Source organism: Bufo bufo, chromosome 1 (genome assembly GCF_905171765.1).
Source record: "Bufo bufo chromosome 1, aBufBuf1.1, whole genome shotgun sequence".
NCBI lineage: Eukaryota > Metazoa > Chordata > Amphibia > Anura > Bufonidae > Bufo > Bufo bufo.
Genome location: NC_053389.1, coordinates 40,934,314 through 41,002,194, shown reverse-complemented (window position 1 = coordinate 41,002,194; position 67,881 = coordinate 40,934,314). Strand labels below are relative to the sequence as shown.

The 67,881-nt window shown below is 44.1% G+C and overlaps 1 protein-coding gene across 1 annotated transcript; it reads right to left on the bottom strand.

The window, feature by feature from the left end:
• Positions 1–7,197: 7,197 nt before the first annotated feature.
• On the bottom strand, positions 7,198–48,337 carry NFKBID (NFKB inhibitor delta). The gene is made up of 12 exons (XM_040422186.1): positions 48,259–48,337; positions 27,242–27,318; positions 17,738–17,774; positions 14,144–14,346; positions 13,487–13,704; positions 13,115–13,220; positions 12,652–12,798; positions 11,998–12,055; positions 11,435–11,586; positions 10,415–10,531; positions 8,699–8,863; positions 7,198–8,060 (listed from the first exon to the last, which is right to left on the bottom strand). Exons 1-12 carry the CDS (start codon positions 48,287–48,289, stop codon positions 7,992–7,994), a joined length of 1,380 nt encoding a protein of 459 aa, XP_040278120.1. The 5' UTR covers positions 48,290–48,337; the 3' UTR covers positions 7,198–7,991.
• Positions 48,338–67,881: the final 19,544 nt, after the last annotated feature.

Here is a 67,881-nt window from a genome sequence, read left to right as displayed (position 1 = left end):
ATAATTGAAATGGGTATATATTTGTTTTTTGTTAAGTTGCCTAATAATTATGCACAGTAATAGTCACCTGCACACACAGATATCCCCCTAAAATAGCTAAAACTAAAAACAAACTAAAAACTACTTCCAAAAATATTCAGCTTTGATATTAATGAGTTTTTTGGGTTCATTGAGAACATGGTTGTTGTTCAATAATAAAATTAATCATCAAAAATACAACTTGCCTAATAATTCTGCACTCCCTGTACATGGCTTGTTTCAGGAGTTACGACCACCCTGCAATCTATCAGTAGTGGTCATGCTTGCACACTATAAGAAAAAGCGCCTGTGTCTCTGGTGGCTGGGACTGTGGGAGCATGCATAGTCACACATGCGCAGCAGCTCCTATCCCATCCACCTTGTATCCGCACTGCAGCGGTGGTCGTAATCCCTGGAAATGAGCAGTGTATAATGTGATAGAAAAATGAATCCAGCTAGTAAAGAAGGCAACATGGACAATCCCAATACATTAGTAAGTGCCTTGTATTATCTTTCTCTACATGATAAATGGCACTTGCTGAAGTGAGACGACCCCTTTAATCTGTGTAGTATTCATTATCACTGGAGAAATATGTTTTGTTTTTTCTTTTGCCTAATTTTATACACTGGATTAACTTGATCAAAAAGAGGTAATCAAAATGAAATAAACATAAAAATAAAATTAAAATAAATTCATTAAATATAAATAATTTAAAAAAGAATAAATACAACAAATGACATTAGATTAAATTCTATATAAATAAAATAAAATAAATAAACATTAACCATTAACCCGCAGGATACCAGCGCCGTACATGTACGACGCTCTGATCGGGCTGCGCCCGCCTGACCACCTGCAGAGGTCCGGCAGTCACTGATAGCTGGACCCCTGCTGTATGCGCCGGCATTGGTGAAAACACCGATGACGGCGCATTTAACCTTGCACTGCCGCGGTCAGTGACCGTGGCACTTGCGGTAGGTATCCTGCCGGGTACGGGGTGTCCATCGGGCCCCCCGCTGCTGTGACGTGGACCCGATGGCTCGGACGGCAGCCCGATGCCTTCCTTAGGCATCGTGGCTGCCATCCGTGTCAGCCTGTGAGATCCAGCCACCTGGATCTCACAGGCAGGAAGCTGTAGGTGTATCCCCATTTTCACCCAGGCAGCCCCCCTGACTTGAGCATCGGAGCAGTTCATGCTCCGATGCTCTGCTTTGCCCTGCGCTAAATCGCCCAGGCCAAAGGCATTTTCTGGAGTTCCGGTGATGTACTGGGCATTCCTAAGGGCTGCCAGGCGGTGGCTTACGCCCAGCAGTGAGCCTGGTGACGTCACCGGCACTGATGGGCGGGCTTTAGCGCTGCCCTAGCCTGTAAAACGGCTAGGGCAGTGCTAAAGCCCGCTCATCAGAGCTGGTGAAGTCACCGATCACACTGCTGGGCGAAAGCCTCCGCCCGGGAATGTGTGTTATTGTAAATAAAAGAGCCCTTGCCCTGCGTGATCCAGCGCAGGGCAAAGGAGAGCCTCGGAGCATGAAATGCTCCGATGCTAACATCAGGGGGGCTGCCTGGGTGAAACTATGGGCATGTCCGGCTTCATCTCTGAACCCGGACAACCCCTTTAAAAGTAGAGAAATTCAAATTTAGAAAATTGTGAATTTTTCCAAATTTTTGGTAAATTTCGGATTATTTTTTAAATAAAGGCGAACTATATCGACTCAAATTTACCACTGTAATAAAGTACAATGTGTCACAAGAAAACAATCTCAGAATGGCTTTGGATAAGTGAAAGCGTTCCAAAGTCATTACCACATAAAGTGACACATGTCAGGTTTGCAAAAATCGGCCTGGGACTTAAGGTGAAAAGTGGCTCTGTACTGAAAGGGTTAAAAAATAATAAAAATGCTTTGATTTAAATTAAAATTATGATTAATGATTGAATTAAATCCGAAGAAAAATAAACAATTCTCAGACAAAGAACAATTTTTTTTCTATTCATTTTCATTCTTTCGATAGCTTTTTATTTTGTGGTCAGTTTGCATGAACGGCATAACCCTAACATGACATTTTCCTGTAAATGATAAATTAAAGACATTTGACAGAATAAATAGACTCTTAAAAAAAAAATTAAATATCCTGTTAAATAATTCTAAAATAAAATAAAATCTTCACATCTGGAGAGTAATGCTTCTCTGTGCAACAATGCATATACCGCATATAGACTCCACTGCACAAGGTGCACATACCCAGTTTTCCCAGTATGGGCTACTATGTGGCATTGGTTGATGGCGGACAGAGCACAGTTGCACTTTTCATATCACATATGTGTGACTGCAGCAGAGCTGTGTACTTGGAGCTCGTACATGGCATCTGAAGGGTTCAGTAGGTACACCATGGGTCTGCCGCCTCTATGTGGAACTGTATTACATAGGTAAGGGCCCTTAGGCTACTTTCACACCAGCGTTTTTGCTGGATCCGGCAGGGTTCAGCAAAAACGCTTCCGTCACGATAATACAACCGTCTGCATCCGTTATGAACGGATCCGGTTGTATTATCTTTAAAATGGCCATGACGGATCCGTCATGAACACCGTTGAAAGTCAATGGGGGACGGATCCGTTTTCTATTGTGTCAGAGAAAATGGATCCGTCCAAATTGACTTAAAAAGGCTGCTTGCTTGGAGACGCAACCAAACGGAACGTAATGCATTCTGGTGAATTCCGTTTCATTCAGTTCAGTTTTGTCCACATCGACAATGAATGGGGACAAAACGGAAGCGGTTTCCTCCGGTTGTGAGACCCTATGACGGATCCCAATAGCGTAAAAGGGAAAGCGCTGATGTGAAAGTAGCCTAATGCCGCATACAGTGTCCTACTGCAAATTTTCTACTTTCTTGGATTTCCCATGAATCTATGAAAAAATCCGCTGCATGACTCACATATGAAATGAGCGCTATACTGGGGTACCATATGGACCTATACAATTCTAAGAATCATGTATTAAGGATTCATGAAACTGAAAGCTGTAATACGTGCGTGAAACCAACTTGTGCTTTCTGATTGAAACAATCTATAAGTTGTATATGTGCCTTTTAGTAACTTTTGTATTACAAAAACGCCCTGGAGTAGAGTTTATATTAGTTATACCGCAATACAGTAAAATCTATATAAAGTCATTTGCAAGAGCATCCTCCATTTAAAGGGGTTGTCCCATGAAAAATATTTAACATTTTCCAAACCAGCATCTGAACCCGAATACTTTTGTAATTGCATGTAATTAAAAATAGATCTGTATAGCGCCACCTGCTGTTTGTTCCTTTTCTCCTTTTTCTGTCTATCTCAGTAACATCAGTGAGGTGGTCGCACATGGTCAGTTCCATCCTTCTGCTGCTACTAGCCGTATCTACTGTTAGAAGCTGTAACAGTAAGGCCTCATGCACACGACAGTATTTTTTCACGGTCCGCAAAACGGGGTTCCGTTGGTCCATGATCCGTGACCGTTTTTTCGTCCGTGGGTCTTCCTTGATTTTTGGAGGATCCACGGACATGAAAAAAAAGTCGTTTTGGTGTCCGCCTGGCCGTGCGGAGCCAAGCGGATCCGTCCTGACTTACAATGCAAGTCAATGTGGACGGATCCGTTTGACGTTGACACAATATGGTGCAATTGCAAACGGATCCGTCCACCATTGACTTTCAATGTAAAGTCTGGAGTTAATATACCATAGGATCTGAGTTTTCTCCAATCCGATGGTATATTTTAACTTGAAGCGTCCCCATCACCATGGGAACGCCTCTATGTTAGAATATACCATCGGATTTGAGTTACATTGTGAAAACTCATATCCAACAGTATATTCTAACACAGAGGCGTTCCCATGGTGATGGGGACGCTTCAAGTTAGAATATACTACGAACTGTGTACATGACTGCCCCCTGCTGCCTGGCAGCACTCGATCTCTTACAGGGGGCTGTGATCAGCACAATTAACCCCTCAGGTGCCGCACCTGAAGGGGTTAATTGTGCGTATTATAGCCCCCTGTAAGAGATCAGGGGCTGCCAGGCAGCAGGGGGCAGACCCCCCTCCCTCCCCAGTTTGAATATCATTAGTGGCCAGTGTGCGGCCCCCCCTCCCTTTATTGTATTATCATTGGTGGCCAGTGTGCGGCCCCCCTCGGCCCCCCCTCCCTCCCTTTATTGTATTATCATTGGTGCCCAGTGTGCGCCCCCCCCCGGCCCCCCCTCTATTGTATTAATATCATTGGTGGCCAGTGTGCGGCCTCCCCCCCCGATCATTGGTGGCAGCGGAGAGTTCCGATCGGAGTCCCAGTTTAATCGCTGGGGCTCCGATCGGTAACCATGGCAACCAGGATGCTACTGCAGTCCTGGTTGCCATGGTTACTTAGCAATATTAGAAGCATCATACTTACCTGCTGCGCTGTCTGTGACCGGCCGGGAGCTCCTCCTACTAGTAAGTGACAGGTCTGTGCGGCGCATTGCTTAATGATCTGTCACTTACCAGTAGGAGGAGCTCCCGGCCGGTCACAGACAGCGCAGCAGGTAAGTATGATGCTTCTAATATTGCTAAGTAACCATGGCAACCAGGACTGCAGTAGCGTCCTGGTTGCCATGGTTACCGATCGGAGCCCCAGCGTTTAAACTGGGACTCCGATCTGAACTCTCCGCTGCCACCAATGATCGGGGGGGGGGGGGGGGAAGGGGAGGCCGCACACTGTGCCACCAATGAAAATAATACAATATAGGGAGGAAGGGGGGGCCGGGGGGGGGGCGCACACTGGCCACCAATGATATTAATACAATAGAGGGGGGGCGGAGGGGGGTTGCACACTGGCTACCAATGATAATACAATAAAGGGAGGGAGGGGGGGCGCACACTGGCCACCAATGATATTAATACAATAGAGGGAGGGGGGGCCGCACTGGCCACCAATGAGATTAAAACTGGGGAGGGAGGGGGGTCTGCCCCCTGCTGCCTGGCAGCCCCCTGATCTCTTACAGGGGGCTATGATACGCACAATTAACCCCTTCAGGTGCGGCACCTGAGGGGTTAATTGTGCGGATCACAGCCCCCTGTAAGAGATCGGGTGCTGCCAGGCAGCAGGGGGCAGTCATGTACACAGTTCGTAGTATATTCTAACTAGAAGCGTTCCCATCACTATGGGAACGCCTCTGTGTTAGAATATACTGTCGGATTTGAGTTTTCACGAAGTGAAAACTCAGCTCTGAAAAAGCTTTAATGCAGACGGATCCATCTGTGTGAAAGTAGCCTACCGACACAGATCACGGAGACGGATGCCAATCTTGTTTTTTCACGGACCCATTGACTTGAATGGGTCCGTGAACCGTTGTCCGTCCAAAAAATAGGACAGGTCATATTTTTTTGACTGACAGGATACACGGATCACGGAGGCAGATGACAAACGGTGCATTTTCCGAGTTTTCAACGGACCCATTGAAAGTCAATGGGTCCGCAGAAAATCACGGAAAACGGTCTTGTGCATGAGGCCTTACAGGGAGAGAGCTGTAGCAGAAAGGATACGCTCCCTGAGCTGTGACAAGGAGAGAGCAGCAGCTCAGAGGACAGGCCCCCGGAGCTGCCAGCTTGAGATAAATCTAGCCGGGCAAATAGACAAATTGCATGGGGAGATCTCTGGACCCATGTGAGGTACAGGGCTGGTTCTAACTTTGTTATAAAGAGGTTGTCGTGTACTGTATGATGTCTGGTTTAATGTTTTACATTAATCTTGGGATAACCCCTTTAATATATAATTGAGAACAGCTGAGCATCCCTACAATCTTAAGGTACCTTCAGACTTTAAAAAAAAATCTAAATTTTTTAAATGTCCTGCCACTGTTTTGAAGAGTTCCGACTGTCAGGTTTTTTTTAAAGCGAAGAGTCAGGTAAATTTGTTGGTTTCCCCTTTGGTAGACCAATATGGTCCATAGTAAATAGTAAATTAATCATTTCACGGAAATGATATATGTTGAAGACAATTTTTTCTAGAACCATCACCAACAGGTAAGAAGAGAGAAATCCTCACATCCCACTCCAGATCTGCAGTATTTCACCTCACTCATTTATGCAATGGAAATGGGGAAACAAATGCTAGTAGGCTTTACTCTTTTAAGGGCTAATTGTCTTGTACATAGGAGCAGTATTATAGTAATTATATTCTTGTACATAGGAGCAGTATTATAGTAGTTATATTCTTGTACATAGGAGGTAGTATTATACTAGTTATATTCTTGTACATAGGAGCAGTATTATAGTAGTTATATTCTTGTACATAGGAGCAGTATTATAGTAGTTATAGTCTTGTACATAGGAGCAGTATTATAATAGTTATATTCTTGTACATAGTAGGCAGTATTATAGTAGTTATAGTCTTGTACATAGGAGCAGTATTATAGTAGTTATATTCTTGTACATAGGAGCAGTATTATAGTAGTTATATTTTTGTACATAGGAGCAGTATTATAGTAGTTATATTCTTGTACATAGGAGCAGTATTATAGTAGTTATATTCTTGTACATAGGAGCAGTATTTTAGTAGTTATATTCTTATCCATGGGAGCAGTATTATAGTAGTTATATTCTTGTACATAGGAGCAGTATTATAGTAGGTATATTCTTGTACATAGGAGCAGTATTTTAGTAGTTATATTCTTATCCATGGGAGCAGTATTATAGTAGTTATATTCTTGTACATTGGAGCAGTATTTTAGTAGTTATATTCTTATCCATGGGAGCAGTATTATAGTAGTTATATTCTTGTACATAGGAGGCAGTATTATAGTACTTATATTTTTGTACATAGGAGCAGTATTATAGTAGTTATATTCTTGTACATAGGAGGCAGTATTATAGTAGTTATATTCTTGTACATAGGAGGCAGTATTATAGTAGGTATATTCTTGTACATAGGAGCAGTATTATAGTAGTTATATTCTTGTACATAGGAGGCAGTATTATAGTAGTTATATTCTTGTACATAGGAGGCAGTATTATAGTAGTTATATTCTTGTACATTGGAGCAGTATTATAGTAGTTATATTCTTGTACATAGGAGCAGTATTATAGTAGTTATATTCTTGTATATAGGAGCAGTATTATAGTAGTTATATTCTTGTACATAGGAGCAGTATTATAGTAGTTATTTTTTTGTACATACCGTAGGAGCAGTATTATAGCAGTTATAATATTGTATGTAGGGGCAGTATTATAGTATTCTTGTATTAGGAGGCAGTTTGATAGTAAAGTAGAAAAAGCCCCAGCTGCAGGATAAAAGTGTCAAGGCTTTATTCAATCTTTTTATAAATTCTCCAGTATAGGACACACAAGATATGCTTCACATTGACACATTTGAGGTGTGTGTGGCACCTTTAGTCATAATAGGTGCCATGCACACCTGAAACGCATCAATATGGAGCTTATCTTTCCTGTTTCCTGGAGAGTTTTTAAGAAGATTGAATAAAGCCTTGACTCATTTATCTTGAGGTTGGGGCTTTTTTTATTTTGCTGTTTCCTGGTTTCAAGCCTTCCCGTGCCTGGGTTCACCTATAAGATGGCTTGTTTGGTTTGTGAAGAAGCAGTTTTATAGTAGTTCTATTCTTGTACCTAGGGGTCAGTTTTATAATTAATAGTAATATTAGTTTCTAGTTTGTCTCTGAGTTATATTTCCTTTGGTTTACCACAAAATATTTTTCTCTTCTTACCTGTTGTGTATGGTTTTTATTACTTTTTAGTAATCACTATGGTTGAGTTTCACAGAAACTATAATGTATGATAGCTGCAATCAGTAGTTATCTCCTGTGCAGCTTCAAAGGATCCCCTATATGTGCATTAGTAAATCTTTGTCCCTGGGAGGAATGAGTCTTCATGGGGATATGTTTCATGTTTCGCTTCAGCAGTGGAAGAATCTTGACTTTGGGACTAGAAAAATAGTCCTGATCTGTTGTTTCCTACAAGGAATTTGATGATTGGTTGCGGGTTGATGACATCACACGTCTTCTCTTTAACAGCATTTTAATCTAAGGGGAAACATATAGATAAAAGCCTGAAGCCTATATTAACATTCTATGAGCAAGTACATCAGGAATCTTTATCGTTATAAAATAAATCTGTATGAGCGACAAGGCAAAAACCCCTAACTGTCCAGTTAATAACAAGATGGTCTCACAAAGTTAACCTCAAAGGGGCAGGGTATATTTAAATGCTTCACAAAGTAGGCATTTCTGGGTAGACTGGTGAGGGGGCATCTTCTTCTTTGTGCAGAGCTCACACGTGCTCCCTCAGGAACAGTTCTGATTCATGTGCACTGACTTGAACAAGTCCATACACCCACTTCCTGTCCAGGCTGAATCTCTTTCCCTGATTGTCCCGACAAAGGATATGGTGCCCTCTGCATGTCACATTAAAGTTCTGCTGTATACTCTAAGCTAATGATGTCTCCTTCTTTTGCACTCTCTCCTCTTTCCTAAAAATCTGACTGTGAACCTGCAGCTTCTTCCCCCTCATCACCAACCAACTTGCTTTCTATTTTCACATGCAGAGTGAAAAGCAGAAGCTGAAGGAGACATTCTAACTTTGAAAACTAAAGGTTATCAAAATAGCATCTACTAAGTGCAAATGATAATCGATAGAAATGGAACAATACACGAGTACGTACTTGCTCAGAAAATTCTCCAGGGGGCACCAAATGGGCCGGCTGCTCATTCTCCATGTTACGAGTGCTTGGGTCACCACCATAAAAGAGCAAGAGCTGGATCAAATACTCTGTAGAATGAGTAGGTGGCAAGGCCGCTGCCATGTGCAAGGCGGTATTTCCATGGGCCTGTAAGAAAGAGGAGAACATAACCACTTTAGGGTCAAGAACAAAAGGAAATTAGCATCATGGAGATGTAGTAGGATGTATTAGGTGTTCTGAAGACCAAAGTTAGGACTGACCGTAGACTATGGTCCATGTCAAACATGATGGAGGCCTTAAGTCATGGCTGTTAAATTACAAATTGTAATGATATGGTGGCCAAAATAAGAGATTAAGATATAATTTTGGGTTTGTCTACAATCAGGTATTGGAAACAGAACTTAAAGGGGTTTTCTGAGATTATTTAAACTGATGATGTAACCTCTGGATAGGTCCCCAGTATCTGATTGTTGGGGATTTAACACTCGGGACCCCCGACGATCAGCTGTTTAAAAAGGACCGGCGCTTGCATTAGTGCCACTGACTTCTCACAGCTTTGCCTGGGCCATGTGATGTCACATTCATCAGTGGCATGACCTAGGTGCAGCTCATCTCCATTGGGGCTGAGCTGCAATACCAAGAGAAGGCCGTGTGGTGCTCACAGGAGCGCCGGTACCTTCTAAAACAGCTGATCAGCGGGGATCCCGGGTGCCAGACTTCCACTGATCAGATACTGATAACCTATCCAGAGGATAGGTCGTCAGTTAAAATATCTTGGAAAACCCCTTTAAAGGGATTCTGTCACCAGGATTAACGATATGTAGATATTTATATGTGCCCATTAGTCTTCATGCAGTGTTTACAATGATCCCTCTGTTTATGCTCTGTCTGTGTGCCTTACATTCTTATAAAAAGCGATCTTTTTCATATGTAAATCACCTCTGTCAGGAGCCCAAGGGTTGTCCCACGATCTCCTGGAGCCCAGCACCGCCCATCGATCCGGAGCCCAGCACCGCCTACTACCTAATTTATTCACTATCCTGACGTCATGTAATCTCTGCACCGTAGTCTCGCGCAGGCGCAGTGGACACTGTAGTCTGCGCCCTTGCGGACTACTGGCACTTGGCAACTTGTCCACTGCGCATGCGCTGTCTCCCTGCGCACCCCGATCGGACAGGAAAATACTTTCTTTGTCTGCGCAAGTCGGTCAAAATTGTCAAAGGAGCGATTGCTGCCAGAAGATTCCTCCGCCTAGGACCGACTTGCGCAGAGAAAGAGTCTTTTCCGGTCCGATCGGGGTGTGCAGGGAGCCGGCACATGCGCAGTGGACAAGTTGAAGCCGGTGCCAGTAGTCCGCACGGGCGCAGACTACAGTGTCCACTGCGCTTGTGCGAGACTACGGTGCAGAGATTACATGACGTCAGGATAGTGAATAAATTAAGTAGTAGGCGGTGCTGGGCTCCGGATCGATGGGCGGTGCTGGGCTCCAGGAGATCGTGGGACAACCCCTTGGGCTCCTGACAGAGGTGATTTACATATGAATAAGATCGCTTTTTATAAGAATATAAGGCACACGGAGCATAAACAGAGGGATCATTGTAAACACTGCATGGAGACTAATGGGCACATATAAATATCTACATATCGTTAATCCTGGTGACAGAATCCCTTTAAGAGGATACAATTAGCACTGCTCACCTTCATGTTGATGAGTCCAGGGAGATTGACATGAGACATCTCAAGGAAAAATTTGACTAGAGGTACGTTCCCTGCTTGCACTGCCAGGTGGAGCACCGTCTTGTTACTCTTGATTTCCTGATTGAGGAAGTTAATTTCAGTTTCATGTCAATTTATGCTGACAGGTTCTATCTGTCTTTCAAGTCTCCTGGATCCTGTGAAGGAGCTATAATCCATGTCTGTCTGTGTTCTGCCTGACTTCCTAGTCTGTCTGTCCATCATCTAACCTGACCTGTGCCTGTTAACCTGGTCTCTTCATCTGACTTTGCCCGTTTGTCAGCTGTCAACTACACCAAAGTTATTCCAATAGGTAGGGGCCTGGTGGCTCCTCTCCAGTGAAGATCCGGTGAAAACTAGGCGACCACTAAGACCATGCCCTCAGGAAGAGCCCAAAGTCAAATCGGTTAGTTGGCATAGTGGTTCCTCAAACGATTGTCTGTAACAGTCTAGAGATGAACCAAATACTAAAGTTGACCAGATATGGTGAAAATGTTTCATGAATATGTTACAAGGTGCAGAAAATAGATGATGGCATATCAACCAGAAAATCACCCTGCAAGGGAATGTCTAGGAAAACATTTCCTCTTTGGTGGAAACGTAAAATTATATGGTGGGCATTCATGTAATGCATGGGTGATCAGTTCCACCAGAGTGCTAACAGAGTAGCTCCCCATTCCCAATCATCTATAATAGGGACAGCCCCTTTAAGGACAAACATGCTATTGAAACCCATCCCTGCTCCTTCCAGTATTAGTCATGACTACTGGACCATTTCCACTATGGTAAAGGCTCATAAGCTCTGATCCCAGCCCTATAACACATTTGATGGCTACCTCTGCCATCCCTTCGTTGTTCCTATGATGTGATAGTAGGGTGCCAATTAGTTAGCATGGCTTAACAAAGGATAAACAGTTGCTGCATACTGGAGGCCAAGCCCTTAAGAGGTTAATATACTGAAAAGCTGAGTTACGTTCTCGATACCTGACTTGTGCAGATGGCCCCCATTTGCAGCAGTAGCTGGATGCATGTAAGGGTCTCCCTCTCACATTGCTGAACATTTGGGGTGTTCTGGCTCTTTTTGCTTTTGTACACATTGTTTTGTGAGATGACAGCACAATGCAGAGGAGTCAAACCTAGAGATATGAAAAGGACATTTTACAAAAAACATAAAAACTGCAAAAAAAAAATGCACTAGATGTCTACAGTGAACAGACCCTGTCTAAAAAGGACTTCAAGAGGAAGAGACCTCTGCAAACTAGCACTTTGAGAAAAACACAGATGCCTTCAGCTGCCAAGTGCACATGTAACAGGTCAGCCAGTGTCATAGGTACAAAACTGCTGACAGATGTCCTTTAATGGACACAATTGCAAACATGGTTAAAAGATGATAGGTTGCCCTGTATGGATCTGTCTTAAAGAACTCTTCCCCTTCTACTGATTTAATTAAAATAACACTTTTAAGTAGAAAATTTGTTCCTCACACCTGGCCTGTTTACTGAATAAACCTTTTCTAAACCGAATAACACAGAAGTTAGCTCTCTAACCATCATAATTTCTAGCTTCCACATCAATGTTCTTCTGATGCTGAAGAGCCAGGAACACCTGAAATGAAAGAATTTGAGGTTCAATAAATGGAAGACTCTGCGAATATCCCTTACAGCAGTGATTACCAACCAGTGGCTCAGGAGCCACATCTGGCTCACAACCTCTGCTGTGTTGCCCGCCATAAGATTCCCGAGTTCTGACCATATGTACTGGCAATTGACACTGTTGCAGACCTATCCCAGCTTTACTACCCATCAGTGCCAATTCGGATGGTATAATACTAGTTTTAAATTTCAAACTGAAATATTCATCAGCTAATGTTTGCAATTTCATGTTTTTTGTTTCTCCACATTCAAAATGACTCACTATTTTTGAATTGGCTGTTGCTCCTGACCATCATTGAAAGTTGGGGACCTTCGTCTTACAGAGTATATACAACAGCTGTTTAACAATGACATTGAGTCATATTCTTTTATGATCTTGGTACTATCTGTTTATGAGAAAGCTTTAACACTACCAATATGGTGGCCACTGCACGTCTTTTGGGAAGATTTTTCTACAGTCCAGAACTTATGCAGTTATGCAGGGATACAGGAGTTATACAGCTATACACTGGACTCTTTTGGCGAGTGAATTTTTTGAAAAATATTTACCCTAAGGACATCAGACAGTCCATAGGTCCCTGCGACATGTAGAGCGGTCTGCCCTTTCCAGTCTGACGCATTGACATCTGCACCCAGTGTCAGGAGGTCATAGACAATCTCGGGTTGGTTGGCAGCCACAGCCACCAGGAGAGGAGACTGTAGAGGAAAAGAGAAATTAGCTGGGGGTCAATGGACACCAATGATTAAACTGTCTCTCTTCATGATACTACTAAAGGTCTTCATAGTATATTTTTGGCTCTTTCATTCCTTGAATATAAGTTCCTTATCATTTACACAACATGAAGGACGAGCCACAAGAAGAAAAAAATCCATTGGGAATTGGAACCCATTTTTTAAAATGCCTTCTGATTCATAGGATTGTTTGATTTCTACGTTCACTACACATATCACTGAGCCCATTAACCCATGAAAAGTATATTTTTATGGAGTTAGCAGATTATGAAATACTGACCTTCCCATTATGTTCCTTGGCATCCAGCTGACCATATTGTAAGAAGCGTTCTGCCATGGCATATGATTGACAGCGCAGGCCTCTTGCGACATAGAGATGAAGGATTCTAGGAATAATGATGAACTTTAATAAAATTTGGGAAGAAAACAAGAAACAAGTCCATAATTTGGCCATAAGCCTCAACATGCCGCCAAGAAGTTATTGTCCCTTGACTTTTGGGCTGTTATGGTTACAATGTGAAAGGAAAGCAGCAAATCAATGGTGGAATACATCTCCTTGGGCTAAAGCAGGAACCAGGGCTAAGCCGGTAAACTGAAAAGGACCTAGTGGAAAACCTTTCGGCTTTCAAATTTGATGAACCAGCTCACTTACGTATCTCCATCCTCATCATGATGAAGAAATTGTTCAGGACTAACACTCTGGACTTGAGTTCTGGCTTCTTCCAACTCTAGAGGCATTAGGTCTGGAACCACAGATCCCGGCATTCTTAGAAAGGCTTCAGCTCCGGTGGTGGAACATGTTCCTGAACTGTGTCCCATCCAGGAAGGATTATGGGTAAAAGCAGCCATGTAGGAGCCTGAGGATGCAGCCTTATCAAGAAAAACAGAATATGTTAAATAGACAATGTGTGGAGGAAGGTCAAAGACGCAGTAGATTAGTAAAGATGTTTTTTTTTAGATTCACCCAATACACTTTTTTGGGAGCCTTCTTTGGGTTTTAACTATGACAAACTGACAGACAAAGTCCCCCAAAAAAAGAACTTTAGAAGGTATTCTACCCATTATCATTAACAGATCACCGTAGTTCCTCAATTTTCAAGTGGTAGAAAGGACACTATATTAGGACACTATAGATTCAATAGTCCAGAGTCCTCATATGATCTTTGAAATCATAGCTGTACACTTTAGTTGATATAATATGTCAATGAAATTGGATCTGGAAACCGGGGAGAACTGTTTGTAGACCTGTTTAGGTTTTCATGAGTCTGTGGCTATGAAGCCTTCTTATTATTGCAGTAGACCATCTCACCCCTATGTCTGTTCCTGGAGCTTGGGACTCAGTCCTCCCAGTCTCATATCTTCCTTCATGGCTGTACATCGGTCCAGTCCTGGAAGCATATAGGTCCTCCAGTGGAGAGTAGGTGTAGTGAGGGGCTGGTCTTTGGAATACAATGGTATCATCTTTCTGGTGACTGGAACTATGGTGGAGGAAAGGCTGAGCACTGACTGAGCCTGTGAAAGGAGGAACATAAAAAGCAACATTTGCTTCTGTGAAAGAGTATGAAATATATAATGTTGACTGTAAGAATCAGAAGGTAAGAAACTAATAGTAAAAAAGAGAAAGAGGGGCATAAAATGGAAGACAATAAATGAAGTGAAATAGAGAAAATGTTACATGATATATCCAACTTTGAGCACCATTTTATATAAAGAATTCATCATCCACAGAAGCCCTTATACTGTGTACATACATTACATTACTTATCCTGTACTGATTCTTAGTTACTATCTGTATTATTCTCCAGAGCTGCACTCACTATTCTGCTGGTGCAGTCACTGTGTATATACATTACATTACTTATCCTATACTGATCCTGAGTTACATCCTATATTATACTCCAGAGCTACACTCACTATTCTGCTGGTGGAGTCACTGTGTACATACATTACATTACTTATCCTGTACTGATCCTGAGTTACATCCTGTATTATACTCCAGAGCTGCACTCACTATTCTGCTGGTGCAGTCACTGTGTACATACATTACATTACTTATCCTGTACTGATCCTGAGTTACATCCTGTATTATACTCCAGAGCTGCACTCACTATTCTGCTGGTGGAGTCACTGTGTGCATACATTACATTACTTATCCTGTACTGATCCTGAGTTACATCCTGTATTATACTCCAGAGCTGCACTCACTATTCTGCTGGTGCAGTCACTGTGTACATAAATACAATATTCATCATGTACTGATCCTGAGTTACATCCTGTATTATACTCCAGAGCTGCACTCACTATTCTGCTGGTGCAGTCACTGTGTACATAGATTACATTACTTATCCTGTACTGATCCTGAGTTACATCATGTATTATACTCCAGAGCTGCACTCACTATTCTGCTGGTGCAGTCACTGTGTACATACATTACATTACTTATCCTGTACTGATCCTGAGTTATATCCTGTATTATACTCCAGAGCTGCACTCACTATTCTGCTGGTGCAGTCACTGTGTACATACATTACATTACTTATCCTGTACTGATCCTGAGTTACATTCTGTATTATACTCCAGAGCTGCACTCACTATTCTGCTGGTGGAGTCACTGTGCACATAGATTACATTACTTATCCTGTACTGATCCTAAGTTACATCCTGTATTATACTCCAGAGCTGCACTCACTATTCTGCTGGTGCAGTCACTGTGTACATACATTACATTACTTATCCTGTACTGATCCTAAGTTACATCCTGTATTATACTCCAGAGCTGCACTCACTATTCTGCTGGTGCAGTCACTGTGTACATACATTACTTATCCTGTACTGATCCTGAGTTACCTCCTGTATTATACTCCAGAGCTGCACTCACTATTCTGCTGGTGGAGTCACTGTGTACATACATTACATTACTTATCCTGTACTGATCCTGAGTTACATCCTGTATTATACTCCAGAGCTGCACTCACTATTCTGCTGGTGCAGTCACTGTGTACATACATTACATTACTTATCCTGTACTGATCCTGAGTTACATCCTGTATTATACTCCAGAGCTGCACTCACTATTCTGCTGGTGCAGTCACTGTGTACATACATTACATTACTTATCCTGTACTGATCCAGAGTTACCTCCTGTATTATACTCCAGAGCTGCACTCACTATTCTGCTGGTGCAGTCACTGTGTACATACATCACTACACTGCGTGCAGAATTATTAGGCAAATGAGTATTTTGACCACATCATCCTCTTTATGCATGTTGTCTTACTCCAAGCTGTATAGGCTCGAAAGCCTACTACCAATTAAGCATATTAGGTGATGTGCATCTCTGTAATGAGAAGGGGTGTGGTCTAATGACATCAACACCCTATATTAGGTGTGCATAATTATTAGGCAAATTATTATTCCTTTCCTTTGGCAAAATGGGTCAAAAGAAGGACTTGACAGGCTCAGAAAAGTCAAAAATAGTGAGATATCTTGCAGAGGGATGCAGCACTCTTAAAATTGCAAAGCTTCTGAAGCGTGATCATCGAACAATCAAGCGTTTCATTCAAAATAGTCAACAGGGTCGCAAGAAGCGTGTGGAAAAACCAAGGCGCAAAATAACTGCCCATGAACTGAGAAAAGTCAAGCGTGCAGCTGCCAAGATGCCACTTGCCACCAGTTTGGCCATATTTCAGAGCTGCAACATCACTGGAGTGCCCAAAAGCACAAGGTGTGCAATACTCAGAGACATGGCGAAGGTAAGAAAGGCTGAAAGACGACCACCACTGTACAAGACACACAAGCTAAAACGTCAAGACTGGGCCAAGAAATATCTCAAGACTGATTTTTCTAAGGTTTTATGGACTGATGAAATGAGAGTGAGTCTTGATGGGCCAGATGGATGGGCCCGTGGCTGGATTGGTAAAGGGCAGAGAGCTCCAGTCCGACTCAGACGCCAGCAAGGTGGAGGTGGAGTACTGGTTTGGGCTGGTATCATCAAAGATGAGCTTGTGGGGCCTTTTCGGGTTGAGGATGGAGTCCAGCTCAACTCCCAGTCCTACTGCCAGTTTCTGGAAGACACCTTCTTCAAGCAGTGGTACAGGAAGAAGTCTGCATCCTTCAAGAAAAACATGATTTTCATGCAGGACAATGCTCCATCACACGTGTCCAAGTACTCCACAGCGTGGCTGGCAAGAAAGGGTATAAAAGAAGAAAATCTAATGACATGGCCTCCTTGTTCACCTGATCTGAACCCCATTGAGAACCTGTGGTCCATCATCAAATGTGAGATTTACAAGGAGGGAAAACAGTACACCTCTCTGAACAGTGTCTGGGAGGCTGTGGTTGCTGCTGCACGCAATGTTGATGGTGAACAGATCAAAACACTGACAGAATCCATGGATGGCAGGCTTTTGAGTGTCCTTGCAAAGAAAGGTGGCTATATTGGTCACTGATTTGTTTTTGTTTTGTTTTTGAATGTCAGAAATGTATATTTGTGAATGTTGAGATGTTATATTGGTTTCACTGGTAAAAATAAATAATTGAAATGGGTATATATTTGTTTTTTGTTAAGTTGCCTAATAATTATGCACAGTAATAGTCACCTGCACACACAGATATCCCCCTAAAATAGCTAAAACTAAAAACAAACTAAAAACTACTTCCAAAAATATTCAGCTTTGACATTAATGAGTTTTTTGGGTTCATTGAGAACATGGTTGTTGTTCAATAATAAAACTAATCCTCAAAAATACAACTTGCCTAATAATTCTGCACTCCCTGTATTCTGTTCGCTATTCCGGAAACAATGCAATATAAGAAATACAAGATAGTTCGAAAGTGACTATCATGGAGAATAATTCTATCTAAGCTGCACAATGGCTGTGTAAGAAATTAACAGAATACGCACCTGGATCTTGCTGATATTCCACCAGTGACTGAGATATCTAGAAAAAAAACAGGACACAATGTTATAGCATTTGTCTGGATGAGAGGAATTAACTGGTTAACCTCAGATCAGCTCACTGACCATGTGCAAACGTCCTTCCTCAGTTAAAAAGCTATGATGGGGGTGACAAATCTATCTGATACCTACAGTGCCTTGCAAAAGTATTCACCCCCTCTTGACTTTTTTTTGCATTTTGTTACATTACAGCCTTAAGTTCAATGTTTTGTTAATCTGAATTTTATGTGATGGGTCAGAACTAGGGAAGCAGCCAATCCACAAGCGTCATACTACTTGCCCCAAGAGGCCATCACAGTCATGCCTACTATTGGCATGGCTGTGATTGGCCAGTGCAGCATGTGACCCAGCCTCTATATAAGCTTGGGTCACGTAGCGCTGCACGTCACTCTGCTGATTCAAGCATAGGGAGAGGTTGCTGCTGCGACGTTAGGGCGAGATTAGGCAGATTAACTCCTCCAAAAGACTTCATTCTGTGATCGATCTACAGCTGTGGATCATTGAAGTGCCGATATTGAATTGCTCACTTTTTTTAGGCTGCCCAGAGCGTTTTTATATCACTTTTTTTCTGGGGTGATCGGCGGCCATTTTGTGGCTAGTGGTGCGCCAGCACAAGCTACCACCAAGTGCATTTAACCATCAATAGTGTGGTTATTTTTTGGTCATATACTACATCAGGTGCAGGCTGAGCCTGTGTCACCCAAGTGCATTTAACCATCAATAGTGTGGTTATTTTTTGGCCATATACTACATCAGGTGCAGGCTGAGCCTGTGTCACCGAAGTGCATTTAACCATCAATAGTGTGGTTATTTTTTGGCCATATCCTACATCAGGTGCAGGCTGAGCCTGTGTCACCCAGCGCCTAAAAAATAGGCCTGACATTTATATTAAACCAAATCTGTACTGTTTTAGCTGGTCAAGTTATTTGTAGTGAGCGTAAAAGCACAGTTTTTGTTCTGGGTTGAAAAACTATTCCCAAATTTGCCATTCTCAAAATTAGTAGTTTCTGCTATATCAGGCCTACTTTAAATCTATCCCAAAAAGGGTATATTAGATTCAAGGTGCTGATAGGGTCATTCTGAAAAACTTAACACACACGCTACCATGCAGATCCAAGTCTAATTCTGCGATTAAACGTATATCTGTCACACAGCGCGTAAAAAATAGGCCTCACATTTATATTCAACCAAATCTGTACTGTTTTAGGCTACTTTTACACGAGTGTTCGGAGCGGATCCGTCTGCATTATTACTTAGAAAATTTTCTAAGTCAGAAAGTAGCCTGAGCGGATCCGTTCAGACTTTACATTGAAAGTCAATGGGGAACGGATCCACTTGAAGATTGAGCCATATGGTGTCATCTTCAAGCGGATCCGTCCCCATTGACTTCCATTATAAGTCTGGACGGATCCGCTCGCCTCCGCACGGCCAGGCGGACACCCGAACGCTGCAAGCAGCGTTCAGGTGTCCGCTCACTGAGCGGAGCGGAGGCTGAGCGCTGGCAGGCGGATGCATTCTCAGTGGATCCGCCTCCACTGAGAATGCATTAGGGCCAGACGGATGCGTTCGGGGCCGCTCGTGAGCCCCTTCAAACGGAGCGCACGAGCGGACACGCGAACACTCGTGTGAAAGTAGCCTTAGCTGGTCAAATTATTTGTAGTGACCGTAAAAGCACAGTTTTTGTTCTGGGTTGAAAAAGTATTCCCAAATTTGCCATTTTCAAAATTAGTAGTTTCTGCTATATCAGGCCTACTTTAAATCTATCCCAAAAAGGGTATATTAGATTCAAGGTGCTGATAGTGTCATTCTGAAAAACTTAACACACACGCTACAGTGCATATCCAAGTCTAATTCTGTGATTAAAGGTATATCTGTCACACAGCGCGTAAAAAATAGGCCTGACATTTATATTCCTCCAAATCTGCACAGTTTTAGCTGGTCAAATTATTTGTAGTGACCGTAAAAGCACAGTTTTTGTTCTGGGTTGAGAAACTATTCCCAAATTTGCCATTTTCAAAATTGTGGTGAACGGGAACAATGAGGAAAACATCTAGTAAGGGACGCGGACGTGGACATGGTCGTGGTGGTGTTAGTGGACCCTCTAGTGCTGGGAGAGGACGTGGCCGTTCTGCCACAGCCACACGTCCTAGTGTACCAACTACCTCAGGTCCCAGTAGCCAGCAGAATTTACAGCGATATTTTGTGGGGCCCAATGCTGTTCTAAGGATGGTAAGGCCTGAGCAGGTACAGGCATTAGTCAACTGGGTGGCCGACAGTGCATCCAGCACGTTCACATTATCTCCCACCCAGTCTTCTGCAGAAAGCGCACAGATGGCGCATGAAAACCAAGCCCATCAGTCTGTCACATCACCCCCATGCATATCAGGGAAACTGTCTGAGCCTCAAGTTATGCAGCAGTCTCTTATGCTGTTTGAAGACTCTGCTGCCAGGGTTTCCCAAGGGCATCCACCTACCCCTTCCCCAGGGGTGGAAGAGATAGAATGCACTAACGCACAACCACTTATGTTTCCTGATGATGAGGACATGGGAATACCACCTCAGCACGTCTCTGATGATGACGAAACACAGGTGCCAACTGCTGCGTCTTTCTGCAGTGTGCAGACTGAACAGGAGGTCAGGGATCAAGACTGGGTGGAAGACGATGCAGGGGACGATGAGGTCCTAGACCCCACATGGAATGAAGGTCGTGCCACTGACTTTCACAGTTCGGAGGAAGAGGCAGTGGTGAGACCGAGCCAACAGCGTCGCAAAAGAGGGAGCAGTGGGCAAAATCAGAACACCCGCCGCCAAGAGACTCCGCCTGCTACTGACCGCCGCCATCTGGGACCGAGCACCCCAAAGGCAGCTTCAAGGAGTTCCCTGGCATGGCACTTCTTCAAACAATGTGCTGACGACAAGACCCGAGTGGTTTGCACGCTGTGCCATCAGAGCCTGAAGCGAGGCATTAACGTTCTGAACCTTAGCACAACCTGCATGACCAGGCACCTGCATGCAAAGCATGAACTGCAGTGGAGTAAACACCTTAAAAACAAGGAAGTCACTTAGGCTCCCCCTGCTACCTCTTCTGCTGCTGCCGCCTAGGCCTCTTCTGCTGCTGCCACCTCGACCTCTTCCTCCGCCTCTGGAGGAACGTTGGCACCTGCCGCCCAGCAAACATGGGATGTACCACCAACACCACCACCTGCGTCACCAAGCATCTCAACCATGTCACACGGCAGTGTTCAGCTCTCCATCTCACAAACATTTGAGAGAAAGCGTAAATTCCCACCTAGCCACCCTCGATCCCTGGCCCTGAATGCCAGCATTTCTAAACTACTGGCCTATGAAATGCTGTCATTTAGGCTGGTGGACACAGACATCTTCAAACAGCTCATGTCGCTTGCTGTCCCACAGTATGTTGTTCCCAGCCGCCACTACTTCTCCAAGAGAGCCGTGCCTTCCCTGCACAACCAAGTGTCCGATAAAATCAAGTGTGCACTGCGCAACGCCATCTGTGGCAAGGTCCACCTAACCACAGATACGTGGACCAGTAAGCACGGCCAGGGACGCTATATCTCCCTAACTGCACACTGGGTAAATGTAGTGGCGGCTGGGCCCCAGGCGGAGAGCTGTTTGGCGCACGTCCTTCCGCCGCCAAGGATCGCAGGGCAACATTCTTTGCCTCCTGTCTCCTCCTCCTCCTACTCAGCTTCCTCCTCCTCTTCTTCCACCTGCTCATCCAGTCAGCCACACACCTTCACCACCAACTTCAGCACAGCTAGGGGTAAACATCAGCAGGCCGTTCTGAAACTCATATGTTTAGGGGACAGGTCCCACACCGCACAGGAGTTGTGGCGGGGTATAGAACAACAGACCGACGAGTGGTTGATGCCGGTGAGCCTCAAGCCCGGCCTGATGGTGTGCGATAATGGGCTAAATCTCGTTGCAGCTCTGGGACTAGCCGGTTTGACGCACATCCCTTGCCTGGCGCATGTGCTGAATTTGGTGGTGCAGAAGTTCATTCGCAACTACCCCGACATGTCAGAGCTGCTGCATAAAGTGCGGGCCGTCTGTTCGCGCTTCCGGCGTTCACACCCTGCTGCTGCTCGCCTGTCTGCGCTACAGCGTAACTTCGGCCTTCCCGCTCACCGCCTCATATGCGACGTGCCCACCAGGTGGAACTCCACCTTGCACATGCTGGACAGACTGTGCGAGCAGCAGCAGGCCATAGTGGAGTTTCAGCTGCAGCACGCACGGGTGAGTCGCACTGCGGAACAGCACCACTTCACCACCAATGACTGGGCCTCCATGCGAGACCTGTGTGCCCTGTTGCGCTGTTTCGAGTACTCCACCAACAAGGCCAGTGGCGATGACGCCGTTATCAGCGTTACAATACCACTTCTATGTCTCCTTGAGAAAACACTTAGGGCAATGATGGAAGAGGAGGTGGCCCAGGAGGAAGAGGAGGAAGAGGGGTCATTTTTAGCACTTTCAGGCCAGTCTCTTCGAAGTGACTCAGAGGGAGGTTTTTTGCAACAGCAGAGGCCAGGTACAAATGTGGCCAGACAGGGCCCACTACTGGAGGACGAGGAGGACGAGGATGAGGAGGAGGTGGAGGAGGATGGGGATGAAGCAGGTTCACAGCGGGCTGGCACCCAAAGCAGCTCGGGCCCATCACTGGTGCGTGGCTGGGTGGAAACACAGGACGATGACGATACGCCTCCCACAGAGGACAGCTTGTCCTTACCTCTGGGCAGCCTGGCACACATGAGCGACTACATGCTGCAGTACCTGCGCAACGACAGCAGAGTTGCCCACATTTTAACGTGTGCGGACTACTGGGTTGCCACCCTGCTGGATCCCCGGTACAAAGACAATGTGCCCACCTTACTTCCTACACTGGAGCGTGATAGGAAGATGCGCGAGTACAAGCGCACGTTGGTAGACGCGCTACTGAGAGCATTCCCAAATGTCACAGGGGAACCAGTGGAAGCCCAAGGCGAAGGCAGAGGAGGAGCAAGAGGTCGCCAACGCAGCTGTGTCACGGCCAGCTCCTCTGAGGGCAGGGTTAGCATGGCAGAGATGTGGAAAAGTTTTGTCACCACGCCACAGCTAACTGCACCACCACGTGATACGGAACGTGTTAGCAGGAGGCAACATTTCACTAACATGGTGGAACAGTACCTGTGCACACCCCTCCACGTACTGACTGATGGTTCGGCCCCATTCAACTTCTGGGTCTCCAAATTGTCCACGTGGCCAGAGCTAGCCTTTTATGCCTTGGAGGTGCTGGCCTGCCCGGCGGCCAGCGTTTTGTCTAAACGTGTATTCAGCACGGCAGGGGGCGTCATTACAGACAAACGCAGCCGCCTGTCTACAGCCAATGTGGACAAGCTGACGTTCATAAAAATGAACCAGGCATGGATCCCACAGGACCTGTCCATCCCTTGTGCAGATTAGACATTAACTACCTCCCCTTAACCATATATTATTGTACTCCAGGGCACTTCCTCATTCAATCCTATTTTTATTTTCGTTTTACCATTATATTGCGGGGCAACCCAAAGTTGAATGAACCTCTCCTCTGTCTGGGTGCCGGGGCCTAAATATGTGACAGTGGCTTGTTCCAGTGGTGGGTGACGTGAAGCCTGATTCTCTGCTATAACATGAAGACTGATTCTGTGCTGACATGAAGCCAGATTCTCTGTTACGGGACCTCTCTCTTCTGCCTGGCTGCCTGGGCCTAAATATGTGACAGTGGCCTGTTCCAGTGGTGGGTGACGTGAAGCCTGATTCTCTGCTATGACATGAAGACTGATTCTGTGCTGACATGAAGCCAGATTCTCTGTTACAGGACCTCTCTCCTCTGTCTGGGTGCCAGGGCCTAAATGTGTGACAGTGGCCTGTTCCAGTGGTGGGTGACGTGAAGCCTGATTCTCTGCTATGACATGAAGACTGATTCTGTGCTGACATGAAGCCAGATTCTCTGTTACGGGACCTCTCTCCTCTGCCTGGCTGCCTGGGCCTAAATATGTGACAGTGGCCTGTTCCAGTGGTGGGTGACGTGAAGCCTGATTCTCTGCTATGACATGAAGACTGATTCTGTGCTGACATGAAGCCAGATTCTCTGTTACAGGACCTCTCTCCTCTGTCTGGGTGCCAGGGCCTAAATGTGTGACAGTGGCCTGTTCCAGTGGTGGGTGACGTGAAGCCTGATTCTCTGCTGACATGAAGACTGATTCTGTGCTGACATGAAGCCAGATTCTCTGTTACGGGACCTCTCTCCTCTGTCTGGGTGCCAGGGCCTAAATGTGTGACAGTGGCCTGTTCCAGTGGTGGGTGACGTGAAGCCTGATTCTCTGCTGACATGAAGACTGATTCTGTGCTGACATGAAGCCAGATTCTCTGTTACGGGACCTCTCTCCTCTGTCTGGGTGCCAGGGCCTAAATGTGTGACAGTGGCCTGTTCCAGTGGTGGGTGACGTGAAGCCTGATTCTCTGCTATGACATGAAGACTGATTCTCTGCTGACATGAAGCCAGATTCTCTGTTACGGGACCTCTCTCCTCTGTCTGGGTGCCGGGGCCTAAATATGTGACAGTGGCCTGTTCCAGTGGTGGGTGACGTGAAGCCTGATTCTCTGCTATGACATGAAGACTGATTCTCTGCTGACATGAAGCCAGATTCTCTGCTATGGCATGAAGAGACTGATTCTCTGCTGTCGTGAAGCCAGATTCTCTGCTATGGGACCTCTGTCCAATTGATATTGGTTAATTTTTATTTTTTTTATTTTTATTTTAATTCATTTCCCTATCCACATTTGTTTGCAGGGGATTTACCTACATGTTGCTGCCTTTTGCAGCCCTCTAGCTCTTTCCTGGGCTGTTTTACAGCCTTTTTAGTGCCGAAAAGTTCGGGTCCCCATCGACTTCAATGGGGTTCGGGTTCGGGACGAAGTTCGGGTCGGGTTCGGATCCCGAACCCGAACATTTCCGGGAAGTTCGGCCGAACTTCTCGAACCCGAACATCCAGGTGTTCGCTCAACTCTAGTCAGAACACAATGGTCTAAGTTGGTGAAGTGAAATGAAAAATATATAAATAAAACTATTGTTTAGAAATAGAAAACAGAAAATTGCCATGTGCGTATGTATTCACCCCCTTTGTTAAGAAGCCCATAAAAAGCTCTGGTGCAACCAATTACCTTTAGAAGTCACATAATTAGTGAAATTATGTCTTCTGTGTGCAATCTAAGTGTCACATGATCTGTCATTACATATACACACCTTTTTGGAAAGGCTCCAGAGGCTGCAGCACCTAAGCAAGAGGTATCACTAACCGAACACTGCCATGAAGACCAAGGAACTCTCCAAACAAGTAAGGGACAATGTTGTTGAGAAGTACAAGTCAGGGTTAGGTTATAAAAAAATATCCAAATCTTTGATGATCCCCAGGAGCACCATCAAATCTATCATAACCAAATGGAAAGAACATGGCACAACAGCAAACCTGCCAAGAGACGTCCGTCCACCAAAACTCAAGGACCGGGCAAGGAGGGCATTAATCGGAGAGGCAGAACAGAGACCTAAGGTAACCCTGGAGGAGCTGCAGAGTTCCACAGCAGAGACTGGAGTATCTGTACATAGGACGACAATAAGCCGTACACTCCATAGAGTTGGGCTTTATGGCAGAGTGGCCAAACGAAAGCCGGTACTTTCAGCTAAAAACAAAAAGGCACGTTGTGAGTTTGGGAAAAGGCATGTGGGAGACTCCCAAAATGTGTGGAGGAAGGTGCTCTGGTCTGAGGAGACTAAACTGAACTTTTCGGCCATTAAAGAAAACGCTATGTCTGGCGCAAACCCAACACATCACATCACCCAAAGAACACCATCCCCACAGTGAGACATGGTGGTGGCAGCATCATGCTGGGGGGATGTTTTTCAGCATCCGGGACTGGGAAACTGGTCAGAGTTGAGGGAAAGATGGATGGTGCTAAATACAGGGATCTTCTGGAGCAAAACCTGTCCCACTCTGTGCGTGATCTGAGGCTAGGACGGAGGTTCACCTTCCAACAGGACAATGACCCCAAACACACGGCTAAAGCAACACTTGAGTGGTTTAGGGGAAACATGTAAATGTGTTGGAATGGCCGAGTCACAGCCCAGATCTCAATCTAAAAGAAAATCTGTGGTCAGACTTAAAGATTGCTGTTTACAGGCGCAAACCATCCAACTTGAAGGAGCTGGAGCAGTTTTGTAAGGAGGAATGGGCAAAAATCCCAGTGGTAAGATGTGGCAAGCTCATAGAGACTTATCCAAAGCGACTTGGAGCTGTGATTGCCGCAAAAGGTGGCTCTACAAAGTATTGACTTTAGGGGGGTGAATAGTTATGCACATTGACTCTTTCGGTTATTTTGTCCAATTTGTTGTTTGCTTCATAATAAAAAATAAAAATAAAAAAACATCTTCAAAGTTGTGAGCATGTTCTGTAAATTAAATGATGCAAATCCTCAAACATTCCATGTTAATTCCAGGTTGTGAGGCATCAAAATACAAAAAAAGTCAAGGGGGTGAATGGTAAGCACCCGACCATGTAGGGAAGGATAGGGACTGGGGGTCCCCCCCTCCTTGTGTTCCATATCCTGTTTGGTGTAGTTATGGACCCCTAGTGTGGCTGGTCAGGTTTAATTCAGTGGCTGTGGGGTTAATGATGAAATCCGGCCGTTCAGGAAGGGGCGGGCAGTGTGCTGGGCATATAAAATACTCTGTACCACCTCTCATCTTCCTCTTGGCAGAAGCTCTGTGTCCCTCCCTCCCTCATGTGGTTACGTACGAAGATTGTTTCTCGGTTCATAGGTTTTTATGATTCAGAAGGTGTTTGAGTGTCAAGCATTTATGGCCCGAACTTCGGGGAAGATTTTATAAGTCACAGCTGGCGGCAAGTAAAGAAGAGTAAAATGTTGGAGTAAAAAAATTGGCATAACTGCCCGCTGGGAGGCCAGAGGCCGGCAGATCGCATGGTTTTGGTTTAGGTTTATGCCGTTAATAAATAGCTGTGGCCGACTACCATCCAACAATGACAATAAAGATAATAAAGAGAGATTTGTTGTCAGTGTCGTTTATGGCTGGTTTAACATGGAGGGGGCCAGAAGTGTTAAGGGGGCTTACCCCTTCCCCCCCCCCTTTTTTCCCTATTGTGATTACCGACAGTCTACTATCTGTCTATCAATTATCTCCTATCTATCTATCTATCTATCTATCTATCTATCTATCTATCTCCTATCTATGTACAACAATTCTGCTGTGCTTTAATGTAGCCTAGTTAAACAGCAACCCCTCCCAACTGTACATGTATAGGAATTCAGCAAATCTACGAAAAAACAGCCTTATAATTGATCATAAACATGATTTTTTTTTTTTTTTTACAATATATATTAACCCTTTCCACTATTTACCTGACTGGAGCTGTGTTGTCGTTTCTGCTCAAGAAGCTGTTTCACGGTTTGTGGAGGGGAACAGTACGGACTGCAATCTGTAAAACAACCAGCAGGGGGACATAGTGAGCAATGAACAAAGCCAAATAACACATGGCAGCGTCGCCCTCAGTATTTCTATCCTTTTTGATAGAATACAGTTCTGTTAGTGGATACATTGAAAATTCACCTTGGAAATTGTAGAATAAAACAAAAAAACATTTGTATCTACCAACTTGAGGTCAAGCAGAATACTGTAAATATAATAAAGAAAGAAAATGCAAAAATAATAATACAAAAAAGCAATAATACAAGTAGTAGTAATAGTAAGTAGTAATATAAAATTATATATATACACATAATACAAAAAAAGAATACAGTGAATAATAAAGAAAAAGTCAAATGTAGCATAATTGTTACAATTCTCTTTCCCTTTCCCTTCACTTTTAGTCCCATAATGCTTAATTGTGTGACTTTGTTTCCCATGTATTTTGGGAAATACTTTAGGACCACCAGAACGGGGGACCAGTGTTCCCCATTTAATGGAGTGGCTGTTGAGCATGTTTAATGCTCTTCCATTCAAACTCCACGGGACTGTAAAAAAAGAGAGTGCTGCACTATCTGTTGTCAGTCTCGAAATGCTTTGTTAGGACAAGAAAGTCTTTAGACGCTTTCACTTTTTGTCACATTTTGCTATGTTGCGGTCTTGTGCCAAAATTAAAAAACAAAACAGTTTTCTCCCATCATTCTACATTCACTACCCCATAGAGAGAAAGTGAGAACAGAATGTTAGAAATCTTTACTAATTTATTGAAAAGTGAAATTTGCTCAGGACTTAGTTGAAGCCCCTTTGGCAGTGATTACAGCCTCCAATCTTCTTGGGGATGATGCCACAAGGTTTGGACACCTGGATTTGGGGATTTTGTGCCATTCTTCTCTGCAAATCATCTCAAGCTCTGTCAGGTTGGATGGGGAGCGTCAGTGGACAGACATTTCCAGGTCTCTCCATAGATGTTCAATTGGGTTCAAGTCAGGGCTCTGGTTGGGCCACTTAAAGACATTCAGAGTTGTCCCTAAGCCTCTCCTGGGTTGTCTACGGTGTGCTTAGGGTCATTGTCTTGTTGGAAGGTGAACCTTCGTCCCATTTGCTCCATTCAGCTTTCCCTCAACTTTGACCAGTCTTCCTGTCCCAGTCGCTGAAAAACACCCCCATAGCATAACACTGCCACCACGATGCTTCGCTTTAGGGATGGTATGGGGCAGGTGATGAGCAGGGCCTAGTTTTCTAAAGATATAATGCTTAGAATTGAGGCCAAAAAGTTCAATCTTTGTTTCATCAGCAAGACCAGAGAATCTTATTCCTCACAATCTGAGAGTCCTTTATGTTTTTGTTTTTTTTTTGCAAAATCTAGGCAGCTTTCATGTGTATTTTACTGAAGAAAGTCTTCTTTCTGGACACTCTGCCATGAAGCCCAGATTGGTGGATGCTGCAGTAATGGTTGACCTTCTGGATGATTCTCCGATCTGCACACAGGATCTTTGGAGCTCAGTCACAGTGACCATTGGGTTCTTTGCCACCTTTCTTACCAAGGCCCTTCTTCCCCAATTACTTAGTTTGGTGGGGTGGTCAGATCTAGGAAAAGTTCTGGTTGTTCCAAACTTCCTACAATTTACAATTTTGGAGGCCACTGTGCTCTTGGGGGACTTTCAGTGTAGCAGAAATGTTTTTGTCCCCTTCTCCAGATCTAAGCTTCCACACAATCCTGTCTCTGAGCTCTACAGGCAATTCTTTCCTCCTCATGGCTTGTTTTTTTCTCTGATATTGTCAGCTGTGAGACCTTATATAGACAGGGCTGTGTCTTTGCAAATCATGTCCAATCCACTTAATATACCACGGGTGACTCCAATCAAAGTATAGAAACATCTCAAAGATGATCAAGAAAAAAGGGAGGTGTAACGGATCACCTGGTACACCGACCGGGTACCTCCGTTGAATGAATGCTCCTAGTGCTTTCCGAGGACTCCAAGCACTCCACTTGACGCCGTACGCACTGCAGACCCCACGAACCGCCGAAGCTTGGTTGAGGTCTCACCGTCTCCTACCCACCCTGGACCTACGACAAGGCTCCAGGCTCCAGTGGGTGGACCTCTCCTAAAACCAGAGATCAGGAACAGCCCTTAAAAGAGCTAGTAGTTATAGCCAGGGGAGTATACACGTATAGCAATCCCCACACACATGAGACGAGGCTCTATGTTGAAGGTGAAACAGGAACTGACTGTACTTCACGTACAGCCTCTTTTATTCACAAACCAAAAACATAGTACTGCCCACAGGGGTTTGAAATACAACCAATCAGTAATTAACAACACATACAATGCAACTACAGCAACCAATCGTTCACGCCCCCAGAGGACCAGAATGAAGACTGGGACATAGGACAACATATCCCCACAATGCATCATGGTCTCCTCCCCTCTGTCTGGAGACAACCTGAGGAGCAATCCAATTATCTCTCAGAACAAAGGGAGATCGCCAATACACATGTAGATACAACAGGACAGACATCACCATTTAAACACACAATGGGACAATGGCACAATAGAAACACACCCAGCATTTTCCTCCCAAGCTGACAAGTTACAATTATTATAGATTGTTACAACTTTGTGAGTTTACATTGGCCATACACATAACTTACATTAATTCAAACAGTATAACGTGGGGACAAACCTATCCAAAATTCACTTGAATCGGTTCAGGGGTTTAAAAGTTAGTATATGGCCCATAATCCTGGGGCAAGAGGCCAGCAGCCAGTCCTCTCCAAAACCCAGTGGCGAGGTTGGTTTCGCCACACATCTCCCCCTCCCAGGGAAGACTAACCAGATACCTGACCTCACGGTCAGTACCGGAGTTAGTCTGGCAGTCCAACCACAACCCAATACTGGACCTGTTGAATCTTGGGGCCTGGCTCTGTTCTGTATGTCCCCAGCTGTTGAGTGGGCATCTGCTACTCCTCGCTTCCTTGTGGTTCTCCAGCTTGGAGCTGTAGGTACTTGGTGGGCAGAGGCCGACTGCGCTCTGCCCAGATGCCAGCTCTTCTGCTGGGGTAGCCTGTGGGAAGTCCGGCTCTGGAGAAGAGGATAGGGGAGGGCAGAGGCCGACTGCGCTCTGCCCAGATGCCAGCTCTTCCGCTGGGATGTGGTCAGGGAATCCTATCCCCAGGACCTTGTTGCAGATCGGCTGTGGAGAGGAGGAATCGCTTACCTCCTCCTCCTGGCATTCCTGCAGGGTTGGTGGGGGATCTGAACCGGCCGTCCAGTATCTCGGTAGGTCTGGTGCAGAGACCGTGGTCCCATCTGCACCATCGGAGTTAGGGGTGCTGTCCCCCTGTGGTTGGGGAGAGAGATCAGTGGATATCGCAGGCTCATCCCCTGCCCCCAGAACTCGGTTGGGACGTACCTGGGAAGGGGAGGGCTCGCTTACCTCCTCCTCCTGGTATCCCTGCGGAGATGGCTGGAGATCTGGACCAACCGTCCAGCATCCCTGTAGGACTGGTAGAGAGACCTCGGTCCCATCTCCACCTGCCATCTGTGGGTCCTCCCAGGACCAGTCTGTGAGGTCCCTCAACAGTTGCGAGTAAGAACCACCTGCGTTCACACCTGGCAACTCCGGCTGCTGTTGAGCGTCTGGGCCAGCTGCCCAGCATCCCGGTGGAGAGACCTCGGTCCCGTCTCCACCTGCCTGTTGTGGTTCCTCACAGGACCAGTCTATGAGGACCCCTACTTCGGGTTCCTCTGGCCGCCTCAGGGGGAGACTGCTAACCTCCTCGGATGCAGCCTCTGCTCGGCTGCTGTAACACTCCTTCCGCTGGGCAATTTCGCTCTCTTTCGCCAGTCGGAATTCTTGTTCCATCCTTGCATGTCGCTTGGCTGTGACCTGGTTCCAGATGGCCTGGTATATATCCATGGACACATTACCTCCATACTGGGCCACTCGCTGCCTCACCTCGGCCAGCCAGTCATCTTCAGAGCCTTCCATACTTGTCTGCTCCAAGTCGCTGGATACCTCTGCTCCCAGGGGCGCTGTACGGATACTAGCGTTGCCCTCAATTTGTAACTCCACGAACGGTGTCTCCGAGCTGCTTCTCCTCACACTAGGACGCCATCCCACTGCTTGCCACCAATGTAACGGATCACCTGGTACACCGACCGGGTACCTCCGTTGAATGAATGCTCCTAGTGCTTTCCGAGGACTCCAAGCACTCCACTTGACGCCGTACGCACTGCAGACCCCACGAACCGCCGAAGCTTGGTTGAGGTCTCACCGTCTCCTACCCACCCTGGACCTACGACAAGGCTCCAGGCTCCAGTGGGTGGACCTCTCCTAAAACCAGAGATCAGGAACAGCCCTTAAAAGAGCTAGTAGTTATAGCCAGGGGAGTATACACGTATAGCAATCCCCACACACATGAGACGAGGCTCTATGTTGAAGGTGAAACAGGAACTGACTGTACTTCACGTACAGCCTCTTTTATTCACAAACCAAAAACATAGTACTGCCCACAGGGGTTTGAAATACAACCAATCAGTAATTAACAACACATACAATGCAACTACAGCAACCAATCGTTCACGCCCCCAGAGGACCAGAATGAAGACTGGGACATAGGACAACATATCCCCACAATGCATCATGGTCTCCTCCCCTCTGTCTGGAGACAACCTGAGGAGCAATCCAATTATCTCTCAGAACAAAGGGAGATCGCCAATACACATGTAGATACAACAGGACAGACATCACCATTTAAACACACAATGGGACAATGGCACAATAGAAACACACCCAGCATTTTCCTCCCAAGCTGACAAGTTACAATTATTATAGATTGTTACAACTTTGTGAGTTTACATTGGCCATACACATAACTTACATTAATTCAAACAGTATAACGTGGGGACAAACCTATCCAAAATTCACTTGAATCGGTTCAGGGGTTTAAAAGTTAGTATATGGCCCATAATCCTGGGGCAAGAGGCCAGCAGCCAGTCCTCTCCAAAACCCAGTGGCGAGGTTGGTTTCGCCACACATCTCCCCCTCCCAGGGAAGACTAACCAGATACCTGACCTCACGGTCAGTACCGGAGTTAGTCTGGCAGTCCAACCACAACCCAATACTGGACCTGTTGAATCTTGGGGCCTGGCTCTGTTCTGTATGTCCCCAGCTGTTGAGTGGGCATCTGCTACTCCTCGCTTCCTTGTGGTTCTCCAGCTTGGAGCTGTAGGTACTTGGTGGGCAGAGGCCGACTGCGCTCTGCCCAGATGCCAGCTCTTCTGCTGGGGTAGCCTGTGGGAAGTCCGGCTCTGGAGAAGAGGATAGGGGAGGGCAGAGGCCGACTGCGCTCTGCCCAGATGCCAGCTCTTCCGCTGGGATGTGGTCAGGGAATCCTATCCCCAGGACCTTGTTGCAGATCGGCTGTGGAGAGGAGGAATCGCTTACCTCCTCCTCCTGGCATTCCTGCAGGGTTGGTGGGGGATCTGAACCGGCCGTCCAGTATCTCGGTAGGTCTGGTGCAGAGACCGTGGTCCCATCTGCACCATCGGAGTTAGGGGTGCTGTCCCCCTGTGGTTGGGGAGAGAGATCAGTGGATATCGCAGGCTCATCCCCTGCCCCCAGAACTCGGTTGGGACGTACCTGGGAAGGGGAGGGCTCGCTTACCTCCTCCTCCTGGTATCCCTGCGGAGATGGCTGGAGATCTGGACCAACCGTCCAGCATCCCTGTAGGACTGGTAGAGAGACCTCGGTCCCATCTCCACCTGCCATCTGTGGGTCCTCCCAGGACCAGTCTGTGAGGTCCCTCAACAGTTGCGAGTAAGAACCACCTGCGTCCACACCTGGCAACTCCGGCTGCTGTTGAGCGTCTGGGCCAGCTGCCCAGCATCCCGGTGGAGAGACCTCGGTCCCGTCTCCACCTGCCTGTTGTGGTTCCTCACAGGACCAGTCTATGAGGACCCCTACTTCGGGTTCCTCTGGCCGCCTCAGGGGGAGACTGCTAACCTCCTCGGATGCAGCCTCTGCTCGGCTGCTGTAACACTCCTTCCGCTGGGCAATTTCGCTCTCTTTCGCCAGTCGGAATTCTTGTTCCATCCTTGCATGTCGCTTGGCTGTGACCTGGTTCCAGATGGCCTGGTATATATCCATGGACACATTACCTCCATACTGGGCCACTCGCTGCCTCACCTCGGCCAGCCAGTCATCTTCAGAGCCTTCCATACTTGTCTGCTCCAAGTCGCTGGATACCTCTGCTCCCAGGGGCGCTGTACGGATACTAGCGTTGCCCTCAATTTGTAACTCCACGAACGGTGTCTCCGAGCTGCTTCTCCTCACACTAGGACGCCATCCCACTGCTTGCCACCAATGTAACGGATCACCTGGTACACCGACCGGGTACCTCCGTTGAATGAATGCTCCTAGTGCTTTCCGAGGACTCCAAGCACTCCACTTGACGCCGTACGCACTGCAGACCCCACGAACCGCCGAAGCTTGGTTGAGGTCTCACCGTCTCCTACCCACCCTGGACCTACGACAAGGCTCCAGGCTCCAGTGGGTGGACCTCTCCTAAAACCAGAGATCAGGAACAGCCCTTAAAAGAGCTAGTAGTTATAGCCAGGGGAGTATACACGTATAGCAATCCCCACACACATGAGACGAGGCTCTATGTTGAAGGTGAAACAGGAACTGACTGTACTTCACGTACAGCCTCTTTTATTCACAAACCAAAAACATAGTACTGCCCACAGGGGTTTGAAATACAACCAATCAGTAATTAACAACACATACAATGCAACTACAGCAACCAATCGTTCACGCCCCCAGAGGACCAGAATGAAGACTGGGACATAGGACAACATATCCCCACAATGCATCATGGTCTCCTCCCCTCTGTCTGGAGACAACCTGAGGAGCAATCCAATTATCTCTCAGAACAAAGGGAGATCGCCAATACACATGTAGATACAACAGGACAGACATCACCATTTAAACACACAATGGGACAATGGCACAATAGAAACACACCCAGCATTTTCCTCCCAAGCTGACAAGTTACAATTATTATAGATTGTTACAACTTTGTGAGTTTACATTGGCCATACACATAACTTACATTAATTCAAACAGTATAACGTGGGGACAAACCTATCCAAAATTCACTTGAATCGGTTCAGGGGTTTAAAAGTTAGTATATGGCCCATAATCCTGGGGCAAGAGGCCAGCAGCCAGTCCTCTCCAAAACCCAGTGGCGAGGTTGGTTTCGCCACAGGAGGCCCCAGAGATAAATGTCAAGTGTCATAGCAGAGGGTCTGAATAGTTATCTCCATGCGAAATTTTAGTTTTTCCTTTGTAATAAATTAGCAAAAATATCTAAAATTAATGTTTTTACTTCATCATGGGGTAATTAGCGCAGAATGATGTTGGGAAATTTTGATTTCTTTTTTATTTCTGCATTAGGCTACAACATTTCTAAAAGCATTGTAGATTTCTGCAAATGTAAATTAATGATCAATTGATAATAATTAAAAATATAAAATAAAATATGAAAATACAATAAAAAATTTGCCCAAAAATTTGCCTAAAGTAAACGACTGTATCTTGGACTTAGTTTTAATGCAGCAGTTTTGATGCACTTTTGACATATTCTTTGAGCCACTGGTGAAGCCACAAAAAAGCATGAGATATGTTGCCAACTAACAAGTTTTCAATGGATTATTATTTTTTTTCCTCTTTACTAGTGTTGGGCGACCATGCTTTGCCGAACACTAATTTTACCGAACTTTGCCGAACACTGCGATGTGCCAAGCATCGTGATGCTCGAGTCTCCTCCTCGCACATTTGTTAGCTGCTACACAGCCAATAAACGTGCGCTGAGGTACTGGCACTCACTGTAATGCCGTAGCCATGTTGGCTACTGGCATTACAGTGATTGGCTGGCCAGAACGCGTCATCGTGTGCTATATAGCACCCAATGACAGGTGTTTTGGCTCAGTGTTAGTCAGAGAGAGCTGAAGAAGGGACAGATAGTGTAGGGAGTGAAATAGTAATATTTTAGTGAAAAAACTTGTTAGAGACCCAAAAGTCCTTTTAAGGACTATAGTTGTATCTGGCTGCAATATATATTATAAGTGCAACCTGCTCTAAATTGCGTGCAATTGTTAGTGCAACTTCTGATAGTGACACAATCTCGGCACCCCTTCCACCACAAAAAAGGGTATATGGTTCAATCTCCCTTTTCTCGTCCTCCTCCTCCTCCATCATATCAACATGCTTATTAGGCTGCCCTCGCTCCTAATGTTTTAGATGGTCAGATCAGCAGCAGGCCCTCGCCCCTAATGTTTTAGATGGTCAGATCAGCAGCAGGCCCTCGTCCCTAATGTTTTAGATGGTCAGATCAGCAGCAGGCCCTCACCCCTAATGTTTTAGATGGTCAGATCAGCAGCAGACCCTCGCCCCTAATGTTTTAGATGGTCAGATCAGCAGCAGACCCTCGCCCCTAATGTTTTAGATGGTCAGATCAGCAGCAGGCCCTCGCCCCTAATGTTTTAGATGGTCAAATCAGCAGCAGACCCTGGTCCCTAATGTTTTAGATGGTCAGATCAGCAGCAGGCCCTCACCCCTAATGTTTTAGATGGTCAGATCAGCAGCAGGCCCTCACCCCTAATGTTTTAGATGGTCAGATCAGCAGCAGGCCCTCACCCCTAATGTTTTAGATGGTCAGATCAGCAGCAGATCCTCGCCCCTAATGTTTTAGATGGTCAGATCAGCAGCAGGCCCTCATCCCTAATGTTTTAGATGGTCAGACCAACAGGCCCTTGCTCCAATAGTTTTTGAGGGTCACCAGCAGGCAATCAATCATAATTTTTCAAGGGTGTATGATGCCCTCCTTTATGTGTAATAAAGGGTGTATTGTAGTGCCGGTTCCTTGTAAGTTTTGGCAGCCCTTTCCCTTAGTGCATAGACTTTATGAGTGTAGGAGTCCCACTACCTGAACTATTGTACCACAATGTGAATGAGGCCCTCCTTTATGTGATATACAGGTTGTATCGGATGCCTCTTCCTTCAAATTTTTGGCAGCACTTGCACTTTATATAGAAGTAAATATACAGGAAAGAATGTTTCCTATCAATTTTTCCTCTAAAATCGATTTTACCTTCGGTTTTGTGCGTTATTATTGTCAGTCTGTAAAAGTGGCGTACTACTCGGACAACATCATTCCCAGCAGCAACCTGGGAGTCCAAGATGCCTCCAGACATCCTCCCCATGCTGTTCCCTAACCATTTCAGTGGTGTTTCCATCAATTTCTGACCTTTTCCTGTGAACCAGACACCCTTCCCTCTTCAGAGCAGGGGGCGCCTGGTTTAACGCTTGGGTTCTCCCATTGACTTCCTTTGTGCTCCGGTGCTCTGTAGAGCACCCGAGAATCCCAATGTGTTCTACTCGAGCACCCGAGCACTCTGGTGCTCGACCAACACTACTCTTTATCTTTCATAGCCCTGAGGCAGCAGAGAGATAAATTTGAACGTCATCAGCCTAGAATAGGCACTACAAGTCTATGACCTATCATAGTACAAAGGGATAGATGGAGAAGTGTAGGGGTCCTGGGGTGGTGCCTTGAAGGACACCAACAGAGGGTGAGTGCGTATCTAAGGACTTATTCACACTCTTATTTAAGACTATCCGTGTTGTATCACAACACATGGATAAGTTTCATTACATGAGTGAGGTTCGTATGTCTGCATGTTTGTGGTTGTCTTTTGGAGGGGCAATGCCTAATATTAGGGTTTATTACCCTAGTGCCGTTCCATGCATTATGTGGCAAATAATAATAATACTGACTTCTATTTATATCGGACCAATATACAGTACACAATTGAGCCACATTATTCTGAGCACCAGCTAATATCCTGAGTATACGCCGTGTGCAGAACGGACAGTATCTAGATGGGCTGGGAGTAACTCCATAAGGTCCTGGTAGATTGTCACAGGTGTGTGGGCGAAGATCCATACAGTGAACATGGTAAATTAAGTGGTCCCACAGATGCTCAATTGGGTCTGGGGAAGTCTTGGTCATGCTCTTCCAATTAATGTCGGACATTTCTAGCCGTGTGAAATATCGCATTGCTTTGCTGGTAGATCCGATCTGTCCCAGGGAAGACAATCAGCATGTAAGGGTGTACGTGATCTGCAAGGATGGATTCATACCCAAATTGGTTGAGGGTGCCTTCTCTTCCCCAGACCATAACGCTGCCACCACCAGCTTGTGTTCTTCCAGCAATGGCTGCAGGGTGTCTGTTCTTTGATGTTTCTGGCCTGACACACCAACGTCCATATGTTCTATGATGCAGAGAATGTGACTGATCGGAGAAGCCGACCCTTTGCCAATCGGCAGAGGTTCAATTCTGATAGTGACATGAAAATTGAAGCCTTTTCTGCAGCTTTGTTAGCAGATGAGCAGTAAGCGTCCGTCTGCTTTGGAGCCCCATACACAGTAGGGTTCACTGAACTGTCGTTTTAGAGGAACGTCTCGTAGCCTTCTGGTACATTTTGGAGGTGAGCTGCTCCACTGTAGTGTGTCAGTCTGACCTCATGCAATTTCGTAGATGGCATTCACCTCTCACATCAGTGGCACGTGGTACTCTGAAGTTTCCACAATGGTGCCATTTGTCCACTTACTATACACTTTCACCACAGCAGCACAAGAACAGTTCACAAACTGCACCACCCGTGGCCCGAAAACTATCATCCCTTTATGCAACACTGATAAATTGTCCCTTTTACCCATGACAGCAGCGAGGGATATGTGTGCAGACAGCCTATCACACACCTTATATACCCACCAAACCAGCTCAGCACACCTTATATATCCACCGAGTCAGCTCACAACCCTCATATACCCACTGAGCCAGCTCACCACAAATGACTACTTTCATGAGCTATGAGCTGCCGACGTTAAAGTAGGAAGTGGTCAAAACTATGTAACGTGACTGTGTATGTCATTGGGAGATAATTGCTAGCATTCTTTTATTTAACATTTCAGAAGTATTCATGTCCTCGTTAGTGATGAGCGACAGGGGCAATATTTTAATTTTAGGGATATTTCGCAAATATTTGGTAGAATATTCATCATATATTTGCGAATTCGAGATTATTTTCTTGATCACGAAAAATCGGCAATGTAATATTCACGTAATGCGCGCGAAATAAAGGCGTGTGTCACTATAGCTACATTTTTCAAGCTGCTAGAAGTTTCCTGAGACTGGAGAAAATGGTTGGCACGGCAGAACATTACAATGGCTTTATATGCAGATAGAGTGCTCCAATATATCCGCAATTGCGCGAATCGGCCCTAATGATGCAAATATTTTGGCGCAATACGTGCAACTTCACATTTTAACAGGTCTGACTACTTATTAGTGATTGGTGCACTAAGTATGGTTGTGAACTTGTGACATCACAGCCCTATGTATGTATGTATGTATGTATGTATGGACAGCAGAACCTATCACACTACCTAACAACCTGCACTGGAACCTACAGCTACACTATATCAGGATATAACCTACACTGACTATCTGTATACACTCACCTAAAGAATTATTAGGAACACCTGTTCTATTTCTCATTAATGCAATTATCTAGTCAACCAATCACATGGCAGTTGCTTCAATGCATTTAGGGGTGTGGTCTTGGTCAAGACAATCTCCTGAACTCCAAACTGAATGTCAGAATGGGAAAGAAAGGTGATTTAAGCAATTTTGAGCGTGGCATGGTTGTTGGTGCCAGACGGGCCGGTCTGAGTATTTCACAATCTGCTCAGTTACTGGGATTTTCACACACAACCATTTCTAGGGTTTACAAAGAATGGTGTGAAAAGGGAAAAACATCCAGTATGCGGCCGTCCTGTGGGCGAAAATGCCTTGTGGATGCTAGAGGTCAGAGGAGAATGGGCCGACTGATTCAAGCTGATAGAAGAGCAACGTTGACTGAAATAACCACTCGTTACAACCGAGGTATGCAGCAAAGCATTTGTGAAGCCACAACACGCACAACCTTGAGGCGGATGGGCTACAACAGCAGAAGACCCCACCGGGTACCACTCATCTCCACTACAAATAGGAAAAAGAGGCTACAATTTGCACGAGCTCACCAAAATTGGACTGTTGAAGACTGGAAAAATGTTGCCTGGTCTGATGAGTCTCGATTTCTGTTGAGACATTCAAATGGTAGAGTCCGAATTTGGCGTAAACAGAATGAGAACATGTATCCATCCTCTGATGGCTACTTCCAGCAGGATAATGCACCATGTCACAAAGCTCGAATCATTTCAAATTGGTTTCTTGAACATGACAATGAGTTCACTGTACTAAAATGGCCCCCACAGTCACCAGATCTCAACCCAATAGAGCATCTTTGGGATGTGGTGGAACGGGAGCTTCGTGCCCTGGATGTGCATCCCTCAAATCTCCATCAACTGCAAGATGCTATCCTATCAATATGGGCCAACATTTCTAAAGAATGCTATCAGCACCTTGTTGAATCAATGCCACCTAGAATTAAAGGGAGTCTGTCACCAGCATTTCACTTTTTTAACCCTTCCCACAGCTCCCCAGCATGCTTACAGTTAATAAAAACGTTACCTCTGGCATCAATCCTGGACTTATAGAACCCTCAAAAACGATCTTTATAAGATATGCAAATGAGGGCTCGCAAGTGCCCAGGGCGGCGTTACTCTCTTAGGTGCCCTGCTTGCTCAGCCTTCTCATTGCATCCCCCCGCCCCTTCCTACCCTCTGCCCGCCCATCCTTTCCCTCTGACCGCCTTTGTACTAACTTGTTATGCTGCCGATATCCCGCGCCGGCGCACTCATTCCTTTGGACGGCGCATGCGCACTGCGATGCCCATTCCTTGTACGGCATCACAGTAACTATTGCGCATGCGCCGGCTAACGACGCCGATTTTCGCGTCGTTAGCCGGCGCATGCGCAATAGTTACTGTGATGTCGGAAATATTCGGAAATTCTCAAAGTGCCGATATTCGCGATTAATATTCGCTATTCGAATATTCGTGCCCAACACTAGTCCTCGCAAGTAAAAAAAAAAGTAAGTAAAAAAATACATGGAATTTTTTTTGTTTTGTTTTAACCCTTTCAGGACCCTGCCTAAAGGGGTCGTCTCACTTCAGTAAGTGGCATTTATCATGTAGAAAAAGTAGAAAAAGTTAATACAAGGCACTTACTAATGTATTGTGATTGTCCATATTGCCTCCTTTGCTGGCTGGATTCATTTTCCCATCACATTATACACTGCTCATTTCCATGGTTACAGACCACCCTGCAATCCAGCATCGGTGATCGTGCTTGCACAATATAGGAAAAAGCATCAGGCTATGTGCGCTCCCACGGTCCCTGCCACCAGAGAGGCTGATGCTTTTTCCTATATTGTGCAAGCACGACCACCGCTGATGGATTGGTGGTCTGTAACCATGGAAATGAGCAGTGTATAATGTGATGGAAAAATGAATCCAGTTAGTAAAGAAGGCAATATGGACAATCCCAATACATTAGTAAGTGCCTTGTATTATCTTTCTCTACATGATAAATTCCACTTACTGAAGTGAGACGACCCTTTTAAGGACCAGGCAATTTTTTTTGTGTCACTTTATGTGGTAATATCTTTGGAACGTTTTCACTTAACCAAGCCATTCTAAGATTGTTTTCTCATGACACATTGTACTTCATGATAGTGGTAAATCTGAGTCAATATATTAAATTTTTATTTAGAAATAAATCCCAAATTTACCAAAAAATTAAAAAAAATTCACAACTTTCCAAATTACAATTTCTCTGCTTTTAAAACAGTGATACCTCATAAAATAGTTAATACTTTACATTCCCCATATGTCTACTTTATTTCTGGATCATTTTGTAAACACCATTTTATTGTCTTGGGATGTTAGAAGGCTTAGAATTTTAGAAGCAAATCTTAAAATTTTTAAGAAAATTTCCCAAACCCACTTTTTTAAGGACCAGTTCAGTTATGAAGTCACTGTTGGGATTAGTAGAAACCACCCATAAATGACCCCATTTTAGAAACTATTCCCCTCAAGGTATTCAAAACAGATTTTACAAACTATTTTAACCCTTTAGGTGTTTCACAAGAATTAAAGGATTTCACTTAAATTTCTGAATTTCACTTTATTGGCAGATTTTCTACTTTAACCCATTTTTTCATGTAACACAGCAAGGGTTAACAGCCAAACAAAACTAAATATTTATAACCCTGATTCTGCAGTTTACAGAAACACCCCACATGTGGTCGTAAACTGCTGTATGGGTACACGGCAGGGCACAGAAGGGAAAGAGCATTATATGGTTTTTGGAGGGCAGATTTCACTGGGATAATTTTAAGTTGCCATGCTACATTTGAAGACCCCTACAGTAGAAACTCCAAAAAAGTGACCCCATTTTGGAAACTACAGGATAATTAGGGTACATATGATTTTTGATTGCTCTGTATTATAATTTTTGCAATTAAGGTAACAAAAAATAGCTGTCCTGGCACCGTTTTTATTTTTTGTTTTTTAGAATGTTCATCTGACAGGTTAGATCATGTGCTATTTTTATAGAGCAGTTTGATATGGACGCAAAATACCAAATATGACTACTTTGTTTTTGTTTCCATTTTACATAAAAAAGCATTTTTGAGAAGAAAATCATGTTTTTATGTCTCCATTTTCTGAAAGCCATATTTTTTTTAAAATTTTTCTGCCAATTGACTTGTGTAGGGGCTCGTTTTGTGCGGGAAGAGTTGACATTATTATTGGTATCATTTTTGGGTAAATAGCTTTTTTGATCATTTAATATTACACTTTTTGGTGTAAGGTGACAACATTTTTTTTTGCTTTGACATAGGCTTAATTTTATTTCATTTTTACACAATTCACCTTAAATGGTAGATCATGTGATATTTTAATAGAGTAGGTCGTTACAAATGCAGCAATACCTAATATGCCTATTTTTCTTTCTTTATTTTAGTTTTACGCAATAAAAGCATTTTTGAAAAATGAAAAATCATGTTTTAATGTCTCTGTATTCTGAAAGTCATTTTTATTTTTTGGGGGCCGATTGTCTTATGTAGAGGCTAAATTTTTGTGGGATGAGTTGACGGTTTGATTGGTACTATTTTCGGGTACATATGACTATTTGATCACTTGGTATTACACTTTTTGTGAAAAATGTGTGTATTAGTTCAGTTTTTTTTATGGCATTCGGGTAATGGGGTGGATCATGTAATATTTTTTATAGAGCAGGTTGTTATGGATGTGGCAATACCCAATATGTCTGTTTTTCTTTTTTTTTTTTTACAATTTTATGTGTTTTTTATTATGGGAAAAGGGGCCTTTTTTTTTACTTAACTTTTTTTTAAAATATGATGAAAAACACTTTTTTTAAACTTTTTTTTTTTGTCCCACTCTGGGACTTCAACTTCTCGGGGTCTGATCTTCTCTGCAATGCATTACAATACATCTACATGTACACTCACCTAAAGAATTATTAGGAACACCATACTAATACGGTGTTGGACCCCCTTTTGCCTTCAGAACTGCCCTAATTCTACGTGGCATTGATTCAACAAGGAGCTGATAGCATTCTTTAGAAAAGTTGGCCCATATTGATAGGATAGCATCTTGCAGTTGATGGAGATTTGAGGGATGCACATCCAGGGCACGAAGCTCCCGTTCCACCACATCTCAAAGATGCTCTATTGGGTTGAGATCTGGTGACTGTGGGGGCCATTTTAGTACAGCGAACTCATTGTCATGTTCAAGAAACCAATTTGAAATGATTCGAGCTTTGTGACATGGTGCATTATCCTGCTGGAAGTAGCCATCAGAGGATGGATACATGTTCTCATTCTGTTTACGCCAAATTCGGACTCTACCATTTGAATGTCTCAACAGAAATCGAGACTCATCAGACCAGGCAACATTTTTCCAGTCTTCAACAGTCCAATTTTGGTGAGCTCGTGCAAATTGGAGCCTCTTTTTCCTATTTGTAGTGGAGATGAGTGGTACCCGGTGGGGTCTTCTGCTGTTGTAGCCCATCCGCCTCAAGGTTGTGCGTGTTGTGGCTTCACAAATGCTTTGCTGCATACCTCGGTTGTAACGAGTGGTTATTTCAGTCAACGTTGCTCTTCTATCAGCTTGAATCAGTCGGCCCATTCTCCTCTGACCTCTAGCATCCACAAGGCATTTTCGCCCACAGGACTGCCGCATACTGGATGTTTTTCCCTTTTCACACCATTCTTTGTAAACCCTAGAAATGGTTGTGCGTGAAAATCCCAGTAACTGAGCAGATTGTGAAATACTCAGACCGGCCCGTCTGGCACCAACAACCATGCCACGCTCAAAATTGCTTAAATCACCTTTCTTTCCCATTCTGACATTCAGTTTGGAGTTCAGGAGATTGTCTTGACCAGGAGCACCCCCCTAAATGCATTGAAGCAACTGCCATGTGATTGGTTGACTAGATAATTGCATTAATGAGAAATAGAACAGGTGTTCCTAATAATTCTTTAGGTTAGTGTATATTGTAATGCATCGCATGTCAGCTTAAGCCTAAGGGGCTGGATCTCACTGGCTTCCCTAGAAAGCAAGCCCCGATGCCTATGGAAGGCATCAGGCTGCCTTCTCAGCCATTGGGTCCCCGTCACTGCAGTGCGGGGACCTGGAGGGACCCCGTACCCTACACAAACCCTATGCATGCTGCAGTCAGCTTTTACCTCGGCGTACAAGGGGTTAATACGCCTGCAGGGGTCCGGGCCGCTGATCAGCCGAGTGCAGCTCCAGCACTTGCCCAATCAGCGGGCCGTAGCTGTACGGCGCTGGTCCTTAAGTCACGGATCCCAGCGCCGTACATTTACGGCTGGGGTCCTCTATGGGTTAAAGCAGATAAAATACAGCATAACACTAAAATATAATAATAATAATAATAATAATAATAATACAACAATAATACTATGATTAATACTAATAATAAAAATAATACATAATTCTAGTAATAATAATTGGATTTATAGAACATAGTACACAATGATTCTGAAAACTGAATTAATATTGCAATCATGATAAAACTTGCTGATCCCTGGTGACCTCCTCGCTCGGCCCGATTCTCTACAGTCATAGGTAGACTCAAAAGTGAAAACCGACTAATGATGGTAGTAATCGTCGTTCGCACCCACCACTGGGGATTCCCCAATACAACATAAATCCAAAATCCTAATGCATGAAAAAAATTGAAAAATGTCCTTCGTGTGTCACAAAAGTTATCACCCCCCCCTCCTCTGCTTAACGTAAATCACATGAGCAGAAATGTAATTTACATGAGTGATCGGTAGATTTCCCATTTTTACGAGACGTAAAGTCCGCCGCCCCACGGCCGCCCCACTGCAGGTTATTATTATAATGATTGCTGCTGAGGCGATGAGTCAGTGACAAAGCGCAGACAGGACTGACCCCAGAAGACAGCGATGACACCGCGAACGGATCGTACTGAGGAGCGAGAGAACCAGCAAAGGAAAGCACGTGACGCTCATAGTAGAACTGAGGGTTTGAGGCCTTTGCCAGTCAAGACGTATTGGGGTGTACACTTTCTCAGCTTCCTATGGGGCCACGTAGGTCTGTATAAGAGCTGCATACACAGAAGAGCAGGAGATTTCTTATTGATGCTTTGGAGCAATAATAAAAAATAAGAAAAAAATAATACACTGACAGATGAGAGGAGGCAGGAAGCAGAGCGCGCGGGGCACTGTGACGCCCGGCTGCGGACCATGTCTGGGTTTTGGTTTCTCCATGTTACTGCTCGTTGTGTGACTCCCTGGTGACGGAGGACATATATGTGGGCGGCCGCAGATGTCTCTGAAGCTGAGAGAGGAATCCCCAGCAGTGACTCAGTGTTTGGGAAATCCACATCAGACCATGTGCAGCGACTGAGTGACTGCCCCACGTACACATGTGGTCACGTATTACTTATTCACTGATATCCATGTTATCTATCAATTCGGCCTCTATCACATCTACGTTACTGGTCTCCAGCAGAGAACAGCCTCTCACAGCTCTCTGGATCCGGCATAGCCAGATGTTACCGCAGTGACTGCCGGCACAATTGACTATAATGGGATCCGGCGGAGAGCCAACTGCTACATGGCAAATACGCCAGAATTTGGCCGGACGAAAACTGTTGTGTGCAGCGGAAAATTCTACCGGACCCCGGAGAAGCTAGTGATGCTCGCCATATCTGTCTATCTAATATCTATCCCATACCTTCCTTCCTTTCATCTTACAACAGTCTATCAACCTATCTTGAATCTCATCTTTCTATTATCTATCTATCTATCTATCTATCTATCTATCTATCTATCTATCTATCTATCTATTATCTATCTATCTATCTATCTATTATCTATCTATCTATCTATCTATCTATCTATCTATCTATCTATTATCTATCTATCTATCTATCTATCTATTATCTATCTATTATCTATCTATCTATCTATCTATCTATCTATCTATTATCTATCTATCTATCTATCTATTATCTATCTATCTATCTATCTATCTATCTATCTATTATCTATCTATCTATCTATCTATCTATTATCTATCTATTATCTATCTATCTATCTATTATCTATCTCCTATCTATCTATCTATCTATCTATCTATCTATCTATTATCTATCTATCTATCTATTATCTATCTATCTATCTCTTATCTATCTATCTATCTATCTATCTATCTATCTATCTATCTATTATCTATTTATTATCTATCTATCTATCTATCTATCTATCTATCTATCTATCTATCTATCTATCTATTATCTATCTATTATCTATTATCTATCTATCTATCTATCTATCTATCTATTATCTATCTATTATCTATCTATCTATTATCTATCTCCTATCTATTATCTATCTATCTATCTATTATCTATCTATCTATCTATCTATCTATCTATCTATCTATCTATCTATTATCTATCTATTATCTATCTATCTATCTATCTATCTATCTATTATCTATTATCTATCTATCTATCTATCTATCTATCTATTATCTATCTATTATCTATCTATATATCTATCTATCTATCTATCTATCTATCTATCTATCTATCTATCTATTATCTATCTATCTCTGTCTGTCTATTTATTTAATATATCTATCACTATGTAGGTTAAAAAAAAGTTTAACTTTTTATTCACTCACGTACAATAGTTACTTTTGTTATTTTATCACATGCTCTGCCTTTATCTACTTTTTAAACTTGGAAAACCCTTAATTAATTCACACTTTCATCATGTAATTACGTTGCATTATGACTATAAAGTGCTGAGCACATGATACAATTCATAATCACAATCGTTATGTGAAACTACAAATATCTGTATAAAAACATAAGTCCTAGTGTAAAAAGCCCCATGGAGATTGAGTGAAACATATAGGGATAGGTATAAGGAGATAGGTATAAGATAGATATTAGATAGGTATAAGATAGATAAATACTACACCAAAAATAGAATCCCTTTGTAGTAATGGCAACACTACAAACTATGTAGGTAAAAAACAAGTGGACTCTTTAGATGACCCCACTGTCTCCTATAGACTATGGGGGAGATTTATCAAACTGGTGTAAAGTAGAACTGTCTTAGTTGCCCACAGCAACCAATCAGATTTCACCTTTCCAAAAGAGCTGTCCAAAATGAAAGGTGGAATCTGATTGGTTGCTGTGGGCAACTAAGACAGTTCTACTTTACACCAGTTTGATAAATCTCCCCCATAGTCTATAGGAGACAGTGGGGTCATCTAAAGAGTCCACTTGTTTTTTACCTACATAGTTTGTAGTGTTGCCATTACTACAAAGGGATTCTATTTTTGGTGTAGTATTTATCTATCTTATACCTATCTAATATCTATCTTATACCTATCTCCTATCTATTATCTATCTATCTATCTATCTATCTATCTAATATCTCCTATCTCATATCTATCTATCTATCTATCTATCTATCTATCTATCTATCTATCTATCTATCTATCTATCCATCCTTACATCTATCGATTATTCTATCTATCTTTCAATCTATCTACCTTATCATTTATTCCATCAATATCCTCTATATATCAATATGACAGTTCAAAATAAGTGATTACTGAATACATACAGAATGTTGATCAAATACTAAGTGCAAATACAATAATTCTGAAGTATACCGTAATATCCTACAAGAATAAGTATGGCTCCCCTACTGTATGTAATCATAGCTCTGTACATCATACTGTCACAGACTAAAACTATATTATTTATTCATAGACATTGCTGTATGTATTATATATGTATGGATATATTATTTTGCGTTTTAACTTTTATGTTACAATATATTGTATTGCATGAACTATTGTTTTAAACAGTTTAAATATTTTAGCATTTTTCATGCAATATTATATTGAGCTTGTGGAATAGAATTTATTCCTATTGTATCTGTTATATAATATTGTATGCTACAGCCATGTAATAAGATGTACCACTCATGCCGTTTCCCATCATTCTTTACTTGTTCTGTTGTTGTACAGACTGTATGCTCTTTGTAGTAGGTTTAAGCAGATGCCCAGTTAAGGACCAGGATTACATATTTACAATGTCAAATAAAAAAAAATAAAAAAAAATAATGTCATTATAGTATTTTAAATATTTGATACAGTTGTTACTTATATTTGTCATATTGCTATATTCCAATATTTATTGTTTTTGTTTCTTTTTCCTACTAACTTTGTACTTATCAGTGCATAAAGTTATTATACTTCTAAATACGAGACCTCCACATTTATTACATACTGTATATGATTCACCTTTGTCTGTCGTGTCCCTCATGATGCTTACCTCTAGGGGCAGAGGCAGGAGGCGAACTCATGGCCTCCCCTCCCCGGGCGTCTTGTCTGTGCGGATCCAGCTCAGCTTCTTTCTCTCTCTTTCTGTGTGAATGTTACAGAAAGTTGACAGCACAGTCTTTAATAAAGAGGAACTTACAAGTCACCGCCCTCAGGAGGAAGACTCGGAAATAAAAAACAGAGAGTGAGAGAACGCAATCAAGATGAAGTGATAACCGAGTTGTAGATACAGAGGAACAGACAAGGGAAAGTAACCAAGTGGAAGAAGAAGAAGAAGAAAAAAAACTGAGGTGGTTAAAATGTGCCATGAGCAACATCATGGCGCAATCTACCCACAAGATCAAGCGATAGATAATTGCATCATGTTTTACATCCTATAATATACAATAAACTGATATAATCCACTACTATTAACTATAGAAACATCTCAATAATCAAGAATCTGAACCTGCACTTGTTTACAGTAGAGATTCGCCTAGTATTTTGGATTCTTACACGTTATTTAAAAAGCATCATATTACAATGTAATTATGAATGCACTATAATACTGTGCTCTGTGTAAAGAAAATAACTATTATACTACTGCCCTCTATGTATAAAATATAACTACAGTCGTGGCCAAAAGTTTTGAGAATGACAAAATTATTAGTTTTCACAAAGTTTGTTGCTAAACTGCTTTTAGATCTTTGTTTCAGTTGTTTCTGTGATGTAGTGAAATATAATTACACGCACTTCATACGTTTCAAAGGCTTTTATCGACAATTACATGACATTTATGCAAAGAGTCAGTATTGGCAGTGTTGGCCCTTCTTTTTCAGGACCTCTGCAATTCGACTGGGCATGCTCTCAATCAACTTCTGGGCCAATTCCTGACTGATAGCAACCCATTCTTTCATAATCACTTCTTGGAGTTTGTCAGAATTAGTGGGTTTTTGCTTGTCCACCCGCCTCTTGAGGATTGACCACAAGTTCTCAAAGGGATTAAGATCTGGGGAGTTTCCAGGCCATGGACCCAAAATGTCAACGTTTTGGTCCCCGAGCCACTTAGTTATCACTTTTGCCTTATGGCACGGTGCTCCATCGTGCTGGAAAATGCATTGTTCTTCACCAAACTGTTGTTGGATTGTTGGAAGAAGTTGCTTTTGGAGGGTCTTTTGGTGCCATTCTTTATTCATGGCTGTGTTTTTGGGCAAAATTGTGAGTGAGCCCACTCCCTTGGATGAGAAGCAACCCCACACATGAATGGTCTCAGGATGCTTTACTGTTGGCATGACACAGGACTGATGGTAGCGCTCACCTTTTCTTCTCCGGACAAGCCTTTTTCCAGATGCCCCAAACAATCGGAAAGAGGCTTCATTGGAGAATATGACTTTGCCCCAGTCCTCAGCAGTCCATTCACCAAACTTTCTGCAGAAGATCAATCTGTCCCTGAAGTTTTTTTTGGAGAAAAGTGTCTTCTTTGCTGGCCTTCTTGACACCAGGCCATCTTCCAAAAGTCTTCGCCTCACTGTGCGTGCATATGCGCTCACACCTGCCTGCTGCCATCCCTGAGCAAGCTCTGCACTGGTGGCACTCCGATCCCGCAGCTGAATCCTCTTTAGGAGACGATCCTGGCGCTTGCTGGACTTTCTTGGACGCCCTGAAGCCTTCTTAACAAGAATTGAACCTCTTTCCTTGAAGTTCTTGATGATCCTATAAATTGTTGATTGAGGTGCAATCTTAGTAGCCACAATATCCTTGCCTGTGAAGCCATTTTTATGCAACGCAATGATGGCTGCACGCGTTTCTTTGTAGGTCACCATGGTTAACAATGGAAGCATAATGATTTCACTCTCCTTTTAACATGTCAAGTCTGTCATTTTAACCCAATCAGCCTGACATAATGATCTCCAGCCTTGTGCTCGTCAACATTCTCACCTGAGTTAACAAGACGATTACTGAAATGATCTCAGCAGGTCCTTTAACCTCTTAAGGACACATGACGTACCGGTACGTCATGATGCCCTGGTACTTAAGGACACATGACGTACCGGTACGTCATGTGTTGTTCCGATCACTGCCGCCCGGCCGGCAGTGATCGGAACCCGGTGCCTGCTCAAATCATCGAGCAGGCACCTAGGCTAAATGCGCGGGGGGGTCCCGTGACCCCCCCCATGTCGGCGATCGCGGCAAACCGCAGGTCAATTCAGACCTGCGGTTTGCTGCGATTTCTGCAGTTTCTGATCCCTGCGGTCCCTGACCGCGGGGATCAGAAACGTTAGTATTCCTAAAATAGATCTGTATCCCTCCCCCTGCACCCCCCGAGTGATTTTAGCCCGGTGGGAGGTGCAGGGGGAGGGTTGCGGGCAGTGCGGGCGGTGCGGGAGGCGGGCGGTGCGGCAGGCGGGATCGCGATCCCCCGCCCGCCTCCCCTTGTATAATCGTTGGTTTCTAGTGGGTATACCAGGGTGCCAGCACATTGCTGGCACCCTGGTATAAACGGCTGACATCTGCGATGCGATGTCAGCCGTTAACCCTTTCCATACAGCGGTCCGTACGGACCGCTGTATGGAAAAGGTTAACAGCGCAGGGAGCTCCCTCCCTCTCCCATCGGGGGGCTGCTGTGCCTTTGCAGCCCCCCGATGGGAGAGGGAGAGAGCCCCCAGAGAGCCCCCCTCAGCCCTGTGCTTACCCTTCCCCGTCTGCGCAGTTCTGAGCAGACGGGGAAGGTTCCCATGGCAACAGGACGCCTCTCAGGCATCCTGCTGTCCATGGTGCTGAACAGATCTGTGCTAAAAGCATAGATCTGTTCAGTGTAAGTAAAATACAGTACAGAACAATATATATTGTACTGTACTGTATTATACAGACATCAGACCCACTGGATCTTCAAGAACCAAGTGGGTCTGGGTCAAAAAAAAAGTTAAAAAAAGTGAAAAAAAAGTAAAAATCAAAAAACACATTTATCACTGATTAAAAATGAAAAAAATAAAATTCCCTACACATGTTTGGTATCGCCGCGTCCGTAACGACCTGATCTATAAAACGGTTATGTTACTTTACCCGAACGGTGAACGCCATAAAAATAAAAAATAAAAAACTAGGATGAAATTGAAATTTTGCCCACCTTACTTCCCAAAAAAGGTAATAAAAGTGATCAAAAAAGTCGCATGTACGCCAAAATAGTACCAATCAAACCGTCATCTCATCCCGCAAAAATCATACCCTACCCAAGATAATCGCCCAAAAACTGAAAAAACTATGGCTCTTAGACTATGGAAACACTAAAACATGATTTTTTTTGTTTCAAAAATGAAATCATTGTGTAAAACTTACATAAATAAAAAAAAAAGTATACATATTAGGTATCGCCGCGTCCGTATCGACCGGCTCTATAAAAATATCACATGATCTAACCCCTCAGATGACCACCGTAAACAAATTAAAATAAAAACGGTGTAAAAAAAGCCATTTTTTGTCATCTTACGTCACAAAAAGTGTAATAGCAAGCAATCAAAAAGTCATATGCACCCCAAAATAGATGCCAATCAAACCGTCATTTCATCCCGCAAAAAATGAGACCCTACTTAAGATAATCGCCCAAAAACTGAAAAAACTATGGCTCTTAGACTATGGAGACACTAAAACATTTTTTTTGTTTTAAAAATGAAATCATTGTGTAAAACTTACATAAATAAAAAAAATAGTATACATATTAGGTATCGCCGCGTCCGTGACAACCTGCTCTATAAAATTACCACATGATCTAACCTGTCAGATGAATGTTGTCAATAACAAAAAATAAAAACGTGCCAAAAAATCTATTTCTTGTTACCTTGCCGCACAAAAAGTGTAATATAGAGCAACCAAAAATCATATGTACCCTAAACTAGTACCAACAAAACTGCCACCCTATCCCGTAGTTTCTAAAATGGGGTCACTTTTTTGGAGTTTCTACTCTAGGGGTGCATCAGGGGGGCTTCAAATGGGACATGGTGTAAAAAAAAACTGTCCAGCAAAATCTGCCTTCCAAAAACCGTATGGCGTTCCTTTCCTTCTGCGCCCTGCCGTGTGCCCGTACAGCAGTTTCCGACCACATATGGGGTGTTTCTGTAAACTACAGAATCAGGGCCATAAACAATGAGTTTTGTTTGGCTGTTAACCCTTGCTTTGTAACTGGAAAAAAAATATTAAAATGGAAAATCTGCCAAAAAAGTGAAATTTTGAAATTGTATCTCTATTTTCCATTAAATCTTGTGCAACACCTAAAGGGTTAACAAAGTTTGTAAAATCAGTTTTGAATACCTTGAGGGGTGTAGTTTCTTAGATGGGGTCACTTTTATGGAGTTTCTACTCCAGGGGTGCATCAGGGGGGCTTCAAATGGGACATGGTGCCAAAAAAACAGTCCAGCAAAATCAGCCCTCCAAAAACCAAACGGCGCACCTTTCACTCTACGCCCCGCTGTGTGCCCGTACAGTAGTTTACGGCCACATATGGGGTGTTTCTGTAAACAGCAGAGTCAGGGCAATAAAGATACAGTCTTGTTTGGCTGTTAACCCTTGCTTTGTTAGTGGAAAAAATGGGTTAAAATGGAAAATTAGGCAAAAAAATGAAATTCTCAAATTTCATCGCCATTTGCCAATAACTCCTGTGCAACACCTAAAGGGTTAACGATGTATGTAAAATCAGTTTTGAATAGCTTGAGGGGTGTAGTTTCTTAGATGGGGTCACTTTTAGGGAGTTTCTCCTCTAGGGGTGCATCAGGGGGCTTCAAATGGGACATGGTGTAAATAAACCAGTCCATAAAAATCAGCCCTCCAAAAACCATACGGCGCACCTTTCACTCTACGCCCCGCTGTGTGGCCGTACAGTAGTTTACGGCCACATATTGGGTGTTTCTGTAAACGGCAGAGTCAGGGCAATAAAGATACAGTCTTGTTTGGCTGTTAACCCTTGATTTGTTAGTGGAAAAAATGGGTTAAAATGAAAAATTAGACAAAAAAATGAAATTCTCAAATTTCCTCCCCATTTGCCAATAACTCTTGTGCAACACCTAAAGGGTTAACAACGTATGCAAAATCAGTTTTGAATACCTTGAGGGGTGTAGTTTCTTAGATGGGGTCATTTTTGGGTGGTTTCTATAATGTAAGCCTCGCAAAGTGACTTGAGACCTGAACTGGTCCCTAAAAATTGAGTTTTTGTAAATTTCTGAAAAATTTCAAGATTTGCTTCTAAACTTCTAAGCCTTATAACATCCCCAAAAAATAAAATATCATTCCCAAATCAATTCTAACAAGAAGTAGACATATGGGGAATGTAAAGTCATCACAATTTTTTGGGGTATTACTATGTATTACAGAAGTAGAGAAACTGAAACTTTGAAATTTGCAAATTTTTCCAAATTTTTTGTTAAATTAGGTATTTTTTGGTGCAAAAAAAATAATTTTTTTGACTTCATTTTACCAGTGTCATGAAGTACAATATGTGACGAAAAAACAATCTCAGAACGGCCTGGATAAGTCAAAGCGTTTTAAAGTTATCAGCACTTAAAGGGACTCTGGTCAGATTTTCAAAAAATGGCCTGGTCCTAAGGTGTAAAAAGGCTGTGTCCTTAAGGGGTTAATGACAGCAATGAAATGCAGTGGAAAGGTTTTTTTGGGATTAAGTTAATTTTCATGGCAAAGAAGGACTATGCAATTCATCTGCTCACTCTTCATAACATTCTGGAGTATATGCAAATTGCTATTATGAAAACTTAAGCAGCAACTTTTCCAATTTCCAATAGAAGAATATAACTACTATAATACTGCTCCTATGTACAAGAATATAACTACTTTAATACTGCTCCTATGTACAAGAATATAACTACTATAATACTGCCCCCTATGTACAAGAATATAACTACTATAATACTGCCTCCTATGTACAAGAATATAACTACTATAATACTGCTCCTATGTACAAGAATATAACTACTATAATACTGCCCCCTATGTACAAGAATATAACTACTATAATACTGCCTCCTATGTACAAGAATATAACTACTATAATACTGCCTCCTATGTACAAGAATATAACTACTATAATACTGCCTCCTATGTACAAGAATATAACTACTATAATACTGCTCCTATGTACAAGAATATAACTACTATAATACTGCTCCTATGTACAAGAATATAACTACTATAATACTGCTCCTATGTACAAGAATATAACTACTATAGTACTGCCTCCTATGTACAAGAATATAACTACTATAATACTGCTCCTATGTACAAGAATATAACTACTATAATACTGCTCCTATGTACAGGAATATAACTACTATAATACTGCTCCTATGTACAAGAATATAACTACTATAATACTGCCTCCTATGTACAAGAATATAACTGCTATAATACTGCTCCTATGTACAAGAATATAACTACTATAATACTCCTCCTGTGTACAAGAATATAATTATTATAATAAAGCCCTGTGAACAAGATTTGCATAATTCTTTTTGTACAAGAAAATTTCTACTGTAACACTGTCCTCTATGTAAAGAATATAACTACTATAATACTGCAGGTAAGTACCTAAGGCTACCTGTGTTAACCAAAACATGTCAAATGTATATATTTAATGTACTGGATTTTAAGAGATCTGTCAATAAAGACTTTGAATGCTGGAGCCCTTCTGCATTTTCTTTACCTACAGTCTACCTTGCACATCTGTGCATCCTCTGGTAACTGGTGAGCGAGCCTTCACTCCATTGTCTACTATATTATTGCATTCTTTGTACAAGTATAAAACTAGTATAGTACTGCCCCTATTTATAGGAATATAACTCATATACTACAGCTCCCTAGCTACTACATTTAAAATGTTACCTATAACTAGTTTAATTCTGTTTTTATGTACAAGAATATATCTACTAGTGATGAGCGGCAGGGGCTATATTCGAATTCGTGATATTTCACGAATATTTAGTAGAATTCGTCATATATTCGCGAATTTCGAGAATTCGAGATTATTTTATTGAATGCGAAAAATCGTCAATGTAAAAATCGCTTAATGCGAATTCGTAGCGCGAAATACAGGCGTGGGTCACTTTGGCTCCATTTTTCAAGCTGGTATAAGTTTCTTGAGACTGGAGAAAATGATTGGCACGGCAGAACATTAGAATAGCTGCCCCTATGTAAAAAATATAACTGCTGCAATACTGTTTCTTTTATGCAAAAATATAACCATTACATGCTGCCCCCAATGTGCAAGAATACAGCTACTATATATTTATATATATTGTAGGAAGGTGCAAGGGACCGTCGTTGACGGCCTCAGTGGAGTAAGAGCCTGTTTTCATGAGTCAGCAGCAGTTGCTGTTTGACACCTTGCTATTTAGTATAGCTGTAATAGCTGACCTGGGACGGCTCTTACTGGGAGTAGACAAAGTGCTGGGTGGGTGACTACTCCCCACGTTCCAGGCCGGGTCTTGACTGGCCTATATAAAAAACCCAGCCAGCAGTGTTAGCTGGTGGTAATTACCTTTCTGTCTGACAGAGGAGCTCTGGCAATCGCTGGATTGGGATCTGAGCTGTGTGCTAGGCTGGAGGCCGGAGTTTGGGAAGTCTGCTCTTTCCTGAGCAATGCCGATCGGGTGTGAACTAACACCTAGGATAACAGGTGACTCTTTTGCTGTATAAACTGTCTAGGTGTGAACGAACATGGACTGTCGTACTGTTTTGTTGCCATAAGTGTGAATAAAACACTGAAGTTTTTGAGTTACAAACTGGTCTTTGCCTCTATACTGCGTCCTCTTGTCCTGTCTACCTGAGCGAATCCCCACTATATATATATATAAAATTACTTTAGTCCTGCTCTCTAATTATACTATTGTAACTACTTTATTTCTTTTTCCTATGTCCAAGAATATAACTACTATAAAACTGTCCCTATGTATAAGAATATAACTACTATAATACTGCCTTCTAGCTGTGAGGACGTGTGTTAAAGGTTCTCCTGATGTCTGGAGAAAGCCCAGGGAGGGACCACCCTGGGTGGGGAAGTTCCCCAAGCCTGGCCCAGGCTTCCAGGCTGTAAGGTTTCAGTGTGGGAGGGAAACACCACACCGAACATAGGAGGGAAAGGGGTGAGGGAAGAAGGCCTGGAAACTTGGGAAAGGAGATGCACACCCAGTAAAACCCTAATAAAAATCCTGACTAACTACCAGTATGAACAGACCCCAGAGGTAGGTGAGTTCATACACCGGAATACCTAGTGTCCTAACTCACCCTATAGGACCCTGGTACTAATGTCAGGACTGAGACAACCTGTTCCTCCAAAAGGAAGGACGAACAGAAGTCTCCCTCAGGCCTTAATACAAACGACAGGGAAATGCAACACACAAAATAACCCTAAAAGGGAAAGAATACACTAAACCAAGTGGCTATGGCAGCACCAGGAACTCAGCCGAGATCCACACACCAGCTATCCGCACCAGAAGCCATAAACCGTATAGAATAGTGGGAGAAACAACAATAAATAGAGAAGGTTAAATGACCCTAATAGCCACACCTGGAGAAAGAAGGTGTGGCAAGCACCAGAAACAACACAGACATCATTTGATCCAAACGGAAAACGTGTCAGATCAAACCATGTGTTGCCAGTCTCACCGATCTCTTGCCACCTGTCGCGGGAACTTCTGTGACACAGGCCTTCACTGGGAGGAAACTCCCAAACTCTTCCATATGTGGATGTAAATCCCAAAGTCATACCTGTTGGAAGAAATGCTCAGAATTGAAGTGTTTCCAGCTCAAGAAAAAGAAATGAAGAAATGGAAGAGAGAAAAGCAATGAAAGAAGGAACAGCAGCAACTGCTTCTAAGAAAAGTGAGGGGAATGGGTCTAACCATGCAAGGTCTATAGAATCCCGGAGAACCAAGTAGCTCTGAAAAATAATCCTTTGATAGAAGTTTTTATAAGTACAAGAAAAATCCAGCAAGGTGCCCAGCATGGAGGACAAAGCTCGTCCCATGCAGCAGGTGTGCAGCTCACCCCTCCAGCTCACAGACATTGCAGAACCTCCCTGGAAACACTGACATTACAGGAGAACCTGCAGTGGCATGATGTGGTTTCCAACATGGTGTGCTCAGGCCGCACAATATCTCAGGCTGGTGCTGGAAGTGTAGCTGGCCAGCTAAGACCTGTCCTGGGTTGCTAGTATAGTCTTATATGTGTATACAGCTAAACCTGCTAATAACCTTAATACAGTTCCTATGTTTATGTGTTAAAAACAAAAGCAGAGTTATTTACTGTGACATCATGTTTTGGATGTCATATAACTGTTACATTTTGTGTTCACAGAAGCAGAAAAAGATAATATGCCTTTAAGATTCATTTTGTAATGTAAGGTAAGCTCAGTGTCACAGCAGAAACAACAGAAAGTATAGTGTTAATCTGTTGTTGCTGGGCAGAAGTCTAGACCAATCACATCCAGCTTCTCACACAGCAAGAGTTTTCACCAATCACAGCCAGCCTCACACACAGCCTGTCTGGAAATTCCCCCAGCTCCTGCTGCTAGAATCATTATTCACCAGACAGGAGCTGAAGAGACATTCACTCCACTGAGAGCTGAGTTTTATGGGAACAAGAGGCCAATATAGGTGTTTAAAACAGTTATATGATGTGTTCCTATTGTTAATAGTGTGATGAGAGCTGTATACTGAACTGGTTATATGTGTTTACTTGCAGTTCCACCAATTGCAAACTACAAATAGCATACAAATAGCAATCCATACAAATTGCATACAGATCAGTAGAACTATCGGTCAAATCTTAGATATACATCTCAGAGAGATCATAAAGTGCTTAAATAACTTAAAGTGACAATACAGATACTCAAGAGAGAAATATATCCAGCATTTTATGCAAAATGACAAGATTAAACAGTTGAACCACCATCTTAATCATACCGCCATTTTGTGATATCTTTTCAACACGTGTTTTGTACATGGACTATCTGCTGCGGAGGCAGCAGTGTTATATATGAAGAAAAGTTGAAGTTAATAAAGAAGTTTCAAGCATTTGGTGTGCTCTTTAAACCTACTGTTTCCATAGAACGGAGCTAGAGGAATTACAGAGTAATAGACAGTCTGGTTAGACTAAAAGTCAGAGATATCAAAATTCTTCTAATGCCGCAGCTCAAAAAGCACTTCATAGTGCTGCGCCTGCCACAGGAAGTATCAAGCATGCTGAGAAGCCGTTGGAGATGGCCCAGGCGAAACCTGCAGCAAAGTCTCCAGGAGCCTCCAGGACTATCACAGGTGCAGACTCTGGAGCCGGTGATGAGACCATCAAGCCAGGAATGGGGAATCTGAAGGACTCTGAGTTCAAGCAGCCTTAGACTTTGGCCAAAGCAAGACCCCAGGTGAAGGAGACAGCATCTGAACCTGAGCTGCAGCTGGCGGAGGAGATCCCAGGGCTGGTGAGGAGAATGGGGGAGCTTAACCACCATAAGGAAATGCTGCAGATAAAGATAGACTGTTTGTATAAAAGAAAGACTGCTGACCCTGAGAGTAAGACCTTGCATGATGGCAGGCTGCACTCACTGAGCATAGAGCTGGTTGGGGTGGTGAGGGAGATGGACTGTGTCCATCCTGGAGAAGAGGGGGCCCCTGGCAGAGTCCTATAGGAACCAGGAACAGTTTTCCACATATAGGCAGAGCACTGAAGTGGATTCCAGATCCTCTGACGCTGATTTAGGGTCACATATTTCCCCAGTTAAGCCCCGACATATGACACGGCCTGTACTGCAGGCTGCAAGTTTCTCATTTAAAGAGGGAGATACACGCAGAGGGAAGCAAGCACAACAACACAGCTCTGCACCACAAGTCCAAGCAGGCACCATGCAACAGCAGCCACAGAGACCTACAGCACAAGTCCCAGCAGGCACTGGGAAACAGCAGCCACAGAGACCTGCACCACAAGTCCCAGCAGGCACTGTGTAGCAGCAACCACAGAGTTATAAAGCTGTCCCTGAGCAGGAGCATGACGCCCAGGAACTAGCAAAGGTACCATAAGTCCCAGGAGTCACTGCACAGCAGCAGGACAGTGGACATTCATCAAGGTGTCAGGGTGATGTGGTGACAGAGCAGAGCTCTATTGCTCGGGAACAGACTGGGGCTGATGGCGGACATGGACGGGAGGGGAGGGGACGGGAGGGAGGGAGGGGACATACAGTATGTGTGGGAATTTTCTGATGGTGACATAGAGGTGGATGGGGTGGGAGAATCTGTGCAGAGTTATGTACTGGATTCCCCCCTTTACCTACAACCACTCAAGGTGTGACAGATCCCTCAAGAACAGACGACTCCTTTGTAGATCAGGCCCGTGAGACCTGCCAGGAACCCCCTGGAAATGCCTGGAGCCTAGAGCCTAGAAATGTGGTGAGGTTAAAACACAGAGGCACCAAAGAAGACCTCCCATATAGGAGGTTTTTGGTCCGAGAACTTCTGTGTCGCCAGATGGGGTTTGTGCCAGCAGACATCTTGGCAATTTGTAAACCTACCAGACAGACGGGGTTATGACGTTAGTTTTAAGCTCATGTCTAATCTGGGTAGGTTCTGGGCTAATTTCCCAAGGTTTAGGGACACAGAGGGTTGGAATAAATTAATTTTTATTCCAATCTCCAAACCGGACACTGTCACTGTTAACATCATCATCTGGAATGAGGCCGTCCTTCCCCAGGATATTGTGGTGTGGCTCAGGAGACATTGTAACCTTATGTCCGACCTGACTAAGAACAGTGACGATGATGGTATCTGGACGGAAGGGTGGAAGGTCCTGGTCAAACTGTGCCAGCAGAACAATATAACATGGCATCTACCCAATTCCTTCTACATTGGGAGAGAGAAAGGGGTTTGCTTCTACAAGGGAGTGCTTTAGATGTGGCAAGGCCGGTCATCTGGCCAGTGTCTGCACTGTGGTAAAGTGTAATCTGTGTGGTGAGGTTGGCCAAGTAAGTGCTAACTGTGAGACCAGCAGATTTAATATGTGTGGAAACATGGGCCACACTTACAGAGATTGCCCAGATGCATGGCACAACATCTGTAAAGAGCTCCCTGATGAGGAACTGGTGGAAGAGGCAGAGGCTGTAGAGGAGGAGGCCTTGATGTCAGGGACAATACTGACCAGACAAGAAGTCCAGCAGAGGTTGGATAGTGCACTGCCAGAACATCAGGGCTCAGAGAGTGTGCAGTATGATATGGAGACTGTCCCTCAGTTCCAGCAACAGTCAGATGAAGCCTCATTTGTATCACCATCTGTACCTGAGGAGAGTAATAGAAAACAGGGCAAATGGAGGAAAAAAAGACACGTCCTTCCGTAAGCCTGAGGCAGATTACAACATGGGCCAAGAAAAAAGTCAATACAGGTGCAGATGTAATGGTGATATCCAACAGGTATGAGGTTCTGACAGAGTCAGATGGTGACTATGAGCGAGAGCTACAAAGGACAGATAAGAAATGTGAAGGCCACACAGGAGACCCCCCCAACAAAAAGGAGACCCATTGCACAGGGACGTAACGAGAAGTGCCTGGGCCCCACAGCAAATTTTTGTATGGGCCCCCCCAGCCCCCGCCCAATTTTTTATATACTATTTTTACCCCCACCTGTCCTTTTTATTTTTGATAAAAATCTTTTTTATTTATCTGCAAATTTCCTTCCTAACGTGCCCAGCTGCGCCCATTATCGCCAAGCCCAGCGCCGTCCCGCTATTAATTATTCACTGCTGTCGTCGTCTTTTTTTTTCTAAGTGTGCCGTAGTCTCGCGCATGCGCCGATGTTACTCACGTGCGGGCCCGCGCGGTGTCCTGGCAGCAGCCTCAAGTAATGTAATCGCGCATGCGTCAGAAAGCGGAGAAAGCTGGCGCATGCGTGATTACACTTCTTGAGGCTGCTGCCAGGACACCGCACGGGCCCGGACGTGAGTAACATCAGTGCATGCGCGAGACTACGGCGCACTTAGAAAAAAAAAAGACGAGGACAGCAGTGAATAATTAACAGCGGGGCGGTGGTGGGCTTGGCGATAATGGGCGCGGTTGGGCACAAACGGCCAGAGGGACAACCTCTTGGGCACGTTAGGAAGGTAATTTGCATATAAATAAAAAAGATTATACTTGACTGACACGCTGTCGGGCGGCGGGCCCCTTGTCAGCCCGGGCCCCCAAAGCAGCCGCTTCCCCTGCTTCCCCGGTAGTTACGCCACTGCCCTTGCAGTAGAAGATCAAATAGAGTCAGATATGGAAACAAGTGGCAGACAGAACAACTCAGACTCTGACTTATGATGATCAGGATTACTTCACTGCTTTTTTGTGCTCTGATGGCCGCGTCTTCTTTAAAAATAGCTTCAAGTAACGTGAACAGTATAAAAGTAAGGAGTACAAGACACACAGTGTACGACCATCTCAGGTATCTGGGTGCAGATGTCATCTTCTTGCAGGAGACCCGTCTGACCACATTAGGGCTTTTAGGTGAGGCAGAATGAGATTGGAGGTCTGGTCCTTCTTTCTGGTCGCTGGCTGTGGATCCTTATGCCGGAGTGGCTATCATGTTTACCACCAATAATGTGACAGTACATCGGTTAACAGAGGTGGCTATGGGAAAATGTCTGGTTCTAGAAGTCACTATTCATGGCATAAGGCTCCGGCTCATTAATATTTATGGCCCACAGTCAGTGGCGGAAAGAATCCAGTTGTTCAGTGAGGGGAAGCAATATCTCTTTGTTAGTGTTGATCGAGCATGTGCATGTGCTCAAACGCATTGCTCGAGTCTCCTCCCAGCACGTTTGTTGGCTGCTACACAGCCAATAAATGTGCAGGTAGGTACTGCCCTACACTGTAATGCTGTAGCCATGTTGGTTACTGGCATTACAGTGTCTTGATTGGCTGGCTGGAACGCGTCATCGGGTGCTCTATAGCACCCGATGACACGTGTTCGGCTCAGTGTTAGTCAGGGAGAGCTGTGCTGAAGAAGGGAAAGATAGTGTAGGGAGTGACATATTTTTTTGTAAGTTGAAAAACTTGTCAGAGACCCAAAAGTCCTTTTAAGGACTATTGTTGTGTGTGGCAGCAGCAATACATATTTTTTTCTCATTCAAGATTTTATTAAGTTTTCCAAGGTAAATAGGATAAGAGCAATAAAGCGTATCTGAACATACAGCATGTGGTAATCAATCAGAAACAGTGAATATCAGTTTCCAAAGTAGAAAACATCAGGGGAACCCACCCTGTATCAAGAACGTGTACAGTAAAGAAAAGGTATTGGAGAAAGGGGCATACAATGGAGACAACAGGGGACACACAAGGGAAAAAGGGGGAAGGTGAGGAAGAGACACGAGCGCTGGTTACAAGTGTGCAGCAATATATATTTTTAGCGCAACCTGCGATAAATTGCTAAAACTTTACAGACCCAAAAGTCCTTTTAAGGACTATTGTGTGTGGCAGCAATATCTATTTTTAGCGCATCCTAAATAGCGTGCAATAGTTAGGCCACTGCAGACAGCAACATCATCTGCTCTACATCGCCTGTGTAACGTGTGTGCATCCCAAAAATATCTGTGACATCCAGTGTACTTTTTCCGTAGACTGTGTTCGCTGCGGACACTGACATTAGCTGCGCTACATCTTCTGTGTAACGTGTGCACATCCAAAAAATATCAGTGACATCCAGTGTACTTTTTCCATAGACGGTGTCCGCTGCAGACAGTGACATTACCTGGGGTACATCTCCTGTGTAACGTTTCCACATCCCAAATACCTGTGACATTCCCTGTCATTTTTTATTAACCACTCGTGACAGCATTGACATTATCTGCGGTATATCTCCTGTGTGACGTTTCCACATCCCAAATACCTATGACATTCCCTGTCATTTTTTATTAGCCACTGGTGACATCAGCGACATTATCTGCGGTATATCTCCTGTGTGACGTTTCCACATCCCACATACCTTTTTTAATTTTTTTGCGCATGCGCTACTGTATGTGTGACTACGCTACTGTACGTGTGACATACTTTCAATCATATATAACATTTAATATGAAGAAGGCGAGTAGTAAATAACAGGGAAGTGGCCGTGATGCTGATGGTGCACGCAGAGTCCGTGGCCCTGGGCGCGTTGAAACTGTGCCTGCTGACAGAGCACAAGAAAAACAATCATCCACGATACCTAGCTTCATGTCCCAGTTTGCAGGGCGGCGCAGGACAATGCTCTCAAAGTCACACCAGTGCGACCAGGTGGTCGGTTGGATTGCAGCAGATAATGCTTCCAGTCGGTTCAGCACCACCCTGTCTTCCATCAAATCTAGTCTCAGTTGCCAAGAATCTGGTCAACACAATCCTCATCCTGATCCTCCTTCCTCCCTCCCTTGCCAAGGAAAGTGCGGACGACAAAAGAATTGTAATTTGCAACCTGTGCCATACAAAAATGAGCAGGGGTGTGAACACTAGCAACCTCACCACCACCAGCATGATCCGCCACATGGCATCAAAACACCGTAATAGGTGAGCTGAACGCCTGGGTCCACAATCAGTGTCCGCGGGTCACACCACTATCTCCTCTTCCCCTGTGTTACATGCTGGCCAATCCCCTGTCCAAGACATGCACCTGGACCTTCGCAAGCACCATCAGCTAGCATATCCACTTTTGTCTATACCCCAGGCTTTAGGTGTAGAAATGTTCCTGGGTGTTGTAGTGCAATTGTGACACTAACCTGAGACAGCTGACTCTCTGCAAGGGCAGGTGATGATAAGTAATGTTCGTGACGCCAGTGCCAATTAAACGGTGGCACGCCGTTTGCTGATAGCAGGAATAACTGAGGAACCACGTGATGTTAAAACAGAACTCAAACTTTAGTAGTCATCATACATGGACATAGATGGAAGCGCAGTTCCTTTGCAGACAGTTGGTTGCAGTACATTTGATGCAGGCAATATATATAGCAAGGTGACTTCAGAGTGTTAAACACAGGACTTGCAGTACAGGCGGCTTGCACTCTATTCCTGACTGATCCTGGAACATAGAAACTCTTCTCCAAGGTCCGGTGCCCTAGCTCTGGCGTATATCCTTGGTTTTATAATTATCAAGTACCTCCTCTGCTGTCTTTAGTACCTCTTGCTTTTCTGGACTTGCCTCTGTCTCTCTCAGTTTCCTCAGGCTGGTTAACTGTGGTGTTCCTGCTTCTGCATATATGAACTCAGGAGGGGAACCTTCTCCTTGGATCTGGAACCGGGTTACAGGGACTGCAATACCCTCTCCTGGTCTGCAGGCTTCAGGCCTGGACTGGACTCGGACATAGTCCAATCTCCAACTCCAACTCCAACTCTTTAACTCTAGACTCCAACTCCAGACTGCCTCTCCTTACCCTGACTGGGCCTTATATAAACTAGGGCTCCCTAGCTCCCTCTAGTGACTAAGAGCTGAAATGACACCCCTAGCAGGCCTGTACATGCACATTTTACAGTAACAGGGAAGTACATAGCATTACATTACATTACATTTTATAAAGATGACTTATACCAACTTTCCCTTAAATAAGGAGAAACGACAGCACACCAGTGACCCTTCTGTAGTGACGGGCATTACAGCTCCCGTACACTACACAAATACCCAGCCACTCACTCACAGGCCATATCACTAAATGCGCACCTTTCCAAATTGCTGGCCCTGGAAATGTTGCCATTTAGGCTTGTGGACACTGAGGCTTTCCACAGCCTCATGGCGGTGGCCGTCCTGCGTTACTCTGTCCCCAGGGGAATATTTTTCCCGGTGTGCAGTCCCAGCCTTACAACAGCATGTGTCCCATTACATCACCCGTGCCCTGACCAATGCATTTATTGGGAAGGTCCACTTAACGACTGACACATGGACAAGTACTTTTGGCCAGGGACGCTACATTTACCTGACAGCACACTGGGTTAACGTTGTGGAGGCTGGGAGCGAGTCGTACCCTAGGATGGCACAGGTGCTACCGACGCCAAGGATTGCGGGCCCTACTTCCATCAGGGTTTCCGCCACCACCTACGTTAGTGGCTACAGTCCCCCCTTCTCCTCCTCCGCCTCCTCCTCCACTTCCACCTCTGAATTATCAAGCGCAAATACCCAGCCACCCACCCACAGGTCATAGCACTAAATGAGCAACTTTCCAAATTACTGGCCCTGGAAATGTGGCCATTTAGGCTTGTGGACACTGCGGCCTTCCGCAGCCTGATGTCGGTGGCCGTCCCTCATTACACAGTCCCCAGCCGCCTTACACCAGCATGTGTCCCAGAACATCACCTGCGCCCTGACCAACGCAGTTACTGGGAAGGTCCACTTAACCACGGACACATGGACAAGTGCTTTTCGGCCAGGGACACTACATTTCCCTGACGGCACACTGGGTGAATGTTGTGGAGGCCGAGAGCCAATCGTACCCTGGGATGGCACAGGTGAAAGTTGCTCATTTAGTGCTAAAACTCCTGCATGTAATGTTTTAGAGGGTCAGCTCACCAGCAGGCCCTCACCTACAATCTTTTAGAGGGTCAGCTCACCTACAGACCCTCGCATATAATGTTTTTGAGGGTCAGCTCACCAGCAGGCCCTCAACCATAATGTTTTAGAGGGTCACCAGCAGGCCCTTGCTCCTAATGTTTTTGAGGGTCACCAGCAGGCCATCAATCATGATTTTTCAAGGGTGTATGATGCCCTCCTTTATGTATAATAAAGGGTGTATTGGAGTGCCAGTTCCTTGTAATTTTTAGAAACCCTTTCACTTAGTGCATAGGCTTTATGAGTGTAGGAGTCCCACTACCTGAACAGTTGTACCACAATGTGAATGAGGCCCTCCTTTATGTGATTTACAGGTTGTATCGGAGTGCCTCTTCCTTGTAATTTTTGGCAGCACTTGCACTTTATATACAAGTAAATATACAGTAAAGAATGTTTCCTAACAATTCTTCCTCTAAAATTGATTTTAACTTCGGTTTTGTGCGTATTATTGTCAGTCTGTAAAAGTGGCGTACTACTCGGACAACATCGTTCCCAGCAGCGACCTGGGAGTCCAAGATGCATCCAGACATCCTCCCTATGCTGTTACCGAACCATTTCGGTGGTGTTTCCATCAATTTCTTACCTTTTCATATAAACCAGACACCCTCCCCTCTTCAGAGAAGGGGGCGCCTGGTTTAATGCTCAGGTTCTCCCATTGACTTCCATTGTGCTTGGGTCCTCAGTAGAGCACCTGAGTATCCCGAGGTGTTCGACCCGAGCACCCGAGCACTATGGTGCTCGATCAACACTACTCTTTACCTCAGTTCCTGTGGTAATGGCTGGAGATTTCAATGTCGCTAGAACATCAGGTGACAGATCCTCTGGCCGAGCAGTGATCAGGGACTCCAAGGTCTTCAATAACATGATCTCTCAGGCAGGTCAATATTATCTGAGATCAGACAGTATCAGTATAGTAGGTACACCTCCCTGGTTCTTGAACGGTATCTTTGGACCTTAGGGACACCTGATCCCTTTGAGAACTGTCGGGAGCGTGTGGCAAATAAAGTGGTCACCGGTCTCACTGACTCCCAGGGTGTTTTACAGGAATCTCAGGAGGGTATCCTGGGGGTGGTGAGATTTTACTATGCTGACTTATTTCAGAGGAAGGTTTTGGATAAAGAGAAGATGGCTCAATTCTTGGAGGCAACTCTGAGACCTGATACTAATGAATTGGACATTTCTCCTTTAACAGCAGAATTGACGGTGGAGGAGGTTAAAGTGGCCATTGATAAATTGCATCTGAAGAAGGCACCAGGTCCAGATGGCATAACAGCACAATTTTATAAGAAGGTCAGAGACCACTTAGCTCCAATCCTCGTGGATGTGTCCAAAAATTGTCTACAAAATCACCTGATGCCTCCATCCATGAGGGTGTCCTTGTTAATTCTACTGTCTGTGTTTTGCGGACCGCACATCGCCAGGCACTTAATAGAAAATGCCTATTCTTGTCCGCAATTGGGGACAAGAATAGGACATGTTCTATTTTTTCGGGAAAGGATCCGCAATTCCGGATCTGAGCAGCACATTGTGCGGCCCCATAGAAATGAATAGGTCTGCAATTCCGTTCCGCAAAATGCGGAACAGAATTGCGGACGTGTAAATGGCATATGGTCCGCAAAGGAGCCTAGTGACATCAAGAACTGGAGGCCGATTGCCCTCTTGAATGTCGACAGGAAGATTCGGGCAAAAATCCTTTTCTCTAGATTAGTCTGTTTGTCCCGGGCACCGTTGGCAGGCTGTCAGTTCAGCACAGTTAAAGGGCGGAACATCTCTGGAGCAGTCATCTCAATAAGGCCTTTTGCACATGACCATATGTATTTTGCGGTACGCAAAAAATATGGATGACGTCCGTGTGCATTCCGTATTTTGCGGAATGGAACAGCTGGCCCCTAATAGAACAGTCCTATCCTTGTCCGTTATGCGGACAATAATAGGAAAAGTTCTATCTTTTAGCGAAATGGATATACGGAAATACAGAAACGGAATGCACACGGAGTACCTTCAGTTTTTTTTTTGCGGACCCACTGAAATGAATGGTTCCGCATATTGTCCGCAAAAA

Bases quoted from the DNA above. Each gene is read 5' to 3' on its own strand.
- NFKBID (XM_040422186.1), bottom strand. From the start codon at position 48,289: ATGAGTTCGCCTCCTGCCTCTGCCCCTAGAG. The intron at 13,705-14,143 runs GTGAGATGGTCT...TTTCTTGATAAG, and splicing joins CTCCAGGAACAGACATAGGG to GCTGCATCCTCAGGCTCCTA. The intron at 10,532-11,434 runs GTATCGAGAACG...TTCCTCAATCAG, and splicing joins GGGCCATCTGCACAAGTCAG to GAAATCAAGAGTAACAAGAC.